The 62,076-nt window shown below is 43.2% G+C and overlaps 1 protein-coding gene across 1 annotated transcript; it reads right to left on the bottom strand.

Moving 5' to 3' along the window:
* Nucleotides 1-22,518: 22,518 nt before the first annotated feature.
* Nucleotides 22,519-60,436, bottom strand: Srd5a2 (steroid 5 alpha-reductase 2). The gene is made up of 5 exons (XM_057790590.1): nt 60,156-60,436; nt 34,748-34,911; nt 31,278-31,379; nt 27,972-28,122; nt 22,519-22,585 (listed from the first exon to the last, which is right to left on the bottom strand). The coding sequence occupies exons 1-5, from the start codon at nt 60,434-60,436 to the stop codon at nt 22,519-22,521; spliced, it is 765 nt and encodes a 254-aa protein (XP_057646573.1).
* Between the last annotated feature and the right edge of the window lie 1,640 nt (nt 60,437-62,076).

The raw sequence follows: 62,076 nt of genomic DNA, 5'->3' as shown, positions 1-62,076 counted from the left end.
ATGAGGAAGCCCACCCACAGGGATGAGGTTTCACAACCGACCTACTCCTACAGGGACCTGTGGTAGTCTTTGCGCCATCTCCTCAAGAGCCACACTGCCAGTAAAGGCTTAGAACCCACACTCATCTCTACCCAGCTCCTCTTCCCTGCTGCCATGCTCCAGCTATAGAAGTCAAGGATGTACCCAGAGATATCAGTTCTAAGTCACTGCTGAGGTCATCACCGCCTGTGGGATGCTGGAACCAAGTGTGCTCTGCTGGAGATGGCATTGCCCTCCAGAGACAGAATAGCCTCTCTCTTTCTCCTAACTCAATCCAGCATGAGCACCTCTGTTAGTACAGTCCAGCCATTTCTCTATAGAGAGCAGTACTGGCTTCCATGCCCTGCAACATAGAAAAGAACATGGAAGTCATCCATATACGAGAGAACAGCAGCTAATGCATTTGAGCAGATGCTTAGAGGAAGATAGGGGCAAGCTGTGCAGCTTTCATAAAGCAAGTACTATCTGCATAGCAGATGTAAGATCCAGGTTGACTCCTGTCTTAGGTAGGGTTACTAATGCTATGATGAAATACCATGACCAAAATCGAGTTTGGGAGGAAACAGTTAATTTGGTTTACATTTCCTCATTGCAGTCCTTCACTGGAGGAAGCCAGGATAGGAACTCAAGCAGGACTGAAACCTGGAGGCAGGAGCTGATGAAGAGGTCATGGAGGGATGCTGTTTACTATTGGCTTGCTCCACACGGCTTACTCAGCCTGCTTTCTCATAGAACCCAGGACCATCAGCCCAGGGATGACACCACCTACAGAGGTCTGGGCCATGCTCCATCCATTACTAATTAAGAAAATGCCCTACAGCCCAATCTTAGGTGGGCATTTTCTTAACTGAGGTTGTTTCTTCTCAGATGACTTTAGTCTGCCTCAAGTTGACGCAAAGTTGATAAAAACTACCCAGCACAACTGACCCCTCATTAATCTGAATCACAAAGACATCACCGTTAAACCGAGTTGATAAAACTACCCAGCACAACTGACCCCTTGTTAGTTTGAATCACAAAGACATCACCATTAAACCGCAACTCTCCTTTCTCATTTATCCCCAAGATCCCACATAAAGAACATTAAAAGTCCCACAGTCTTTACAAAATCAAACACAATAAAAGTTCCATCCATTTAAAACATCTTGTCTCCTTAAAAATCCAAAATCTGTCTTAAAAGTTCAAAATCTCTCAATTGTGGGTTCATGTAAAAACTCAAAATTAAGTTAAATATTTTCTTACTCAAGAAGGGAAAACAAGAGCACAGTCACAATTAAATCAAAGCAAAACCAAATTCCCAACAGTGTAAATAATGCAGTGTCTACTGTCTGGGATTCACTCTTGACCTTCTGGGCTTTCCCAAAGGGCTTGGGTCACTCCTCTGGCTCTGCTCTCTGGCTCCACACAAAGACACACTGGGCTCTGGCTGATGCTGCCCCACTGCTCTGGTAATCTTAATGGTCAGTCCACGACACACACTGGCATCTCCAAAGTGCTGGGGCCTTCTACCGCAACTGGGTTACACTTTCACCCACAGCCTCTCATAGGCTCTTTTCAGGGACTCCAACCCTGCCACACAGGGCCAAGCCTCGGCTGCTCTCCATGACCCCTTCACATATTCAGAATGGATACCATATGGGTGGCTCTCACACTACCAAGTTCAGCTGCCAGATGAACAACCTTGGCCACTTCTAAAGCATGGCTTCTGTGACGTGACTCTGAGGAAACACTTTCCAGAATATTTCACCTCCATTTCTCAGCTCCAGCTGACCAGCATCAAGGATCCCAGCAAAGCAGAGAGTTCCCTTTAGTGGTTCTAGTATCTGGTTCATCACAGCTAATTTTTCAGTCCCTGCTAACCAGAGCCACGAAATTTTAATTCAAAATAAAAAATAGCACCGACAGTCTTGAAACTTCCCCCTGAAACTTCACAAGCCAGGCCTCCATCTTCTGCGTTGCCTTCAGCATTTTCAAGCTCCTGCAGAACAAACAGCTTACCAAGCAGTGAACACTGCATGACTTCCATAGTCCTTCCCAGAACGACACGGTCAGGGCTCTCACAGCAACACTCTGCTATCCTGGCACCAACTTCTGTCTTAGGGTTTCTATTGCTAAGACGAAACACCATGCCCAAAAGCAGGGGAGGAAAGGGGTGATTTGGCTCACACTTCCACATCATAGTCCATCACTGAAGGAACTCAGGACAGGAACCAAGCATGGTTGGAGTCTGGAAGCAGGAGCTGATGCAGTGGTCATTGAAGGATGCTGCTTACTGGCTTGTTCCCCATGACTTGCTCAACCTACTTTCTTCTAGAACCAGGGACCACCTAGGGATGGTACCACCCACAATGGACCGGGTCCATCTCCATCAATCACTAAATAAGAAAATGGCCTACCAGGCCTATAGCCTAATCTTATGGAGGCATTTTCTTAATTGAAGTTATCTCCTCTCAGATTACTTTAGCTTGTGGCAAGTTGACATAAAACTGTCAGAGCAACTCCTTGGAGGAATCCAAGAGAACAGCATTCCTGAAATGAGATGGGCAAGGTACAGTGGCACAATAGGAAAACAGGGAGACAGTTGGGGGACCAGACCACAGGTCTGATATCAACGACAAGTAAACCAGAACACTTTTGGAGTGAAGGAGGTAATGCTGCTAATAACTATAAAAAGAAAATAAACATGAAATTAAATATCTTAGACCAACCAAAATATAACCTCCTTTTAAAAACCAATGCAATGAAGAATTTTTCTGTTTTGTTTTGCTTTGCTTTGTTTTTTCTCATTCAGTGACAATAGAATTCACTAGTGAGTTTATATAGTCCAATAGCTCCATGATCTCACTTGATGAGTGAAGAACACTCTGACTTTTGTGCTGAGAATGGGAGCCAGTCAATATTGAAGCAGTGACAGAGTCCTGCAATCACCCAAGTGTGGGCTTGTGGTGGCTGAAATCAAAGCAACCACTGGGAAAGAGATTAATTGATAAGTTGGATGTGAGGCACAATAGGATAGGGATTGAGACAGCTCAGGCAATACTTAGCAAAAAGTTAGAGCAGCCTTTGTCTTAGTTAGGTTTGGCCAAAAGTGACACGGGAGGAAAGGATCTAATTTGAATTACACTTCCATGTAACAGCCCATCACTGCTGGAGTCCAGCTCCAGATGAGGGCAGCCTCTGAGGATGGGAGGATGCAAGAGCAGCAACAGAGGGATCAGACATGGGACACTTCTGAGCTTCGTTTTACAAGAGATGGGCAGAGAGGAAGCAAATCTCAGTATGGCTTTTTCTACTCTGACAACCTGTATCGCTCACAAGTCAGAATGCAGGAGCCAGCCCTGGCGGTGAACAGGTCCCAGTAGAGGGATGTAAGGGGTAGGCAAGGGAGGGAGTAAGTCAGGCCATGATGGTCCATAGAATCTTGGAGCCTGACTGACTAGCAGCTAGAGTACTTCTTTATCTATACAGAATTTAGTAAGCATGGATACATTCATGTTATTTCAAAACATAGATCATTTCATTTTTATTTTTTGGACACATGTTTCACTTTCTCTTACACATCTTTTATTCATCATTGATAAACCATGGCAGAACAGAGTTATCTTTTACAATCATTTTCCCTCAAGTTTAATCATTGATAAACAGTTATCTTTTATAACCACATTTACTCATCAACCCCATAACCCATTTTTTAAGAATCTAGAGACATATGACAGCCTGCTTTAAGGCCACTAGCTTTTATGACTACAAAGACACTAGAACAAAATGAAATAGCCAAGCCAACTTGGGTGTACTGCTATGTCCTGGGCAGTGTGTTATTAACTCTAAATGGTTAGAGTGCCCAAGAAAAATCCTCAGGTCAAAGCTGCTTCAGTTATTATTCAAATTCTGGCACAACACAATGTTTATATTTTATATGTTTATAAAATTTGTTTATATGTCTAATCCTGGCATTCTGTTGTTTCTTGGTCATATGGCACCACAGTGGCTCTACATGTCCTAACTTTTCTAAGAAGGGGGGGGGAGTCCTGCCTGACATCTCATTTTTTTTATCATCTTTCAACTCCACACTTTGCTCATCAATATAGGTCTCTGTGTAGGGATGAGGTAACTTTAGCTGATCTAACTTTGTTGCTGTATATACCGTGTAATTGTCTGTGTGTATAGTGGAAAGAGGCTTGTGGCCAACTCCTCTAGCCCACTGAGTCTTGTTGACCTTTTTAAGCTTAGTTTGTTTTGATTATCTTGTTCCTGAGTGAGTACAGAGACAGATGTTTCAAGAATGTCTCACAGTGTTATAAAGAAACCTCTATAGCTTCTTTATATGAGTCACAATCTCCAAGGCATAAGGAAGACCTTCAAGTAGATAAGGATATCTCCCTAAAAGCAGGCAGGGTGATATGTTCAGGACTGTCCTGGGGAAGCTTAGAAGCAACATTTTTAGAAGAAGATATAAATGATTCATAAGAGATTTTCCACCAATCCAATATCCCCAAATTGTACAAATATTAAAAGTCCCTCAAGTATGCAGCAGGTGGAAATGAAAACCAAAGGTGGCACGGCAACCATCATGTGGTTCAGCTTTGCTGGATCTTTGTCAAACTTGTACTGGCCTTATGACTTTTGCCATTCCTGTCCAATATGGCTGCGCCACATCACTGAGGGAAGTCAGGCAGGAACCCAAACAGGGAAGGAACCTGGAGGCAAAAACTGAAACAAAAGCCATGGAGGGGTAGGTGCTTACTGGCTTGCTCCTCGTGGCTTGCCAAATCTGCTCTCTTGCGGAACCCAGGACCACCTTCCCAGGGATGGCACCACCCACAGCAGGCTGGGCCTTCCCCATCATTCATTAATCAAGAAAATGCCCTACACAGCTACCTACAGGCCAATCTTAAGAAGACATTGAAGAAGATTCCCTCTTTCTAGATATGTCTAGGTTTGCATCCTCTTCTTGTCTTGTTTTATTCATAATTTTACTGAATTCCATGGATTTGAATATGATGTGTGTCTGTCCCCAATATACAAATCATGTCTAGTATCCCAGACTTGAATACCTGCTGTCTTCCCCAATTTTTTTTACTTGAAGAGTTAAATATAGCAAGGTCATTTAATCCCAAGTGAACATATTGCCCTCTCCCTTTCAAACATTTTTCTCCTTTAGTCATCCTTCTTACCAGCTGGCAGATAGTTGTCCAATCAGTTCTGGGCGATGGGGGCAGCATTACCTTGACAGGATTCTTGATTTATTTCTTTCTCTAATACATTATATCCAAGTCATCAGCAACATTAACTTTATCTTAAAATGAGACATAAACTCAACCATTTCTCATTCTCTCCAACACCATCACCCAACTCTTGCCCCACCCTACCTCTTTTGAATCACAAGCCGCACTCCTAACTTTTCCTTGGTTCTTCATTTGATCCTTAATTACCTACCTTTACACAGCAAAAATAATCATCCTATCATGGCATTAATCAGATCTTGTCTAGCATTTGCCTGCCCTCCTTCTTCTCTTGAAAATAAATATTGCCTTCTCTCTCACTTGGTCTTTATATCAGGCTCAATTAAGAAACCAGAAAATCCTTCCAAACTCCCCCAAACCATCAAAAACACAAACCTAGAGTTCACAAAGCTTAGCAGATATCCTTGGACCTTGCATTTTATTCTCAGTCTTTTGAACAGATACTGTGTGTGCACACGTGCGTGCGTGCGTGCGTGTGTGTGTGTGTGTGTGCAGATAGGAAGTCCATATGGGATGTCTTCTTCAAAGTTCTCATTCTTATTTTGAGGCAGGGTCTCTCACTGAACCTGTATCTCACAGATTCAGCTGACTAAATGGCCAGCAAGCACCAGGGACCCTGTTTCCTCTGCCTCCCCAGCCCTGGCATTATAGGAATGTGCTGCCATAGATTGCTCTTTTATATGGGTACTGGAAATCAAACTCAGGTCCTTATCTTTGCACAGCAAATGCTTTATTGACTGAGACATCTCCCCAGCCCTTTAAACAGACACTTCTTCACTACCCACTCTCCCTTCAGCTCCAGGAACCTCACACTTCCCTCACACAGATGTCTCCAGATTCCAGAAGGGAACAAATGGGTCAAATGCCTTTAAATTGATTTCTCCTTTCTTCCCCTTATTCTTCAGCTAACATAGAAGAAAGAACATGAGCTTTGGAGTTGGACAGACTTGGAATAGCATCCTACTTAGTCACCTCTCTCACAGTCCCAACATTTCATCATTAATATGGGCACAGACCTACTTAACAGGGTTTTATGATACCCAATGCAGCTCCTAGTTATTCTCTGGTCTCCATAGACACTGCCTTGTTCCTTCTCTGCTCCGTCCACAGTATCTCCTTAGTCTCCCCCTTTCTTCTTTTCTTAGTGTCTCTTTCTTCTGGGTCAACTTTGTGCACAGTCAACCAATGGAAGTCTTGGCAAAATATAGTGGAAAATGAAGCAGTGGCAGGCACTTGGACATTCTAAATCCCTGTTTTGAATGTTGTAAACAAAGGCTCTTAGGTTACAACAGCAAGTGTGCCATTGATGCTGGTTTGATCCCTTGGCTTCACTTAAGCAGGAAAGACCCAGCTTTTACTTTCCTACTTTTCCAGTCTGAATTCATGTGTAAGTGACCAATTTCTTCTGTGACCAAGAGTAATGAGATCTCTGAAATATAGAAGACCTGAGAGGAAAATTCAATGTAGAACTGAATTCATTTGATTGAATATTTAGATCTCACTGCTTGCAGAGAAACCATTTTTGTTGAAATAGAGAGTATGTGTCTCATGCCATATCTTTATTTATGTAACAAAGCTTAGTTTAGTAGGAAAATTCTATACTGAGGAAGGAAACCTACTCTTATACCATGTTTACCCATTTTATGAGAGGAATATGGGGGTGCAGACAGAAAACTTTTGTAAGGGAATAAAGACTTCTAAGATATCAGGTTCCTAGAAATCTCTATATGTGGAAAAATAGAATCAAAAATAACAAACAGCAAATTACAGACTGAGCAGGTTGCAGGGATGCTTTGTGGGGTATTTCTATCAGAACTGATCCTGACTATAACTGCGAGATTTTATGAGGAAAATGGAGCAAATTACACAGTCTTCTGCCATTTGCTAGCGTTAGATTTGATGATCGCATCTCACACACTATGTGTTCCTAATGTACAAACATAATACACTACTGTCTGAGGTATTCAAAAACATGATTTTCTGTTTTGTTCATAAGGAAATGGTTTTTTGGGCTCTGGTTATGTGACTTTTGCTTTCTGTTTTGTGGGGCTGAGGATACCCAGTCATAAATCAGTGTTTCCAAAACCAGGCAGCCTCTCTTACCTGGAGGTGCAGCTCAAGGGAAAAGGAGGTCCTTCTTCCATTGGAATAAGTTCATGGTGTGGAAAAGTCGACACACCAAAACCAGTGAAAAGATGACTCAGTGAGTAAGACTGGCCCTTGCTGTCAAACCTGAGGACCTGGGTTGATTTCTAGGATCCATGCAGTTGAAGAAGAGAACTGACTCCCACATGCCGTGGTATTGCCTTCACCAACAAACAAACAAATTAATTAATCAATATTTAAAAGCTCAAAACAACTAGTGACCTGGGAGTTTGTTGAGTTGGAGCAAGAGAACAGAAATCACTATGCAAACTTGGAAGACTCCATCACTGAATTCAAGTGGACACTTTCCATAGTCCTGTCTTAGTTACTATTGCTATGAAGAAACACCATGGCCAAAAGCAAGCTGGGGAGGAAAGGGCTGATTTGGTTTACGTTTCCACATTGTCATCCATCATGAAGGAAGTCAGGACAGGACCTCAAGCAGGACTGGATCCTGGAGGCAGACACTGATGCAGAGGCCATGGAGCCGTGCTGTTTACTGACTTGCTCCCCAAGGCTTACTCAGCCTGCTATCTTACAGAACCCAGGACCACCAGCCCAGGGATGGTACCACCCACTGTGGACTGGGCCCTCCCCTATCATCACTAATTCAGAAAATTTACTACAGTCTGATTTTATGGAAGCATTTTCTCAATTAAGGTTCCCTCATTTTGAATGATTCTGGCTTGTATCAAGTTGACATAAAACTAGCTTTAGGCCTTAGGCCAAATAGGTTTTAACTTCTCCTTCTAAACACTGTGTAAAAGCAGAAACTGTTCAGCTATTCAGTGCCTTTGTTTATGTATCAGTAATTAACAACAGTAGGGAAGTGAAAGCAGTGACCACAGATTACAAAAGGCTCTGGCTCTCTCTTACAGGAACATGATTTCCCTTTTTTCAAAGCTTGTCTAGCAGGGCAGAGCTGTGCGGGGCTGTGAACCAGAACCTGAGAGATGCAAGCAGGAAAAGGGCAAGTTGTCTCTGGAGCTCAAGAGATGTATCAGCAGTTAAGAGCACTTCCTGTTCTTCCAGAGGACCTAAGTTCAATTCCCAGCATCCACAACAGGTGGCTCACAACTGCCCGTAGCTCCAGCTCCAGAGAGGATCAAATTCTCTCTAGTGGCCTCCACAGACATCTATATTCATGTATACATACCTACATGGAGACATACAATACATACATAAATTAATTAATTAATTAATTTAAATAAAGAGACCCTATTTCAAAATAAACCTGTCTTAATGCAAAATCTATATTACCTGTACTATTGCAATAAGTATCTATACCTTACATTACTATTAAACAATATTAAAATCTTTCATATTTCCAGATGATTTCAAGAATTATTACTGTAGTCTATGTAGATAACAATAAATAGATAGATGATAGATAGATAGATAGATAGATAGATAGATAGATAGATAGATAGATAGATAGATACCCAATGTTGGCGGAGACCACTCATTTGTTCCTGGCTTCCCAGACCCAAAATAATCACACAGAAATTGTATTAATTAAAACAGTGCTTGTCCAATTATTTAGGCATATTGCTAGCTAGCACTTATATCTTAAATTAATCCATCTTTATTAATCTGTGCATCACCACGAGGTCATTACCTACCAACAAGTTTCCAGCAGGCTCCCACAGGCATCTTTCTCCTTTGGTGACTACATGGCATGTCCCTGACTCTGCCTACTCTCTCCTCCTCTATCTACTTGGAATTCCTGCCTTGCCCTCTTCTGTGCTGCAATAAGCCCAAAGCAGATTCTTTATTAACCAATGGTATTCACAGCATACAGAGGGGAATCCCACATCACCTCTCCTTTTCTGTCTAAGTAAAAAGGAAGATTTTAACTTTAACATAGTGAAATTACATATAATAAAACAGGTATCAAGCAAGAATTACAGTTGTAATATTAACATCTTTTATTGTAACTAAGGAAAACTATAATTACAACTATCTATTCTCCATTAAAGACCCCAGAAGGATATAATATTACCTAAGCTAACTGGAAGTACATCGTAAACAACTTCCAAAACTCTAGAATTGACAGAGACATCTTGCTGTCTGTACGTTAACACAAAGTTCTTTTGCAATATTGGGGCATCTAATCTTCAGCCTATAGGTTCATAGTATCTGGAAGACTTTCCAATGAAGCAGGAAATTTCAAAGACAGTTCTGCCTATATTGGCAGTTTGTCAGTCACTCTCTTCTGTGTCCTGCAGAATGTCTTGCAGACTCTTTCATGAAGCAGGAACACTTCACCTTCTTTAGGCAGCTTCAAGAGTCATTTTTCTGTAGGTCCTTCATGTCCAGTTTATACAGCATACCATCAAACAGTCAAGGTAAGAGCAGTTTCTTGCCCAAATAGCTAACAAACTCCGCAAGGAGCCTCTTCAATGCCCATCATCCTCTTGAAGTAGATTAGTATTGCCAGGAGCAGATGAGTCGCAATGTCATGAAAAGTTCTAAGTTTTTAAAACATTTTAAATGCCATATTCTGTTAGTCTTGGAAATATTTGAAGAATATCTATCAATCTGATAAATAAATCTCTGTACATCTAGAAAACCTAACTAGTATGACTACAAGCTTGACTGCTATAGATGACTATCTAGTAACCAGTATTTTTTAATTATACATCACATTTTTAAATAAGCTGCATAAACACAATACCTTAGTCAAGAGCAGAAATATACATATAACAAAACTGACCTTAAATTTGTATCAATAAACTAAGAACCATACCAAGGCAAAGTATTCATCTGTATATCACATACCTTTTAAATGTAAACAAATATTTATAAACAATATTTTTGGGAATTTGTGTGTAGTTTACTCCAAACTGCTTCCTTCTTTTTATTGGGTGAAGTATTTGTCCACAGAGAACTTTCAGTGGGTCTTGTTCCATCAAACCACATTAGTCTGGAAGGAATTTACAGGTTCACATCTTCTGTGGAAACAAAAACAACCTCATTTTCAAAGCAACATATCCTTATTCCAAATTCCAAGATACCTTTAAAGTACATGTGTTGATTTAGCAGAACAGCCTGTACTCTCTGTACTTAGCTCCTTCACAGTCAAAAATTCAATGAAAACTCTGTGTATTTTCCATCCTTACTTAACCTATTTTTCTTTATTCCTTTAGTCTATGGCTATCTGTACTCTGTATCTTTAAAGACAGTTTTTTAATGATTTACTTCTTTTTATAACTCTCTATACTCTTTTTCTTCTGTTTCCCAAGCCTATGTACACTTATCCAACACTGTGACCCATTTAGAGGCCTTTTTCATCTGAATTTGTCTTTATTACATATCTGTAATGATTTTCTGATCCGGACTACTTCTTAAAATGCTAAGTGGAGTAGGTAGGACTAAGATTGCTTCTGCCTTTTGGCTCTGCCCAGTCCAACATGGTCTGTTCACTGCCTCTGAGACTACTGAGTGGGAGCCATCCTCACCACCTCAACTCTGGGTAGCACTGTGCAGCATACAAACCTTTTTTATTTTCAACTTAAGAGGCTTGTGAGAGTAAAAGGAGAAAAGCATCTGGGATCCCAAAAGTTGAGAAGCAGAGCAAATGTTAGCTTACACAAAGCCCTAAGCTACATCTCAGCACTGAAAAAAAAAATTTTTTTAAGTATTTTTATTAATTACTGTTTTTTAAAAATTCCTCTATCATCATGTATAAAAAAGCTAGAAGACAGGATTTTGAAAGCTTTCATCATTTAAAAAAAACATTTGAATAGAATCATGTAATCTGATTTAAACATCACATAATATATATGGTATTGAAATATCACATAGAAACCCTTAATGTTTACAATTTTTATTTTCTGTGTATCAGTTAAATTATAACTATTTTTAAATTGTCATATAGCATTTCCTTGAATCTATGAGGGTAAATGGTCATGAGAATAAGTTTTAGGCACATATGTTATATAAAATTTAATTTTGTTTCATATTATATTTTATTATAGTGGGTTATATAAAGTCATTTTCATGCAAGTATTTAATGTACTTACCAAAGTGAAATCAAGACTAGATAAACAATTTAAGCACACCTATAACCCGTAGTAAAATAGAAGTAGTAATTAAAAGTCTCCCAACCAAAAGAAAGGCCCAGGCCAAGTGTCTTTAGTGCCGAATTCAATCACATTTTCATAAAATTGAATGCTAATACTCTTAAAATTAATTACTCCACAAAATAGAAACAGAAAGAACATTGCCCAATTCTTTTCTCAAGGCCAGTCACTCTAATACCTAAACTACATATAGACTCAAGAAACAGAATTATTGATCATTTTCCTTTATGAACATAGATGCAAAAACCCTCAATAAAATACTCGCAAACTGAGTCCAAGAACACATCAAGATCATCCACCATGATCAATTAGGCTTCATCCTTCATCCCAGAATGGTTCAACATACATAAATCCATAAATTTAAGCCACCACATAAACAACATGATCATCTCATTAGATGCAGAAAAGGCCTTTGACGAAATCCAACACTGTTTGGTGATTTAAAAAAAAAGTCCTGGAGAGACAAGGGACACAAGGGGCATTCCTCAAAATAATGAAGGCAATTTAATTTACAGAAGCCCACAGCAAACATCAACTCCAAGTATTTCCATTAACGTCAGGAATAAGACAAAGTTGTCCAGTCTCGCCATAACCATTCAACATCGTACTTGAAGTCTTAGCTAGAACAGTAAGACATTGAAGGAGGCAAGGGGATACAATTCATTTACAGATAATATGACTGTCTTCATAAGTGACCTGAAAAATTCTACCGGGAAACCTCTGCGGCTGGTAAACACTTCTGTCAGCAAAGCAGCAGGAACAAAATTATTACACAAAAATCAGTAGCCTTCCTATATACACATGACAAATGGATCAAGAAAGAAATCAAGAAAACTATACCTTTCACAATAGCCTGCAAAAACGAAATATTGTAGTGATAGACCCAACCAAGCAAGTAAAAGAATTGTATGATTAAAAACTTTAAGATATTGAAGAAAGAGATTAAGGAAGCTATCAGATGGAAAGATCTCCCATGCTCATGGGTAGATAGGATTAGTATAGTAAAAATGGCCATCCTACTGAAAGCAATGTACAGGCTCCATGCGACCCCCACCAAAAGTCCAACACAATTCTTCACAGAACTTGAAATGACTATCTCAGCTTCATATGGAAATACGCACACGCATACACACACACACACACAAACACAGACACACAAGCAAAAATAAAGACTATTAAAATGATTCTGAATAATAAAAGATCCAAAACCACAGAGAAACCCTGTCTCAAAAGAAAACCAAAAAAAAAAAGACCTGTTGTTAAGTACCACCATTTCTAATTTAAAATTGTATTACAGAGCTATAGTAATAAAAACAGCGTGGTATTGGCACAAAAACAGACACATTGACCACTGGAATCAAATTGAAGACACAGACATAACTCTGCACACTTGTGGACACCTAATTAGAAAAACACAGTGGGAAAAAAAAACATCTTCAACCAAAGGTGCTGGCTAACCTGGATGTAGCAAAATGCAAATAGATCCACATTTATCACCATGTACAAAAATAAACTTCAAATAAATCAAAGACCTCAAAATAAGGCCAGATACACTGAACCTAATAGAAGAGAATGTGTGGAATAGTCCTGAACTCATGGGCACATAAAAAGACTTTCTAATCGGAACATTGGTACACAGGCACTAAAATCAACAATTAATAAATGTGACCTCATGAAACTGAAGAGCTTCTGTAAGGCAAAGGACACCATCAATTGGACAAAGCAGCAGCCTACAGATGGGGAAATATTTTTTTCCAACTATGTATCTGATAAATGTTAATATCTATCAAATAGAGCTAATATCTAAACATTATTTTAAAATGCAAAATAACTGGGCATCAAGAAAACACACAACCAGCCAGGCAGTGGTGTGCACGCCTTTAATCCCAGCACTCGGGAGGCAGAGGCAGGTGGATCTCTGTGAGTTCGAGGCCAACCTGATCTACAAGAGTTAGTCCCAGGTCAGTCAGGCACTAAAGCTACAGAGAAACCCTGTCTTGAAAAAGAAGAAAAAGGAGGAGGAGGAAGAAGAAAACACACAACCAATTTTTCAAAATGGGGTACAGATCCAAACAGAACGTTCTGAAAAGAGGAAACACAAATGACACACACACAAAAAAAAGTTTAACAGCCTTAGTCATCATGGAAATGCAAATCAAAGTATTTTGAAATTTCATCTTATAACAGTCCAAATGGCCAAGATCATTTAAACAAATGTCAGCTCATGTTGGTGAAGATGTGGGAAAAGTCACTGCTGGTGGGAGTGCAAACTTGTACATCTCCTGTGGAAACCAGAATGGAGGGACCTCAGGATCCAGCTGTACCACTCCTGGACATACATGCCAAGGATTCTTCATCCTAGTACAGAGACATTCGATCAACCGTATTCATTGCAGCTCTATTTGTAATAGTCAGAATTTAGAAGCAGCCTAGATATCCATCACCAGATGAATGAGTAAAGAAACTGTGGTTCATTTGCACAATGGAATATTAGTCAGCCGTGAAAAGGGAAAAAGGAATGAAATTCACAGATAAATGGATGGATCTAGAAAAAAAAACTCATCCTGAGTAAGGTAACCCAGACACAGAAAGGCAAATATGGTATATATTTGCTAATGTTAAGTCTTTAATAAGCAAACTACAATTCATATAACCACGGAGGTTAGGTATAAATTAAGGAACTAGTGGGGAGAAATGGATCTCCATAGGAAGGGGAAATAAGATGGATGAAGAGGAAGAGGATCAAATAGGGAAGGGGAGGGAGGGACGCAGGGGTGACAGAGGGAGGAGGAGCGACTAAGGGCTATTTGAGAAGCCACATGAAGAGCTGATGCAGTAGAACCTTCCTAAGATATATACATGTATGAAGCAATCTAAATGAAATTTCCAAATAACAGGGGAGAGAGAACCCCAACAGGATATCTCTCATCACCAAATGAAGTTTCCAATGCTGGGAATGGATTACTTCTAATCAAGTTGTTGGCCAAAGAGGCGTCATGGGAACCCCCAAGCAACCCAGGTTATTGCTAAGGTTATTGGTTGCCCTACACAACCTAGGAGTAAGGCCCTGTGCTGGATACTTTTATGTCAACTTGAGATAAACTGAAGTCATCTAAGAGGAGATTAGTCTCAGTTGAGAAAATGACTGGGTTCTAGGCAAGCCTGTAGGACATTTTCTTAATTGGTAATACACGGGGGAGGACCCAGCCCATTGTGAGTGATGCCATCTCTGGGGTGGTGGTGGTCCTGGGTTCAGTAAGAAAGGAGGCTGAGCAAACCAAGAGGAGCAAACCAGTAAGCAGCACCCTTCCATGGCCTCTACATCAGCTCCTACCTCCAGGTTCCTGTCCTGTTTGAATTCCTGTCCTGACTTCTTTTGGTGATGAACAGTGATGTAGGAGCATAAGCAAATAAACCCTTTCCACCCCAAGTTGTTTGGGTCCTGGTGTTTCCATACAGCAATAGTAATCCTAACTAAGGTCCTATTGCTGAAGACAACACCTACACAAATCATTGAGCACGGAAAAGTCAAGCCAGTGCCTGCCTAAAGCTTTCATCCCTACAGACTAGTGTTCATGGTATTGGAAGGTACTCTGCATGCTACCAAGGGAGAAAGGTAAAACACCAACCAGGCTATAAGCTCTTCTATCTACAAGGATAACCTGCCAGCAAGATATACTTGTGCAATTGCAGCACAAGGCTTGTAGGAGGAACCAACCAATATCAAATTGGATTTAAGGTTCATTTTATGAGCTGGAACTCATCCCCAACACTGCCCAAGTGGCCAAGAACTAACTTGAGATCAAATAGGCCAGGGACATAGGGAAAAACCAAACTCTAGCGTCCTGCTAAAGTAATGAAGAAATACACTGACAACATTCTGCTATGCCCAGTGTCTTGCTCAGCCCTGATCAGAGAAGCTTCCTCCTTCATTAGACAAATACAGAGCAGAGACCCACAGTCAGACATTGCGCAGAGAACCCTTGGAACCTGCAGTCCTAAATAGGACGTCTCCATCAAATCCATCCCCTCAGAGCTCAAGGAACCGTACAAAAGAGGAGGCAGAGGAAGTGTAAGAAACATAGCGGATGGAGGATAACTAGGCAGCAAGGTCTTCTGACTCCAGCAGGACCGATACACCAATGAGCTCACAGAGACTGCCGCAGCATGCACAGGGCCCACCCGGGGCTGCACCCGCTGGGACCCCAGAACTGAGAGGAGAATTGGACACAAGCCCTTAGCCCTAACTCAGAATCTATCTCCAGCTGATAACCACTTGCAAATGAAAAATGGTTTTCTCTGACAGTCCCAGTAAGGACACAAACCATTTTTAAGAGAAGGCCCCGTGCCTAACACAAAATGAGCTCAATGGCTTCCAGGACAGGCTCCAAAGCCACAGAGAAACCCTGTCTCGAAAAACCAAAAACCAAAAAAAAAAAATAAATAAAAAAAAAAATAAGCTCAGTGGCATCTTTGGAGGTTCTTTGTCTCAAAATGTTTCGTCAAGGCAGTTTTCTTTTTTTTTTTTTACCTCCCAGAGCTTTTAATTAGATATTATGGCTTTTGATTTTGTATATCTATGGGATTCCTGTGTGTACAAATGTGTATCTCTGCATCTATATGTGTTTCTTGTGCTTTTTCCTTGGCTCTTTTTCTTCTCTTGTGTTTGTTTGGTCCTATACTGGTTTATCTGTTTTTGTTTTATCTTTTTTTAAATTTCATCATTGTCCTTTAGAAGCCTATTATTTTCTAAGGAGAGACAGAAAAGGTGGGGATCTGGGTGGGGGGAGGAGAGGAGTTGGGGGAGGAAAAGCAAAATCAGAATATGTTGTGTGGAAAAAAACATTTTCAATAAAAGAAAAATGGGGGTGGGAGTAACCAAGACAACCACAAAGAACATTATTTAATGAGATAGTATCCCAGCTCAGCTCATGATGAAAGAAAGCATTAATTAAGAGATTAATGAAATTGAATTGGTATTTGCTATCTAATCAACGTGGAAGGCGGGATATATACATCCCTATAAGAAAAGGTCAGTGTTTTGGTTTAGTTTGGTTTGGTTTGGTTTGGTTTTCGAGGCTCGGAAATGGAAGAAAGTAAGTCTACAAGCAGACTGGATGCTCCCTTCTCCCCACCCACCTCACAGCATTGAATGCAACCGCGTCTCAGAATCACGCCTCACCTCTCTCTCCCTGCTATCCAGATCAAAAACCACCTTTATGAGGTGATCTGACAGAAACACAACTGAAACATTCCTTGTGAGGTACATCCAGATGGCTTGTGTTGACGCGAACGTGCCTTCTCTCACGGAGTGGAGCTGTAAGAAGAGCTCATTCAAACCCTCAGAATTTCTCTCCCTGGGAGCACATGGAAGGTACCAAACCTTCGCGATCTGGACCCAAGGAAAAGGGGAAGCCACTGTACTAGGGGAGCGCTCCTGCCCGCGGTCCTTAGATCGTTTCCATACCAGCCTTCTCGCGACCTTCCGTAGAGCTTCCCACATGCTCCCCCCCTTTTTTTTTCTGCCACTTCCTCCGTCCTCCACGCCCGGTGAGACAGGGTACTCCATCATCCAGCCTCCGATGGCACTCACCCGAAACAGACCTGGAACCTAACAAGCGCCATACCGCCCCCTGGCTTCCGACCTCTTCCCTTTATCACGAGGTAGTGGCCGCCTGCTACAGAAGGATTTGCTTCATCTGCTTTGAAATGCTCATGTACCTGTCTGGGCCCCTGACCGTGGGCTGTTGGAGAACCAAAGGTCAGTCACCTGACCGTGCCAAGGGCCAGTCACCTGCTTAGCGGAATGACTGCCGTGAGGTAACCGTGGAAAGTCGCTTAGTTGTCTGTGCTCGGAAGGGTGTCAGATGCCTCAACCGCTGTTTGGTTGCAAGTTTCTGATAAGAGCTTTGAGTTACCTTTTAGGCAGTGGAGTCAATGTCTCTCTTTATGAAGGTAAACCTTGAGATGGGAATTCCTGAATAAAAACTTTCTCCCCATCAAACATAGGGATCATCCTTATTATAATAAGGCTGGAAAATCCCTTCTGTGTTAAACAGACTCATCACGCGTGTACCCACCAATCCTCCTAGTGTGAACAAAACACAACTCCCAGACGTGCAAAGAAAGCTTGTGTATCTGAACCAGGGCCCAGAGCTGAGATTTGGAGAGTTTTCTCCCGTGTGACTTCTAAACTAATCCACACGGCAGCTCTAAAGAGCAAGAGATGTGTCTAATTCAACAATAGTCTCCGGACTGTGGGTATAGTTCAGCGGTGCTGCATTGGAGCCTGGCTTTAATCTCCAGAACCCACTAATATTTTTCATGTAGTAAATAAGTGATTCCTGCATGGACTGGTTCCACCCATAGGTTCTGCTGGAACCTTGTGGAACCCTGCTGTGAAAAAGACTTCTGGCCCTCAAAGAGACACAATGAGATGATCAGTTTAGCTCAGCACCTTGGGGAAGCATTTTACCCCCCATAAGTCTCAGGGTTTCTGTCTATAATATCAAGGCAGGAGGCTAGCTGATGTCTAATGTCAGCTTACATATTTAAATCTCGATCCTGAAAGTCAAATCAAGCACACTTTCTTCAGGTCGGCAGGGAACATTCCCTCTGTGAAAGCTTTTTGGTCAAGGGCAAGAAAACGTGTCTTGGCAGCTAACCACGAGTAAGGTGGTTTAATGGAAACCACCCAGAGGAAGGCTCCACTCCGTTCCCTTGATTTTGTTACACTCTGTGTTTAGGGAAAATAGAAAGAAATAGGAAATACGTCTATGGAATGGGGACATGTTCCGAATTTTATTGTGTTTAATGTATACATATATGTATGAATATACTTATCCATATATATCCACATATATCCCAGTCTTCAATAAAGAACAGTGAGGTTTAAAACAATGCTTTGAGATGACTGGGACCCCCCAGATGTCAAGGGAAGATCTTATATTACACACAAATAACTTATTTAAATTAAGAAGGTCTGTAATCAGGACGCAAGATGGGTAAAAGCATTTGTCACCCAAACTTGATGACCAGAGCTTGGGCCTCAGAACCCAGAAAGGAGAACCTATGGTGGGAGGAACGAACTTATACTCTGACCTCCAAATGCACGTGCGCACTCACACAAACTCGATAATAATAAATGAATTTATAAGATTTCATTTTATAAATGAAAGTCTGTGGTTAATTAAGCTAAGTTGAAATAGCAATAAGGTTTTGTAGAACTAACACACACACACACACACACACACACGTAATTGACTGAATGCACCTGAATAAAATTCTAGTTAGTGCCCTCTTGTGGCAAAAGCATGCAATTGCTGAATGGCGGTTTTGTCAGAGCACTGGGCAAAAGGTGGCAGCCATTTATTAATCATTTTTCACATTTCAAGGATTGCCCTAGATATGTTTCACATGTCAATAAGATTTTTAAAAATCTATTTTTTAAAAAATATTCTAATACAGGGCCTTATGTATCTTAAGATGGCCTCTAAATAACTCCCTGTGAAGCTAAAGACAACACGGCTTTTCTGATCTTCTAGCGTGGAACAAGCGCCGGGGAGAGCACCACCTTGGCACCGGACATGGAACCCAGGGCCTCGCAGATACTAGAAAAGCGCTCTCTAGAGGAACATCTCCAGCTCTACCATGAACGATGTGGGGAAAGTGGTTTTCAACTCTAGAGAGTCCTGGAAATCTTTTCTTTCAGGTGAATTCACCACTCGCACGAAAGCTTATACAGCTTGCATCTTGGACATTCACCAAAGGCCTGCGCCTTAGGGTTAGTTCCCAGCTTGGCACCCCTGGAGGGCGGGCAGTGGGTCACTGAGCAGGGGAGGCATTCCCTCAAAGGAGGACTATGGAACTCTGGAGCCTCTGTCTCTTTGTCCTCTCTTTCTCCCTCCTTCATTTGCCGGGAGGTGAACGCTAATGGTCTACTGTATGCTCCCACCACAGTGGGCTGCTTACTATAGACCCAAAGCAGTTTTAGACCAACATTCCTGGACTATGAGCCAAAAATAAACCTTTTCCTTTATTTGGTGATCTGTCCTAGTTATTTGTTTCAGCGGACGCTACGACACACGGCGTATTTTCCCCCCGCTATCACTGAAATCACGGACATGGCTAACCTTGGCCTGTCTTCCCACAGCTTCACTGTATCTCCTGCAATCCTGAGCTGTGACTCAGAAGCTGCCAGTCATACTTTAGATCCTGTTCATAGCCCCTAATTTCAGGTTGGCAAGATGAAGAAAGAGACAAGAAAGAAAAACAGCAACATCAAAAAGTGAGAGGGAGCCAGGCGGTGGTGGTGCACGCCTTTAATCCCAGCACTCGGGAGGCAGAGGCAGGCGGATCTCTGTGAGTTCGAGTCCAGCCTGGTCTACAAGAGCTAGTTCCAGGACAGGCTCCAAAGCTACACAGAAACCCTGTCTCGAAAAACAAAAAAAAAATAAAAATAAAAACAAAAGTGAGAGGGAAGAAAGAGAAGGGGAAAAAAAGTCACAGCTCAGTAAACATATTGTCGATAGCCTCAGCCATCCTGGGTCTTTTTATTCAAGTGGTGGGGGTGGTCGTGACTGTGAGGCATTTCATGAACAAGAACCACCTGCTTGTAACACTACATGCGTACCTTCATTACAGATTATACTCCAGGCCTCTCATGACCCAGGTGCTTACAGTAGGTTTCTCTACCACAGGGTAAAACTGGAGCTCAGGTACCAAGCGTGTTTCCAAATGGCGTTGAGCCTGCATACCTGGGGCCAAGGAGATACGCGTCCAACCATTCTGATTCAGAGTGCTCAGCCCCTCCCTTACAGAACCCACGCTTCGGCCTCTTTAGGGGAGCCATCCCTTCACCAAAGGCTGCACACTCAACTAACTCATTTGCTGCTTAGTTCCAAGTTCTCATGTGGGAACCAGGCTCAGTATGCTGAGATCCTCCAGCTGGTTCCAACCTGTGGGTCATGACCCTTTTGGGGACCCCAAATGACCCTTTCACAGCAGTCCCTGTGTATCAGAGAGCCTGCATGTCAGATATTGCATTATGATGCACACCAGTAATGCAATTGCAGTTGTGAAGCCGTAATGAAATAATTTTATGGTTGGGGGGTCAGCACAACATGAGGAACTGTAGTAAGGGGCCCCATCATGAGGAAGATTGAGAACCCCTAGCATATATTCAGTGTCTGTGTTTCATATTTCATGTCTGTGTTTTGCTCATGTTCACTCTCTCATTATATTCTGTCTCTTACGCCTCTCCCTCCAACTTCTTAAAGGAATGCCAGGATTTCAGTTCGTATAGAAACCTCTAAATGTTTACAATTTGAAACTTGAAATGTAAGACAAAATCAAATAAAACTGTGTGTGAAACCCTGCCTACACTGAATGAAATAGGTTTTCTGCCCAGATGAAAGTTGGCTCACAGACCTCAGCTTCTGCCGTTGGGGCCTTTGTGGACTGATGTTCAAGCTACAGCTGGGACATGTTCGTCTTCTATGCCTCGAGGCTCATAAGAAGAAATTCCAGAAGAAACTGCTCGGGGCTTCTGGAATCCGTCACATCACTGTAGACGTCTCCTCCAGGTAAACGGCCTACCGTCTTCTGCATGAACTTCTCATGCTCGATGTGTCCGTGACATTTGATATTCCCATCGGTTCCGAAAAACATGAGTTTACAATGTCTGTCATAACACGTTTCTTTATTCTCTCAGGAACCACTCATAGCTATATATTTTTCTCTGTGTTCAAAAAACAATCTGACCATCAAGAAAATCTATACCAGTCCTATGGATAAAGTTATGATAGCTCTAATGGGGACCGTGAAAACTCCTGAAGGATCAGGATATTCACTGACTAAGACACTTGTGGACATTTGGACTTGGGTCTGAGAAGGGAATTCCATCATTAAGGTTCTCCTTTCTCATCTCTTCCTAATTAACTACTGAAGGGGAAGATTAGCACCTGACCATTCCTGGGGACCATGAGCCCATCATTAACCCCTTTCCCACAGTCCGTCTGTTGTACATGTTGGTAATTTATGTGCAGATAAGTATAAAGTAATTTAGGCATGCTCTGAACCTACGACACTTGAAAATGTAAATCTCTGCCACTTTCTGGGCATACAACACGTGTGCTTTTAATTCCTCTTTAAGCCTTGCCCTCAGCCCACACATTCTTTTCCAGTTGGTTAGCTGGTTGATTGGTTGCATTTTTCAAAACCAGCACACAAAGTAATGGGTTTCATTGTGGCCATACATACTTTATTTTTGCCAATCCCCCCTCCCCTCCTCTTCTTCCCTGTCCTCTTGCATTTCTCCTGCTGGCCCCTTCCCTTCCCCAGCAGCAGCCTCTCTCTGCTTTCGCCCCACACCTATTCCATCCTCTTCCTGCTCCTCCAAAGACCTCTTCTTACTTTCTCATGATCTCCTTCCTAATTTGATGAACTATATGTCCCCCAATACCACATATAAACAGACACATATATACATATAAATTAAAATCTAGGATCTGCATATGACAAAAACAAGCAGTATTTATCTTTCTGAGTCAGGTTATGTTGCTTAATAAAATAATTTCCAGTTCCACCCACTTTCCTGCAAATGTTATGACTTCATTTTCCATGATGACAGTCCAAAGGGTTTTGACTGCAGAACTTCCAAAATTGATACAGAGTAAAAAAAAAAAAAAAAAAAGTCACACATCTTCAGATCATACAATGAGGGGGGAGCATGGAGAAAGGGGAAGCTTCTAGAAGGAATAGCTGAGGAGAAAATGTCTCCAAGGAAGGTCCTCTGTGAAGCTCCAACAGGAAATTAGGCTAAAGCTCCCTGGCAGACAGGAATAAAGGTTAAGCAGGCGTGATTGGGCATGCCTCAGGCAACTGGAATAACAAAAGACCTATGATCACATACATCATCATACATATACATATGCGCAAGACACAGGCCAGTTTCGTTTACAGCTTATAGTTCTTGTAGAAGCTTTGCTCCTTAAAATTGGGGTTCTTTAAAAGATGAATGGAATGAGGGCTTTCCTAGATTTGGGGTAATCCTCAAACGTCTTGAGGTAGAACCTAAGAAGACAAGAAAGGAAGGAATGATTACAGAGCAGTTGTGAACAACTGAGCTTGCGCACGTCAACCCGGTTATTCAGCACCTGACCCTTCCTGGGGCCCATGTGCTCATCATCAGCCCCTTTCCTACAGTCTGTCTCTTGTAAATGTTGGCCACCTGTGTGCAGATAAGTACAGAGGACCATCAGAGGGTAGTGGCGATGATTTTACAATGTTACAGATGCACTTGACACTCAACTTTACACTGGAAATTGTTAAAGTGGTAAGTTTTATGCTGTGCACATGTCACCAATTTTTTTAATAGACAAAGGAAGTACTCATTTGGGCTCACTCTGCTGAAAACTGCAGGAAGCTAGAGCCTCCCAAAACTCTGGACAACTGGTGAACTGTGGCAAATTAGTAATGGGGGTAACCAACTGCTCTCTGATTGGACCAGGGGCCTGCTCCACAGGAGGAAACCCACAGCTGGGACGAAAAACCTGAACAAGAGTCCATGGCTGGGGAGGTCCTAGGCCCCTACTGCAACTGTTCTGCTAACGGAAAAGACGTGCCCATCGAAGTGCTGTCTAAATAGCTACATTTATACCCATAGATGGGTGCTGCAGCCTGCTTTGCTCAGAGCGGCTTCTTTTGGCAGGAGGCAGCAGTAACTGCAAAGACTCATAATGAGTCAAAGTGTTAAGAACAAGGAAATGCTAAGTGCTCAGCCATGAAAGGAGCTTCTGGATCACGCCAAGGCTTAAGGAGTATCACAGAAGATGGGAGAGGAAAAATTGTGGGTCAGGAGAAGGCGTGAAATAAAGCAGAATACTGTCTTTATAACACGGCGTCACCATTGCACTCCTGATCCTACAGCAGTTGAGGCCTGCCTTAGACCTGCACAAAATTGACTTGTCAATAGCCTGTCATGGTCCCCTCCCCAGAACCTCCAGGAAGAGAATCATAGCTAGTAGGAAGGTGTTCACAGGGCTGGCCTCCCTCTGAGGGTCTACAGGCAGTTACTAGTTGCTAGGGTGAGGGAGAGACGTTTGCTTTGGTGGTGTGGCCACCTACAAGGATCCTAAGCTCTTGTAAACAACCCCTTACCCAGGATCCTGTAAGCAATTCTACGAGACTCACTCGGTCATGAAAAGTAAATAAACAGGACTAGAGAAATAGCCCAGCAGTGAAGAGCCCTTGTTGGTCTTCTAAAGAACCCGAGTTTGGTTTCTAGCACCATGTGCAGTGGCTCACAACTCCATGCCTGTAACTCAGCTCCTGGAACTGAGGCCCTCTTCTGGGTGTGCATACACACACAATACACACACAATACACACACACACACACACATGAATGCATATGAACACACAGACACACACAATACATGTAAATAAAATAAAAATAAGCCTTTAAAAATAAGATAAAACCGTTTAAGAGCAGGGGAAACAATAAAGAGTAATGGTGAACATGATAAAATACATCATATATGTAAGAAAATGCCTCGAGGCTCATTATTGTGTCTAACTAACACATGCTAATTTAAAAAAATTACAAAAAGTTATGGGAAAAGTTAACCTCAGAGAATTGATAGCACTTTTTGGAAAAGATCCCTTCCTGAAACTTGGGAATGCCACTATTACTATGGATTGCTATACCACTATCATTATGAATTTTGCCCCCTAAAAGGTAGGGTGAAGTCCTACCTCCCAACACCTGAAGATGCAATCTTATTTTGGAACTATGGTCACTGCAGATGTAATTAATTAAAATAGCTCAAAACGGTGCAGGGTGGACCCTTAATCCCACAGACCTGAAAAGAGGCAGGAAGGTGTATGGGATGGGAAGGTCACAAGCAGACCGGCAGAGGTTAGAGATCTGCTCCAGTCATGGAAAACCAAGAATAATAGTCTCCACCAGAACTGAATAAAGGCAAGAAAGGGTTCTTCCTCAAACCGTTCCAGAGAGCACGGCCCTACCTGTACCTTAAGACCAGTCCTCTGGTCTCCAGAGCTCTGAAGAGAGAGATTTCCCTTGTCCTTAGCCCATGCAGTTGAGGGTCATTTCCTTCGACAGCCTAATGAGATTAATGCATCTTACAAAAAGCCTCTACCTTGTGGGACTAAATTGTCCTCTTTGCTAGCTGAAGCTAATGGCCCTTGAGGCATAATAAAGACCAAATACACTCAGCTAAAGTGCTTTGGGTTTAGACTGGAAAACCAGAAAATAAATAAATAAATAAATAAATAAATAAATAAATAAATAAATAAATAAATAAATAGAATGTGCCAGAAGAGCCTGGCCTGGGCTGCTTTGATTTGAAAAGATCCCAAGTGCTCGGCCTGCCCTGCCAATGCCTGTCCTTGCTCCATGAGCACCTTCACAAAGCCCTCTTGGTCCTATTAAAAGAGCCACCCCTGGCTCTCCCTCCAAGAGGACCATAACCAGATGGCCTCAATTTGATTCTGATGTTGCACCAGCTGGAAACTTGCGGTGGAATTCCTGACCAAGTATTTCGCAGGCTAGGTTTCTCAAAGACCCCCTTACGCACCCGACAATGTCCTGACCTCTGCCATTCTCTCACTGCCTCTGATGGGCAGCAGACTCTCCTGAAGTGGGAGGGCTGTTTTGTCTCTCAAAGGCCATGAACCTTTGAAACTCCGCCCTCTCTCTCCGTGTCTCTTTCTTTCTCTCTCTCTCTCGCTCTCTCTCTCTCTCTCTCTCTCTCTCTTTCTTTCTTTCTTTCTTTCTTTTTCCGAGATAGGGTTTCTCTGTGTTACCGCGTTGGCTGTCCTGGAACTAGCTCTGTAGACCAGGCTGGCCTCGAACTCACAGAGCTCCACATGCTTCTGCCTCCCCAGTGCTGGGATTACCCTGTACCTTTCAATCCAGGAGGTGATAGAAATAGATCATGGAGAAACTTCCACTTTGACTGTTCCCGAACTGGTCTCAGTTCCCACTCAGAAGAAAGGAGACTGCACCTCATCTAATCCTGAAGACCATAAGAGAATTCATCAACAAGGAGAGATGCTGAGGCAAGAATTTAAGGAGCACTCAGCCTCGTTCTGTACACCATGTGTTTCTCCCTGGTCTCTCAGCTTTCTCGCTACAAAAGTCCCTTTAAGGTAAGCAGGTGAAGTAAGCAATTCATTACCCTTTCCTCCCCAGCATCACTCTTGGTTATCTCTGTTAGCCTACTCAACCCTTGCCTGATGGGTTAAAGCTAAAGACCAATCTTCCAAGGAACGCCTTAAATGCCTGCAGTTCCAACATATACCAGCAGATGGAGCACTCAGGGCTCACCTGCTTACCTTACCTTTCCAAGAAGCCTGGACGTGCTGGCAATGGTCTCATCCATGGAACACACGTCAAGAAATGGGACGGAAGAGAACTGAATTGAAGCATGGACATTTGTTTCACCTCTTAGCCCATTATCTGAACTTTCCAGTCAAGTGGTTACCATCACCAGGCATAGAACCTGGACCAACCAACTCACTGTGGGAAGCTATCTTTTATTCTCATATGTTAATTATGCATAGTAGTAGGCTTCATTGTGACATTTTCATACACTTGTAAATGCACTATGGTCATTTCTGTGACCCTCTCTTGTCCTTTCCCACCCCACTAATCCCCTTTCTCTTCCCAACTATTTCCCTTCTATTTTTATGGTTTGTTTATGATTCATCAAGTTTCATTAGGGTTGCTCATAGGAACATGGGCACCTTACCATTGGCTACACCACTGGAAAAAAAAAGTCTCTCTTTCTCCCATCAATCATTAACTAAATCCACAAGGAAGGAGAGTGGGAGACCCTCCTCAACAAGGTGGGCATAATGGCTGCCCAGCCATCACCTCTGGTGCCTCTGTCTAAGTTATCATTTCCATATGTCTGGGCTCCCTGGCTGTCAGCATTCAGGCAAAATGCTTAGTCACCCCAGGTGCTAGGATTTCCAGGGTCCCGTGGCTGCTCATGTGCCATCAGCATTCAGGAAAATTGCTTAGTAACCTTAGGGCCTTACACCCTATGTAATCTATGTCAGCATGGCCATGTAATCTATACACAAGCATAGTGTGGGAAACTATCCCGGAGATTTTTACATACCGATGAGGTTAAATTTTGCCTTTTTACCTTTTGTTCCTGGTCATCAAATTTGATAATTTCCTCAATCTTTTCAAATCTGTTTACCACTGCCTTTTGTAATGTCTGGATCTCCTGTCCATTGTTCTGCTCTCATTGAGGATTCCTAGGTATGAGGTCTGTCCAGTAGAGATAGTGGCTCATCCTTGGACATAATCTTAATAGCATACATATTACCTGGGCTGGTCCAAAGGTAGTGAGTTATCCTAATTGATTGTTCACAGTTACAGATTGAACTCCTGTTCTACACTCCCCACACACTTTTTCATGCAATTAACTACCTTTAAAAGTGGACACGTCCATCCCTCCCCCCCCCCCCCGCCACATTTCTTCCAGACAGGCCTGTGTACTCCCTCCTCCCCTTCCCCCATTCTTTATTAATAAAACTATTAAAGTGGGTTTCATTGTATATCTTGTGGTCCGTTCTCTAGTGCACAATAATATCGATTTATACAGTCTTTTTTATCTATTTATTTACTGCTACCATTATCCAACTCAATTCCAGCTTCAGTAAAAGCTTGAAGTGAGGATTTAATCACACAATTTGATAATTTATCACATTTCCATTATCATGTGTTTGTAAATCTGATTCCATGTGCTGCAGTCTCACTGGAGAAGAATGCTCTGTGATGCTACAACCTTGGGACACTGTTAGCTGTCACCTTGACTTCTCGAAGGCAAGCCCCTGGTAACAGCTGTGAGGGACTGTTTATAAGAAGGGATGGCCTCAGAAAACACCTGGGAGGGGCTGTCCTGACGAAGTTCATTGCTACAGGAAGACCCATCTTTATCATGGTAAGACCATTCCCTGATGAGGGACTCTGGACTGTATAAAATTTATACAGAGGTTCTCAACCTGTGGGTCACAACCCTTTTGGGGACACATATCAGACATCCTGGAGAGAAGATGTTTACATTATGATTCAAAACAGTAATGGATTTACAGTTGTGAAGTGGCAATTAAATAATGTTAGGGTTGGGGGTCAGCACAGCGTGAGGAAGCGTGGGAAGGCAGAGAACCATTGGTATAAAAGGAGAGGGCAAGCAGAGCATAGCACACATGCATTCATTCATCTGCTTTCTGCGTTTGACTGTGAATGAATGCAATGCAAACTGCTTCGAGTTCCCGTCCCCTTGACATCTTTACAATGACCCCGCCCTATAAGCCAGAAGTGAGCCATATCAACCCTTTCTCCCTTAAGTTGCTTTCGTCAGGGCGTTTTAATCATGGCGACGGGAAACAACACTGAGACGCCTCTGTTGAAAGCTTACCTGTGGTGGTAAAAAGCTTGCATCCCAAGGAAACAAAGTGAGAAAAATGCAAATGCAAGGGCTGGAATGGACCACGTGGCCAAGGCATAGCCCATCCATTCAATGATCTCACCCAGGAAATTGGCTCCCGAAACATACGTAAACAAGCCACCTGTGTGTAGAGAATCAGAAAAACAGTGCTCAGAACCTCAGTTCTGTGATACTGCATCCCTTGCTGTTGTTCCAGAACACACACAGACAGGTAAACAAATGTAAGATGGGAGGCCCCTTCTATAGCCAGAGTTTAGAGGAAGCCTCTTAGAAATAAGGGGGAAAAAAGCAACCGCAGCCCTTTGCCTGCCGAAGGTTCTGGAATCCTGGAGTGGCCCCATCTACTGATGGGCATTGTCGGGATTTCTTTACAACTGTTAGGCCACCAGCTTTGAGACGAGATGAGCAAGAGGTGTAGTGGGCTGCTTCTCATCTCGTTCCATTCTAAAGGACATTTTCAGGCCACTCCTTACCTTCCCAGGCCTTCCCTGGCAAGACCCCAGTCACACGAAGTAAAACAACACGCTACATTGAAATGAAATCTTAATAGGTGTGAGAAATGATTTGATTCGTTTGGATCCTTTGGTCCTCCAGTACCTGGTTCCCTACCCTCAACACTGTTCGTGCTGAGATCAGAGGATATTCTCCCTGCTGGGGCTAAAAAGCTCTATTGCTATTGAAGCATTTCTCTTCTACACACCAGAGAGCTCCCGTCTCAGAACTATCTAGAAATCAAGGCATTTCTGACGACGTTAAATATACCCACACTCAAGCTTTATGAGCGGTCTTAAACTAGAAAAGTTGTGACCAAAACGACTTTTCTCCTCCTGTAATTACGTTAAAACGTGCTTTTAAGTCCTTCTCTCTCGCTCTTAGAACTCCGTTGGAAACTGACCTTGGCAATCTGGTTTCTAAGAACTGTCCCAGCTCATCTTTACTTAGTTATTAAACCGGAGTTCACAAGTGTTGAGTGCACTTAGTGTTGGAATGTGAGCGCTGCCCACGGAATCCTGCGGGAACACTTTGTCCCCAGCTTGTGGTACTGGTTCAGAAGGCTGTGGAACCTTCCGGCCATGGGTCCTTGTTGGCAGGTGGAAAGCTATTGGGTGTAGGCCCGAGGGGGATAGCTGCCCTGGTTCCTGCCCAAGCTCTCTACTTTCTGGCTGGCTACAGAGATAGACGAAAGCAAGTAACCCCACGTTCCTGCCACCAATGATAAGAGCCCTCCTAGCACACCAGGTGTCCTCACCTTCTCTACCTGGACGCTGAGATAACTGACGGTGCTTCTGCCCAGTGTTCTGCCCCAGCTGTGAGAGACATGGCTGACACAAGGAGCAAGTTCCTTGACTATTGTTTCTCCGAAGGATGACACTGTGTCGTTGTCTTCCTGCCCATGACACCCTTGACTTTGTGAGGGTCCAGTTACTCATGAACATCGTGAATGGTCTAGCTTTGTTCCTCGGATACCAAGGAATTAATAATACTTACCATTTAAATGTATTACTAACCACAATAGCTTTGCCATTGTTAACTAGTGGTTGCCAGTCTACACCATCATATCATAATCCAGGACATTTTTATTGCAAACGTGGGTTCTGTTTACATCCGAAAGGGCGGGAACCACTGTCCACTTGCCTGTGATGATCACCTTGACTGATTCATTGCCGAATGCTTATTCGTCAGACTCTCATACCTAGTTTCTTGGGACCAGTTACACTGGTAAGTTCTCTGTATCTTGATCTCGGATGCAGCAGTCACATGCTGTCCTGTGGCACGTCACAAGTCAACAGCAGACTGCAGACATGACGCTGAGCCACATAGACTCTAACAGACTTCAAGTAGTCACCATTTAGTGACATCACAGCCATTGCAGTGTAAGTACAGTATACTGTCCATCATTTGAAAGCTCAGGCCCCGTCATCACCAAACTTGAGGACCTGAGTTCAATCCCTGGTCCCCACATAAAAGCCAGGCACAGCGGCACATGCCTGTGATCCCAAGGCTGAGAAGGTAGAGACAGGAGGATCCTGGAACTCCAGGGCCAGTCTAGCTGCATCGATGAGCGCCAGGTTCAGTGAGAGACTGAATCAACACAATCAGGTGAATGTGCAATTGAAGGAGACACTTGAGTTCAAACTCTTGCCTTCTCATGGATACAAACACACATGCACAAGAACCCACACACACATGCACATACCAGACTAAATTGTTTTAATTAAAAAAATAAATTTTTAGGAAGAAAGTACAAGCATATAATTATAGACAGGATTTAATCTTTGATAATCATATTAAGTGTCTATGTTCTGGTTTATATGCTTTCTAAGCTACTCATTGTTAGAACATAATTCTTCAACTTAGAAAAATGTGACCCATAAAACAATCCCACATTTTATCTGGGAGTGGGGGAGCCATCTCTACGTGCATGCTGCTCCCTAAAGACTTTCCAGTGGGTACAAAGGCAAAATACACGATACTGATGCTTGTGATCATGTGTAGGCCTAGGCTAAGATGTGTTTGCCTCTTTAGCAAAAAGGTTTTTAAAAATTCAAAACTTCAAAATAGCCCATACTCTGTAACCTAGGTGTGCAGTAGGCCGCCCCACCCAGGTTCTTGTTAGCACACAATGATTTTCACCTGACAATGAAATCCTTCCCTTCGTTGTTAGCACAGCCAAGGCTCACACTCTGTGTAGATGACAGGCTTATATACTAGGCTGTAAACTATCTCCACCTCTTACATCCAAGCTTGGTGCCCTCTGTCACCTTAAGGGTACTATGATCTTCCCACCTAGGGTGGGCAAGGGGTCTTTTATCTCTCTGTCTCTCTCTCTCACTCTCCATCTCTCTCTCTCTCTCTGTGTCTCTCTCTGATTCGCTCTGTGGTGGGGGTGGTGGGGGGAGTACCTGTAACAAGGCCAACCTTGAACTCACTACGTACTAAAGAATGACCTTGAACTCCTGACTCCACATCTTCCTGCCTCCCCTTCTTAAGTGCTGGCATTATATATATGTACCGCCATGCCTGAGTTAAGTGTTGCTGGGGATGGAACCCAGGGCTTCATGCATGCTAGGCAGTCACTCCACCAACTCAGTTAGAGCCCTAGCTGTCTTGGAGCTTCCTTAGATTCTGCAGAAGGGACAGAGTACGCAGGGGAGGACAGAAGCAAGCCACAGTGTATGTATTGCATAGCTTTGCTGTCACGAACCCTCCCCATTTGTCAACCCCTGGGGCAGGCTCCAGTGAAGACTGAGAAACCGGGAGTTGGAGAGGCGTTACCTTGTGGAATCTTATAGATGATTTCTCCAGGCTTCCTAAGCTGGCGCAGCAGGTAGTCACTGTGGATGTTGATCCCCATTCCCAAAACAAATAGGAAGACACCTTGGCAAAGAAGAGAGGAAACAGATCAAAAGATACACTCTGCTTTGATATTTTTCACACAAGATTTTGTCTTTCTTTCTTTCTTAAAATAAAGGGAGGGACATGTAGTTGCCAAATCTAAGAATGATATTCAGATATGGTCTGAAGCTTTCTAGGAGGAGAGGTTTTCCTGTTCCTAGGGTAAAAATGTTAGTGCTCTCGTAAGGTGTGATGGACAGAGGAGGAAGAGTGGGCAAGCAGAAGGCATTGTTGTATTAAACAAACCACCGTAATAAATCAATAAGTAACAGCAAGCACGTGGCTGACTCACTAATGGTCAACCAGCTGGCTCATTCACCAGCCAGCTCCATACTTTCCTTTGTCATGCCCCACTGTGAGGGTTGGAAGTTGACATACACATGCGTGCAATTGTCAATGAACAAACTTTGTCAATAAAAAAGTGACTCATATTCTTTGTAGTTAAATATAAATATTATGCTCAGGATAATGGTTTAATAAAATAAGAGTTATTATTTTTAACCCAGAGGTCTTCCCCCTCTGCTGTTTTGTTCCACTTCCTTGTTTTATACCCAAACAACATCCTACATGTGTAACCATGTTTCACAGTGAAGCCTCTGCTCCTTGGTGATGTTTGAATGTTCACTCTGACTACAGCATAAGAAGAAGCTGAAGAGCCGGGCGGTGGTGACACACACCTTTAATCCCAGCACTCGGGAGGCAGAGGCAGGCAGATCTCTGTGAGTTCGAGGCCAGCCTGGTCTACAAGAGCTAGTTCCAGGACAGGAACCAAAAAGCTACAGAGAAACCCTGTCTCGAATATCAAAAAAAAAAAAAAAAGAAAGAAAAGAAAAGAAAAAGAAGAAGAAGCTGAAGGACAGGCTGGAGACAGGCTTCTCAGTGTGGAGGTCACTGATGGCAGACATCCAGGATAGACAGACCTGTGGTTTGGTGTAGAACAAAGCTAATGCAGCTAAGGAGAAGAGAGCCCAGCAGGAACTGGTTCTGAAGACAGCGGAAGTAGTTAAGTCAATAGGCAGAATGTGACAAGTGATATTAATAAGGATTGAGAATGATTTCTAGGTCAGGTAATGGTGACACACAGCTTTGATTCCAGCACTCAGGAGGCAGAGGCAGGTGGACCTCTGTGAGTTCAAGGCCAGCCTGGTCTACAAAGCTAGTTTCAGGACAGTCAGAGAAATCATGTTAAAAAATAATCTATATTGATCTATTGGTTTTTTTACATGAGCCAACATAGTATACAAAGAACTTAAATATCCCAGACCTTGGTTCTTCTTACAGATGTGAGGGGAGCGAGCCAGGGAGATGGCTCAGTCAGTAAAGTGCTTGGCTTGCAATCACGAGGATCTGAGTCCAATCCTACAGTCCGTGTTTTTAAAAGTCCAGAATGGTGACACACATTTAGAAACCAAGTAAAGAAGATATAGAGACAAAAAGGTCCCTGGCACTCCCTGGTCAGTTAGTCTAGTCCTATAGCAAATCCAACTTGGGTGAGAAACCTTGTCTCAGAAAGCAATGCAAGCAGCTGTCCGGAGGAACAGCATCCAAGTTGATCTTTGACCTCCATGTGCGTCTGCACACAAACACAAAGAAACATGTATATATACATAAATACAATGGGGGAAATTTTGGCCGGGCGGTGGTGGCGCACGCCTTTAATCCCAGCACTTGGGAGGCAGAGGCAGGTGGATCTCTGTGAGTTCGAGTTCAGCCTGGTCTACAAGAGCTAGCTCCAGGACAGGCTCCAAAACCACAGAGAAACCCTGTCTCGAAAAGACAAAAAAAAAAAAAGGGGGGGGGGAATTTTTATTATATTTTTATTACTTTAAATTATTTTTAAATTTAAATATATTTAATTATATTCTTTCCCTCCCCCAAGTTCTTCAAGATCCTCTCCTCTCTATTCTATACAACATGAAGTTCTTTCTCAAAAAACAAAAACTCAACACAACAACAAACCACACCATATCAAGAAAACAACACCTCGTCCTCCAAAAAAAAAAAAAAACTAAACTGTAACTAAGTAAAAGCACACAAAAACTAGTCAGTGGTGGCAGGTACCTTTAATCCCAGCGCTTGGGAAGCAGAGGCAGGCAAATCTCTGTGAGTTCAAGGCCAGCCTGGTCTACAAAGTGAGTTCTAGGACAACCAGGGGCTGTTGAACAAAAACAAAAACAAACAAACAAAAAAAAAAAAAACCTGTCTTGGAAAACAAAAACAAACTAAAAAAAAATTTAAAGAAAGCACACATACATACAAAAAAACCAAAAACAAGCAAAAAAAAAAAATCCTGTGGAGTCCATTATACATTGATCCTGAACATGAGGGCTATCCTGGAGTGGTTCATATACCCTGGGTCACACCATTGGGGAAAACTGATTTTTCCCTCTCCAGCAGATATAAATGACGGCTCAGTTGTTAACCTTGACCCTAGCGATCTTGGTTTTCACTCATTCAATCACTCACTCATTTATTCATTTTTGAAATGTAACAAAATGAAATGTAATAAAATAAAACAAAAACTATTATATTGAAGTTGGACAAGACAAAGCAACAGAAGGAAAAGAGCCCAAGAGAAGGCTCAAGAATCAGAGAAGAACAAAAATCAGAGACGCAGTTGTTTGCACACTTAAGAGTCCCATAAAAACACTAAACTGGAAGTCATAATAGAAGCTCGGAAGACCTGGCGAAGATAGATTCGTGCAGGCCCTGTGCATGCGGCTTCAACCGCTGTGAGATCACATGAGCTTTGCTGTGGTTGACGTAGAGAGCCTTGTTTTCTTGGTGTCTTCCATCCCTTCTGGCCTTTACACCCTTCCCACCTCCTCTTCCACAGAAAATAGGAGAAATTTTTAAAGATCAGTTTCTTCCATTATTTCAGGTGTTCAGGGAAAGCTTCTTTAAGGAGGGTAAAACTGGTAGAGAATAAAGCAAGGAAGAGAGCCAAGCCTCGAAGCTCAACGAAGCAGAACCATCTAGGAACGGGGAGCGTCCTGGACAGAAGCGCTGGCACAGAACAGGCCTGACTACTTGAATCCCAGCACGGGAAATGAGGTGGCAGGGTGCAGGAATAACTTCCAAATCAGAAAGACCCAAAACATTTGGGTTTTGTAGGCAGCGAAGCCTGCTTCTATCATGAGAGCAGTAGAAATCTATCAGCCCATTTTAAGATGGGAGATGATGGCACATATTTAAATCTTCTCCCCAGCTGCCTTGTCGGGAGGAGGCCAGAGGAAGAGCCTGAGTGGAAAAGAAGCTGGTGAGGAGGTTGCTGTAGGGTGAGAGACAGTGGTGACTGACACTGTGGGGCTGGGTCCAGCTGGGAAGGGAGGAGAGCCGGATTCACTTACCCAAGCTAAACCGTACATCTGTGTACCACTCCTCAGGGTATTCTGCGCAGTAAATCAGATAGTGCGCTTGAAGAAATCCGTTTCCTATGCAGAAGGCAATCGCTCTCAGAAAGAGAATCACTGGGTAAGGTCTTCCTCTGGTGAGCAAGGAATAAATAAATGTCCTAGAAGGGAAGGAGAAAGTGATTAAGAGTCTTTATTGTTGGGGAGGGGAGGGGAAGAGAGGGAGTGGCCAACCCACTATAGACTAGTGCTGTGCGATAATGCTCCTTAACCTGTGAAGATTTGTCACTTGTATTGGTTTAATAAAGCACTGATTGGTCAGTAGCCAGGCAGGAAGTATAGGTGAGGTGACCAGACTAGGGTCTAGAAAGAGGAAAAGCTCGGTCTGCAGTTGCCACACAGGTGCAGAGAAAGCAAGATAAAAATGCTGCACTCTGAAAAGGTACCAAGCCACGTGGCTAAACATAGGCAAGAATTATGGGTTAATTTAAGTTGTAAGAGTTAGTTGATAAGAAGCCTGAGCTAACAGGCCAACAGTCTATAATTAATGTAGACTTCTGTGTGTTTCTTTGGGACTGAACAGCTGTGTACTAGGTGTGACAAAAACTTCCATTTACAAACATTTAAATGGTGTTTAGGTGGCATGCTTCTTGGTGGTGGCATGGACCTAGAAACTCCACAGAGTTATAGCAAAAAACACGTGGCCCAGAAATTCCACAGAGATGTGGTAAAAAAAAAATGTGGTTCTTTCCAGTATCTCCACCATGAAGCTAGACTCTTAGGAAGCCAAGGAGTGGGATAGATCTAGCAGCCAAAGCCATGGCTTTAATCCTAGCCATATTGCTTAACAAATTAAGACTCATAGGGTCAGAAAAAGAAAGATATACAGTAAAGACCAATTCAGAGAGGAAAAAAAAACTCTAAATAGTTTACAGTATGTTTAAAAAAATATACATAGGCTTGGGAGAGAAAAGAAAAAGGATAAAGTTCTTTAAAAAAAAAAAAGAGTAGTTTGGTGTGGTGCACGCACTTAGTCCTAGCACTTGGGGGGCAGAGGCAGGCAGATCTCTGTAAGTTCAAGGGCAGCCTGGTCTACACAGTGAGTTCCAGGACAGCTAAAGATACAGAGAAACCCTGTCTCAAGTCCAAGTGAATAACCACATCAAGATCATTACTGTAAACACTTTTCCCTTGAATTTGGCCCAGTCAGTAAAGTGTTTGACTTACGAGCATGAGGGCCTGAGTCTACTCCCACAATCTGGTTTGCTTTTGCCTGATATCGCGGTATGTACTTGTTAACCTAGCACAGGGGACACAAAGACATGCATTGAAAGGACAATTACTATCTAGTTCTAGAACAATGATTTTTACTGGGCTTTTTTTTTTTTTGTCTTTTTGGTTTTTAGGTTTTGGTTTGTGTTTTGAGGGGATTGGGGAGTTGTTTGTTTGTCTTATGACATTAAAAATGCATAGAAACTACCATTTGGTCCTCATTTTATTTACACAACAGCCTTGAAAGGTAGGAATGAACCCCATCTAGCATTTGATGGTGGCAGGGGGAAGACCCAAAGAATTATCACCCCCACAAAAAATCAAGGTAAAAGTTGACCCCACAAAAAAATGTCAAAATCAATTCTTTTTCATAACTTTAAATATTCACTAAAAAACTTGCAGCAACCCACAGGACTCTGATAAAGAAAATGCTGCATTTCATCAAAGGCAACAAACCCTGTGATATTAACTTACCCTAGATCCATTTACTATATTCTCACTCTCTGCAGCTTGAAAACTAAGAGCCCATGTTCCAAGTGCTGGTGAGGGTAGGAAGGTGTGGGACTCTTTCACAGGTCTTATTCCCAAAGAAAAGCCTTTACTCCACCTGTCTAATGGCTTCCTAAAGAGGTCAACTCCAAAATTTGTCTCTATGCCAACTGACCCAGTGCCATGATTTAAAGGATACTATGCCTTTTGGTGTTTTGGTAGCTTGGTACCCTAAGGGGCAAAGCTATACCATATAAAGTTTAAAAGGAAAAAGCTAGGGAATGAGATGTTCACGGGAGTATTGCAATGCTCAGATGGGAAAGTTGTAATTGAAAATATCAATATAAATGGGGAGTTCAGAAAAATGGCCCTCTCCAAGGTCTGGGAGTAAAGATCTGCCAGCAGCAGCATGCAACCAGGCCTTCAACCTTCAAACCCACTCCCTAAAGGAGCTAGGGCATCATGAAGAAATAGCTAATGGAACATCAAGGGCAGGGAGGATAGACAGTATATCAGGGATGTTTTATTGAGCTGGAAAGTAAAGGAACAATAGAAAATGAGTAGGGAGATAGGCGGTTGCCCCCGTTATTGATACCAACTGCTCCACTAGCCGTGCTTGCGATAAACAGGGTGTGGAAAAGAATAATGGTTGTAGATAATTGCAAATATTGGATCAATAAAGTTCTGTGAGTCCGTACTGGTCCATTAAAAATATTAAAAACTTTGTCACTGCTAGAGGTAACTATTACATTAAATCCTTGCTCTGATAAAACATAGCTAAAGGGACAATTAAGCACTTGTCCTACGTCCTATGGTCCTACCTCCTTGCACTTGTCACCTGCAATTGATGAGCAAACGCTTTTCTTCTCAGTAAAACAGCAATAAGTAAATACAACAGTTAGAAAAGCTACCATCTGAGGAACTCTAAAATCACCTACAAACTGTCATCTTTCCATGACTTGATTTAAAAGAGCTACTATGTACAAAAGAATGGAGAATCAGTTCGGACAGGATCATGAGTGAGGCCACAGCCACCTTTTAGCAGAGGGACCTCACACAAGAAGGCAATCAGCACAAACTATTTCTTCCTTTGCTCTTCAGTTCATTGCTGGAGAAATGGCAGATGTGTAAATTCCATGAGAAGCCCCTGCAGGGATGGAGGCTGGTAGGCGAGGAGGGAGTCACTGCGGTATCTGAAGGCAGCAGTGCTGTGACATAGCACGGGACTTTACAAGGAGATTTTTATTAATTCTTCTCTTGTTTGAAAAGAAGTCCCAAGAACCACAGCCTCTGGTCTAGAGAACAGCTCAAGTCACCTGGGATCTAGGTTGTCTCATCAAAGGTCTACTGAAACCCCACTAGAATGGCAGTAAATAAAAATAATCGCATTCTAACGGGTCATCCTTGGACATCCGTTCTCCCAGCTAACATGTCACAATCTAGCCACTCCCTCCCCAGAGCTGCAAACCTCCCTGATGCCCGGATGGCAGTGGCTCTGGGGGCACTGCTTTGTGATGCTTGTGGTTCTCACCTGGAGTCTCTTTTCTCCTGTTTCTTAAGTTCACAAGAGGACACTGACTGGGACCTGCTCTTTATCCCTGGCCTAGCTCACATGGTAAAGACATTCCTCAGGAGAAATGACTCTGAGCCAAGATAATTAGACACCCAAGAAGTCCAACAAATATGCAAACATCTTGAGTAAATAACATTGAACAACATACACTGGGTAAAGTGGAATTGCCATAACAGAATGACTTTAAATAAGCCCCAAAGTATCCTCCAAGAAATGTTTTCAAGACAGGAAATATCACTTAAAAGGGAACTCCATAACAAAACAGTATAAGAAAAATACACTAGTGAATTATTAGGTGCAATTCTTAGAATAAAGAGCAGATGGCATTGACCTGGGAGTTCAAGAAGGAATGAAGGACTAGACTCAAGATGTTATTCAGGGAGGAAATGGACCACATCTGTTAGAGTTTTTGTTTTAATTTACACGTGTGTGTGTCTGTCTGTCTGTCTGTTTGTCTCTGTGTGTGTCTGACTGCCTGCCTGTCTATCCGCCTGTCGGTCTTTCTTTCTGTGTGCTATGTGGGAGAGGAGCAGGTGCATGGCACCATACCTGGTGGTAAGAACACAACTTGGGGAGTCAGTTTCCTTCTTCCACCTTTTCCTGGGGTCTAAGATCCAACTCAGGTTCTCCGAGTCTCATAGCTAGTGCTTCCGCACACATCTCTCTAGTCCATCAGTTACATTTAATCTTTTTTTCCTGGTTGAAAAAATATTTAGGTGCCAGAAATGTAGCAGAAGAGAAAACGATATTCAACACGTTTGTTTGAAGAGATGTGCAGGTGAGGTTTGACTACAGAGTTAGGGACATAGCACACATTCCGTGATGTCTAGGGTAGCACCCTGAGTTTAAGGCCAAGGAGATAGAATGATGGATTTTCAGAGGCAAAATCTTCAGATCAAATTCCTGTTATTTTACACATGGGAAAGCTAGAGCCTAAGGAAGTTAGAATAACATGCCCATAATTATAGATCCAACTGATGAAGTAGCAGCAAGACCTAGGTTTTCTAGGTCTGAGAAGATGGTTCAGTCGGTCAGTGCTTGCTGCACAATCATAAAAGCTGTGATTGGTTCCCTGACACCCACGTAAGAGCCAGCTCCAAGAGTGCAACCCATATGCACCTGGGCACACACATACACCATATACCCATTTAAAAGATCAATTAAATTAAACAAATAAAGGTCTTTTGCTAGGTTCAATTACCTACACTAAACTTGTTGATTACTCCTTTGATATTTCCAAACACTAAAACATACTATTATATGTGAATGAGTGGTACGTTCATCGCTGTAGTTAAGTAAGACCAAGATCTGTTATGTCAATCAAAGCCTAATTACATGTTTACTTCTTCGAGCATCTGAGGCTGCTCATTCATTCATTCCCCAGCCGCCCAGACCCAAAATAAGCACACAGAAACTATATTAATTGCAACACTGCTCAGCCTATTAGCTTAGATTTCTTATTAACTAACTCTTATATCGGAAATTAACTCATTTTTATTATTGTATGTATTGCCACGAGGCTCATGGTTTACTAGGAAGATTCTGTCATCTGTCTCCTTCGGCAGCTACATAGTGTCTCTCTGAATTCTTTCTCCCAGCATTCAGTTTAGTTTTCCTGCCTAGCTCTATTCTGTCCTGTCCTAGGCCCAACCAGCTTTTTTATGCATTAACCAATAAAAGCAACACATATACAGAAGGACTTCCCACATCAAGCACCCAGATGCTTAAGCTTATAGTGGCTCTCTTAAAAGGACCTCCTAGCCACATTCATCACAGAACCAGAAATATGTCTGAAAATCTCAGGCATTGGAGCTGAATTTCATGTGTTGGGAACTGCATCCCTCTGGTTCATATGTTGATGGTGTTTGGGAGATGGAGCATAAGGAATGTGATTGATCTACTCATGGGTTAATAAGCTATTGAAGGAGTGAGTTTGCTGTGTGGTACATGTGTCTAGTCTTGCTATGTGATGCCTTTCTGCCATGTTTTTGTGCAGAAAGGATGCTCTCACCAGGTCCCATCTCCAAAATACCGTCAACATATGAACCTGAGGGATGCAGTTTCAAACACATGACACAGATGCCAGTGTCATGTTCCTGAACTTCCCAGGCCCTAGCTCTGAAAGCTTAAGAAACTTCTATCTTTTATACATGACAGAATCTCAGGTATTTTGTTCTAGCAACAGAAGGTGAACCAATACAATTGTTACTTGGCTTTATACATTTCATATTCACTTTTATACTCACTCACTCACACACACACACACACACATGCACCCATGCACCCACACACATGCATGTATGCAACCACACATGAACACATGTATGTGTGTGGGTGCACGCACACATGCGCGCATGCACACACACACACACACACACATATGCCTTTCATCTGACCATCTGCAGATAATACAGAGCAGACAAAGTCTGGAGACTATGACGTAAATCACAGTTACCCTTTAGATAGGACTTCTAGCTTCAAAGCCCAGAAGCTCGCCTAACAAAAGCACTGGGTTTGGAGTCAGAAAACTTGAACCAGTTTTGCTTTCCCTAGAAATGGAGTCTTATTCTTTCCCTGTCACATCTCAAGATTGCTGTGAGGTCAAACTTGGTAATCTAAGCATGTAGTACAAGCAGTCTCGATCAAGAGATTACTATCTCTAGCACCACAAAAACCATTTAAATAATCTATGTAGATAGATATTTAAACTGTGGCATGACTGACAAAAGGATATACACACTTGTTGCTTTATATCCAAGTCAAAGTTTATAGAATTAAACAGCCAGGTAGTCTCGCGGGTCCACAAATCTTACATCTTGGCTCTCTTGGCAAATACCACCAACCCTCGCCTCGGAGGACACAGAAACTTCTCTCTGCCTTTCTGAACCTGTCCACTTCATGGTCCAGTCCCTAGCCAGGTGCTGGGTCATAAGATCTCGAATTCTGTGTTGAGAGCTGCAGAGGAAAGAAGGGTTTGTTTCTAGGATCAGCTCTCTTGAAACTATAGGCTGCCTCCTGATGCCCTAGTACCCAACAGCACGTTCGGATGCAGGCCGCTAAGGAACCCTCTTTCCATTCAATCATAACAGTGAACACACTCACTTCTATAAATAAAAATCACCACCTCGGACTCCCATGTCCTTCAAAATGCGAAAGAAATAAGCGGAGCCTGCAGCTGTGCCACCAGAGTATTTCTGCAAGTCCACTTGACTCTCTTTCCTTCTGGGCAGAGTGAAAATCAAATGGAGAAAACAAGTACTCCTTGGAGGTAATGTTCTGACTTGGTGTATTTGCCTTCTCCATAACAGATCCTGGGCAAATGTCTTGTCTGCAAGCGGAGGTGAGTCATAACTATAGGATTATCATGAAAATTAAATACAATGATTCAAGAAAAAGTATTTAACAAGATTAGTGTTGAGTACTCATTTCTCCGCAGACTCCCATTCTTGAGAGCTTCAGGGCCCTAAAGGTAGATTAAATTAAAAGTAGGTTAAGTTCTCAGGTGGAAAGGGTCTAGACGGCCAACAGAAAGTCATTTCAAAAAATAACGGTTTGGCTGCTAACAGTATAGTCTTGTCCGTATCAACAATGTCCCCAACGAGACCAAATGAATTCAAATACCCAGCTCATAATACCTTCGAAGTAAACTGTGTATCCAACCCAACTCAAGGCCTCCTGAATCAATAATCGTTGCTTCCTAACTGAAGGGACAGGTCAGAGTAGGCTGTCTACAGTAACAAAGTATCAGAAGTGCGAGATGCTAGGAGCTCCTGTTACTCAGACCACAGCACAGTTGGGGTACAGCTGTGAGGCTTTGGTGTGCAGCCATTTGGGATCAGGCTCTTCCAGGTGGTCCTAGGCGTGTAAGTGAACAAAAACAAAAGAATGTGGAAGGCTCTGTGAGTTTATTGACAATCAAATTTCGGGATAGAAGTGGTATGTATTATTCCCATCCTTGTTCCTTTGGCCCCACACAACCATAGAGAAAACTGGAAAATGTATCCCACCAGGTTTCCCAGTAAGAATTTGGTAAATATAGAGAATGGGTGGGAAGCCAGAAGTCCTAGGGAACAAATAAGACTCTCAGGATACAAATGACTTTGCTCAGGGAAGTTGGAAGCAATCCGAAACAAGATGTAGCTCAGCAAAGAAGAAAAAGATTAAAAAATAAATAAATAAAGAGAAGGGAATGAGTTAACTCACAAGACTGCAAATCAATACCAAACAGTCGAGGCAAGTTTCCCCTTCAGGTTTGTGATGGTTTATCGGCCTTACAAGAATCTAGATGCCCCCTGGAAGATGGTCCTTTGACGTGCCTGTGAGAAACTATCTTGCCGACATTAATTGATGTGGGAAGGTTAATCTTAATTGTGGTCAGGACCATTCCCTGAGCTGAGAATCCCAGACTATATAAAGGAGAGAGGGAGAGAGAGAGAGAGAGAGAGAGAGAGAGAGAGAGAGAGAGAGAGAGAGAGATCAGCACTATTAATATGAGTGCACTTGCTATTCCCAGTTTCCTGATTCTGTGCATGATGTGACTAGCTACTTCAAGCTCCTGCAGCCCTGACATCCCCACTGTGATGGACTGTACCCCGGAACTATGAGTCAGGATAAAGCAACCCCTTCTCCCTTAAATTACTTTGTCAGAGTATTTTACCTAAAACTTTTAGTATTATTTTACATATATGAATGTGTGTGTATGTATATATGTATGTGCACCATGTGCATGCAGTACCCACAGAGGCCAGAAGAGGACATTAGATACCCTAGAGCTGGAGTTATCTGTGGTTGTGAGCTGCCATGAGGGTGCTGGGAATTGAACCCAGCAACCAGTGAGTGCTCTTAGTCCCTGAACCATCTCTCCAGCCTGAATAGTGTTGTCACAGCAACAGAAGACACTAAGACAGCATCCTATGCCCTACTATACTCTATGGCTATCCCATGCTATGGGATAAAGTCTCTTTAATTCCTTCCTACACTTCTAATGTAAATTTTAATTCTTTTATGCACATTCAGATGGAGACTGATAAGTATTTTCTAAACGTACAGCTTTCTGTCATTGTTAAGTAAATGTTCAGTCTAGTGTGGGGAGGGAGACACTCTCATTGGAAAGAGTTAACTGAAATTGCAGATCCAAATTAAACCCAAACCAACTCATATTTAACTAAATCTTCTTCAAATATAAGTACTATTGCTAAGATTATCAAGCCAATGAAAGACTCTCCACTATATGAAATTTTAGACTTCACTGCCAATCAAAATAAATTCAAATTCTGCAAATATGTACAAAGCTCCCATGCATCACATTTAGCTGTTCTACGCAGCGACCCTGCATCTTCTTCTTTCACTATCCCATTTCCCTGGTTTCTTTTACAGCAAAACTCTTCCAAAGAGTGGTCCATACTTTCCATCTCTATGATGTTTTTCTCATCTATTTACCTCCTTCCCCATAAAAACAAGCCTTGGCAAGGTCACCCAATACCACATTTTCAGACCAAGATCAGATTTTCAGCCCTCTTCAAACTGGGCAAATCAGTCACTCCCATCTCATGGAAACAGTTCCAGCAAGCACACCACACTCCCTTGGTTCTTCTGCTTTGTTGATTTATCCTGATTTTAATTTGAGGGTTTCTCCTCAATCTTTTGTCCTCCAAATATTGGTATCCCAAGTCTCAGACATTTTTCTACTTTATTAACCACCCCTATCGATGTGATAACATCTCAAATATTAAATAGTGTCACTATGGTCTGATTATGTTTCACCCTTAGTCTCCATGCAACAGCATTGGAAGGTGAGGTCTTTGGGGAGGTGTGTGGGTCTTGAGGGCTCTACACTAGTGAATGGATGGACAGAGATTCCTCTAGTGAAGGGTTTATGGGAGTGGCTGCTTGTTCTCGCCTTTCTAAACTCCAACACATGAAAATACTACAAGAAGGCCCTCACCAGGTGCCAGCACCTTACTACTGAATCTCCCAGCCTCCAGAACTGAGGGCTAAAGCTCACACTCTTTCCAAATGTCCAAGTGTATAGTTCTGTCCTAGAAGTGGAAAGTAAGCGAAGACAGTCACCCACTCCGTCAATCACTCAGGCTCATAGGCAGCTCCCTGCTAGATGTTTCCCGCCATTATGTCCTGGAGAGTTCAGTTTTAACACACCCAAATGAGAGTCTGGATTCCCCAGTCACCTCAAACCCACACTTCCTCAAGACTTCCTCATCCCAGGAAATTCCTAGTTAAGTCTCCCAATTCCTGTCTAAAATTCTGTCTCCATCACTTTCCGCCTACCTCCCTCTACTTCTGGTAAATCTGTTAGCAAATTCTGTCATCTTAGAACCTTACTTCCAGAATGCAGCCCCATCTCACCTCTTTGAGCTCACATCACCACTAACACTTTGAAGGTGGGATGTTGGGGAGGATCTAGGAAAAGATAAGGAAGGGGAAATTGTAACCAGTGTATACTGCATAAAAATTATTTTCCATTTAAAAAATGCAAAATTCCTAAGGAGTGTGATGTTATCTATCGTGTTTACTATTGTACCTGTGGTACCTGGCACACAGTGAGCCTGGACTAGATGAGGAATGGACGTTGGACTGTCCCCTGTTGTAAACGGATGACATCCAGTACACAGATCTTGAAATTCTATCCCCCTGAAGATGGATCAGAACTTCCACTTACAGGATGGTGAGCCGCATGTACTTTTCACCTAGTCTTCTTGCTGTGTGTGACTAAGTTGGTGGTCATTGTTCATAGAACAAGAGTGGGAGGATTCTGAGTGGTGGCAGAAGAAAGGCGCCCAGCAAAGACTTAGAGACCTAAAGAACAAGGTGACATTGAGCTCCTCGAGTTTTCTTTTAGCCTCCTCTTTCAAGAGCTAAAGCTGATGGCACTAACAAATATGAGGAGGAACAAGCAGAGACACAAAACACAATGGGAATCCTCCCTTTCCCTCTACCCACCGTCTCCACCTCCCTCTCCTGAGACCAGGAACAAAATAGCCTGGCAAAATAGAAACTCATAGGAAATGGATGCTCTACCATAAGGGGAAAATGTATCCCCACTCCCACCCACCAACAAAATTCAGAAAAACTCCTCCACCCAACCCCTGAGCTCGGAAAAGCACTTTAAGCCCTGTCAAGTTGTCAGAGAGCATTAAGCGGGAGCCAGCACTTTAAGTGTCCCCATAGCCTCTCAGTGCAATGTGAGATTTGTGGGGAGTCTGTCCCTGGACCCTAATCCTCCTCCTGGTCCAGGGCTGTTTAGAGAAGGCTTAGTGAAGAGCAGGGCTGTTCCGCACTTGCCAACCAAACTGAGGCTGCTCACTCTTGCTCCCCAGAGTCAGGAGAGACTACTTAGGAGGAGAAAGGAAATGCAAAGTCTCCAACCAGTGGAGGACAAGTATGAACCAGAGTTCCCATCCCTGGCAACTGTAAGGAGGGGTTTCACCTTCAGGTAACCTGGACTTCTGCCCACACCAGGCAGCAATGTGGTGATGCTCCCGCATCCTTAGCTGGAACAGTGTAAGGAGACGCTAATGAAACGGAAGGCACAGCTCAGCGGATGAGTACATGCTTAGCATGCCTAAACCCTGGGCTCAGTCTCCAACATACACCAACACACACATATGCGCATGCACACACACATACACACACATATAACACATACACCAACACACACACACATACACAAACACCAACACACACATACCCCCACACACACAAACAGCACCCCTTCATGGCCTCTGCATGAGATCCCACATCCCAGGGTCCTGCCCTGTTTGAGTTCTTATCCTGTCACCCTTCGACAATGACCAGTGATATGGAAGCGTACGCAAATAAAGCCAGTCCTCCCCAAGTTGCTTTGATCACGGCGTTTCGTCGCAGCCGTAATAACCCTGACTAACACAATGGTTGAGCACACTGGCAGCTCTTGCAGAGGGTTTGGGTTTAATTCACTGAAACCACATGGAGATTCACAACCACCTGTAACTCCAGTTCTAAGGGTTCAGATTCCCTCTTCTGCAGGCACCACATGTTCAAGTGGGATACAGACATTCACACAGGCAAAGCACACATGCATGTCAAATAAAAATTTTAAATGCGCAAACAAGAATGCAGAGAAAGGAAAACTCCAAGAGTTCTTATTCACTGCCGAAGAGAGCGCAAAGTGGTGACGTCACTATGGAAGTTCCTTTAAAAAAACTAAAAATAGAACATCATATGATCCATCTATGTCACTCTTGGGAATACAGTCAGAGGAATACTACAACACATTCTACAAACTAAAGACACTAAAGACACCGCTCATCTATGTTTACTGAAACACTGTTCACTGTTGAACCAGCCTTGTGTCTGTCGGTGATGAACAAACTTTTAAAATGTAGCCCATTATATTCACAATAGAGTTTTGTTCAGGCCTGAAGAAGAACGGAAGGAATTCGGCACTCCCATGAAAGTGAACACAATTGGAGACAAAAACATTAAACAGAGGAAACCAGACTCAGAACGACAAATTATTTGCTTTCTCTCATATGTGGATCCTAGATTGTACATAGATACATACAATTCATATACATACACATACATGTATTCATGAGGGGAGCGTAGAAATTCTGTCTGCGGGGAAGAAAGAGAGCCAGAAGGAGGTAGTGAGGGGATGAGAGGGAAGAATGGGATTGAACATGGTCAGAGGACATGACATAATTAAATGAAAGGTCTTTATAAAGCGTGTCAACATGTACACTGAACACACTGATAAAAACTACAAAGAAGAACTATTACCCTAGGGTTCAGTTGCCCTGGTAAAAGGGCACAACCTTCAAAGTTTGATCCACCTCACGGTAGCTCCTTTATAGATCTATCTCCATCATTCCATTGTTTACTTAGATAAAAAAACAAAACGAAGAAGGAAAAGCATATTGAAATTTCTGAGACTTTGATGAGTGAAAGTTTCAGGCGTGTCTGTCACCAGCATTACTGGTGTCTCCCCCTCTCTGTTCCCTACTCTGTGGCCCTGTAATCACATTGTCACTCACATCTACAGAGGTACAGGAGTCATTTAAAGGAAGTTATCAGTCTTGCCTTGTCTGTACACAAATTGAGAGACATCAACATGGGACCCAAAGGTCCTTGCACATCAAGAGTGAGAGTGCATGAAGAAATAGAATTAAGGGGTTGGAGAGATTTCTCAATGATGAAGACCACTTGCTTTTCTTTTAGAGGACTCAGTATGGGTTCCCCAAACCCACATCGAGTGGTTCATGACTGCTTATAACTCCAGCTCCAGGAGAGCTGCCCCCAATCTTGTGGATTGTGTGAGTACCTGAACACACACACACACACACACACACACATTAAACAATTTTTTAAAGAAAGGAAGGGATTATAATGGAACATAACAGATACCTGGGAAAACTGATGCAGTTTAGAAAGACAAACAATAGCCTAGCCATGTCTTTAATCCCCACACTTGGGAAGCAGAGGCAGGTGAATCTCCGACTTCAAGGCCAGCCTGGTCTACAGAGAAAGTTCCAGGACAGTAAGAGTTACACAGAGAAACCCTGCCTCAAGAAGAAAGAAATAAAAAGAGGGAAGGGAAGGAAGGAAGGAGTGAGAGAGGGAGGGAAAGGAGGAAGAAACACAAACAATGGGTTAGATATGTCATAAGTATAAGCAGAGATCACACAACCCACAAGTCAGTTGGTACTGAAGATGGTCAAATTGGCAAAGATGAATTATAGACCCCTTTGGAGATACTTCTGCTTCCAGTAAATGTAGAGTAATGGGAACTAGGTTTATCCTTCAGGCTGGAAATAAGCAAGACAAATTATATGCAACAATAGAATGAATTGTTCTATTGTTATTATTATCCTGCTCTGTGATAACACACTCTCTCCAAACACTCCTTAATGGAGAGGGGGTTTGTTGAGCTACTGGTTCCAGGTCGCAGGGCATCAGAGCAAGGAAGCCACAGAAACAGCTAGCAGTAAATGTATGCACACTAGCGCTCAGATTATTTTCTTCATGTATACAATCTAGGGTCCACTGCCTAGGGAATAGTGCCACCAACAGGGGGCAGGCCTTCCCTTCTCAATAAAGGCAATCAAGGTAACACCCCTTTCTCCACTGACATGATCATAGGCCTGTCTCCTAGGCCTATGGTCTTTCCATTGACAGCGAACACTAACCATCATATATGAGGATCTCAGAGAAACAAGGAACAAATTATGTGAACCTTATAACTAACCCAGACTGCTGTTTTGAGATGACTTCTAGGATGAAGCACAAGGAAGGAGGAGGGCTCTAAGCTAAAACTACAAGATTCTTGAGTCATGAGAGCAAGACATGTATAATTGTCATTACAGAGTACTGAAGAGGGTCTTCTTCAAGTATTCAGTGATGCTAACTGGTGAATTTGTGGAAGAGTTGCCCAAAGATTAAGAACAGTACCCAGCACTTACTTTTGACCAGGGATAGGGTCCATGTTCACCAGCCAGATAGAAAACTCATGATCCTTGAGACACTGGTAGAATACTCTTTGTTTTAGAGAAGACTAATCAACGCTAGCAGGGCCAGCACTCTTCTGGAACCACACATAACACATGCAATCAAGACCTAAAATGACTAAATGGTTTCCAGAGAACTTAGTTGCATCCTAGAAAGAAGATCAAGAATATTTACAGAAATGTAGCTGGGCGGTTGTGGCACATGCCTTTAATCCCAGCACTCGGGAGGCAGAGGCAGTTGGATCTCCATGAGTTCGAGGCCAGCCTGGTCTACAGAGCTAGTTCCAGGACAGGCTCCAAAGCTACAGAAAAACCCTATCTCAAAAAACCAAAGAGAGGGAGAGAGAGAGAAATGAAAAGATTTCTAACCTCAACACCACAATTTCTTCTTTTTGTTGATGTATCGGTCTTTTGAGACTGGGTCTTGCTATACACAGAGTCAATTCTGGCCTGGATCTTCATATGTAGCTGAGGCTGGCTCAAACTCATAATCCTCCTGCTTCAGTATCCCAAGTGTCAGGATGATGGCAATTTATCATCCCGTATGACTTTAATGAGCCACAATTTCTGACCATCTAATGCATGCAAAAATGTGGGGAAATGTGCTCATAACTGGAATAATAATAAACAAAGTGATAAAGAAAGACAGAAGAGTCAGGAAGTGTCTCAGTGAGTTGAGGAACTTGCCACCGAGCCTGATGACCTGGGTCCCATCCCTGGGACCCATATGGTGGAGGAAAGAAACTGCTCCCACAAGCCATCCTCTGACTTCCACACACATGCATTCACAGAGAGAGAAAGAAAGCTAAAAAGGAAATGTCGCAGGCATGAGAAAAGCAATGACATTCAAATGGCTATTATAACTACATTCCATGTGTTCTTGAAATTAAGCCAAGCCACAAAAGATTTTCTAAAAATTCAAACTTCTATGGATGAAAACTACAGTTGGGAGGGGAAAGGTCTATTTGGCTTATAGTTTATAGTCTATCAAGGGAAGCCAAGACAAGAACTCACGGCAGGGATCTAAAACAGAAAACAATGATGGGATTACTGCTTACTGGCCTGCTTGCTCTGGCTTACTCACCTGCATTTTGTTTGCCTACCCCGCCTGGGGACGGCATTGCCCACTGTGGGCTGGACCCTCTTGCATCAGTTAACCATTTAAAAAGGCCTCACAGAACAATCTGATGGAGGCAAGTCCTCAGGTGAGGTTGCTTTTTCTCAGGTGTCTCTAGCTTTAGACTTGTAACCATGTAACCTTTTATTTTTTTCCTTTTAGGGAATCTCCTCTGAACATTTCCCTTAAGTTCAGATTTTAGTCTCTGTGTGTGTGTGTGTGTGTGTGTGTTTCTCTCTCCTCTCTCCTCTTTCTCTTCCTTCTCTCCTCTTTGTCTCTCCTCTCTCTTTCTTCTCTCTCACTCTCCTGTCTATCTCTCTCTGCACCCCCAAAAATGAATTACTTTTCCGATCCTGTTAAATGTCACCAGAATATTTTTATAGAAAACTTGAATAATTCTCAGTGACCCACAGCCATACACACAGGATTTTAAATGCTCTTTTTAAGGACAGATTTAGGTCTATTTACTATGAAACTGAATGGAACAGACTTGAAGTGTACGATCTGGTGCTTTAGGTGTGGGCATATCCATGACACCGCATCACATCAAACCCAGCCATCGCCATCGCCATCGCCACCAAGAGATCCTTCATGTCCTCTGTACCTTCAGCAAACCACAGGGCATCCCTTATGCCGCCACATGCTATTTGGATTTTATAGAACTGGAATGAGAAAGTGTGCATTCATTTGGGCTTGGTTCCTTTTTCCTAGAATTATTTTACCCTTTTTCCATACTGTAACATGTGCCAATATTCCATTCATTTTATTTCTGAGGAATAGTTTGTTATATATTTATACCACAGTTATTACTTTCGCCTACTGACTAACGTTTGTATTATTTACAGTTTAGAGCTACCAGCAAAAGAGCTATTGCAAATATCTCCACACAAGTCACTCTATGAACATGCGCTTTTACTGTGAGCAGGGTATATCCAAAAACGAAATGTCATGAAGCGAAGAGAATGTAAACACTTACTTTTTAAAATTCTTTCAATGTTTAGCTTTTGCAAACACTGTCAAAATATTTCCCAAGGAACTTATCATTTTATGTTTCAATCAACAATGTATGAGAGCTACATATGGCTACATGTTCCTTTAGCCCACTTGTTAGGTTCCTAATGATATCGTAGTTTAATATGCATTTTTCTTGCTAGCTCATGATGAGAATCTTTTCATGTTCTTATTGAGCATTCAGCTATTTTCTTGAGTAAAATATGTATCTGTGTGATTTTTCCATTAAGAAAAGATGTAAAGTCAATTATTAGAAGAGAATAATGTATTTTAGTAAGTAATACTAGAACAACTGGCTGCCCATATGCAGAAGGACTTTTGATTCATATGTTAATGCTAGAGATAGCAGTAGCTCAAAGTGGATCATAGGCCTAAATACAAAACCCAAAGCTGTACGCCTTCAAGAAGGAAGCACAAGAGAGCACCGTTTTTACCAAAGGTTGGGCAAGGGCTTCCTATGACAACAAAAGGAATGGATAAACTAGAGCAGCTGAGTTAAATGCCCTTGCTTTGCAGAAGACAGAGAGTTAAAGAAAAGGAAAAACTACAAGATGAAAGAAAAATACTTGCTAAATGCCTACCTGGAAAAATATGTGTGTTCAAGTATATAAATAACCTTGAAGTTTAATAAGAAGACAATTGAAGGGCTGGAGAGATGACTCAGCGGTTAAGAGCACAGACTGCCTGCCCTCCCAGAGGACCCGGGTTCAATTCTCAGCACTCACATGGCAGCTCACAACCATCTGTAACTCCAAGACCTGAGACCCTCACACAGACGTACAGGCAGGTAAAACACCAATGCACATAAAATAAAAATAAATAAGTTATTTTAAAAAAGACAATCGGATAGACCGCTATTTAGATTTGTTCATTAAATATGTAGCTTTGGGCATGTAAATGAGCTTCCCCGAGAGATGGGGACACAGAACAGGCAAGGCTGGAAGTGCAGAAGCGCAGCCACCTGTATTGTAAAAAGAAGACGGTAGAAGTTGAGAGGTAAAACCCTCTCCACTGAAAAGGATCTTCAGATGGTTAATAGAAGAAGAAGAAAAAAAAAAGAAAACCAGAAATACCCCATTTTATAATGAAGAGCCAGCAACATGGATCAAATATAATGGAACAGTTTTGAAAATGGCCCAGAGCCTGACTTCAGACTTTGGTAATAGGATCAATCAATAGATGCAGAGAATGTTAAGAATTAAAAAGTGGGGAGACAGTCCAAGACTGAGTGTATAGGGTGCAGGACGGTTCTAAGTCAGGGGTCACCAGATGAGCTCCTTTCATGACAGGGTATCCCATTTCTACCCACAAATCCGGAGATGCGCCATCATCGTTGGGGGCTTGCCTTCACACACCACTCCAATCCACTCACCCACCACAGCTCGACACACACTCACCGAGGAATAGCACAAGCAATAACAAAATGAGATGACCGGTGTAAATCATTAGCATAATGCCCAGAACACCCAGAGCCCAATAAATATTGGCTTCCCCTCCCCCTTCTCCCTGTTTCCATAACCAAATGGAAGGCAAATTGCACTGTTGGACCCAATTCAGAGGGTTTTAAATTTTAGAGCGCCTGTGTTGGGCTGAGGTCATTAGAGGCTTCTGGGTTGAGGACAGAAACTTCTGAAACAACTTGAGTTGGGCTGGGCTCCCCCACCGTTCTACAGAGTCGACAGCAGGGTGGAGAGAGTCCCAGGTTCCAGAAGCAAGTTGCCGCATCCTGGCAAAACTCCTAAAATAGAAAACTGGTGGATTCTGAGAAGAGGAGGAGGAGGAGGAGGAGGAGGAGGAGGAGGAGGAGGAGGAGGAAGAAGAAGAAGAAGAAGAAGAAGAAGAAGAAGAAGAAGAAGAAGAAGAAGAAGAAGAAGAAGAAGAAGAAGAAGAAGAAGAAGAAGAAGAAGAAAAGGAAGAAGGAGGAGGAGAAGGAGGAGGAGAGGGGGAGGAGAAGAAAGAAGAAGAAGAAGAAGAAGAAGAAGAAGAAGAAGAAGAAGAAGAAGAAGAAGAAGAAGAAGAAGAAGAAGAAGAAGAAGAAGAAGAAGAAGAAGAAAGGAACAAAGGAAGAAATGAAAAAAGAAAGAAAATGCATGTCCCCATCTCCAACTATCCTCAGCCCATTCCTCCTCACTGGAGGAAAAGTGATTTACTCAACAGGCCAGTGTGAGAACAGTATCTCTCAAAAAGTGCACACATTTCAGCCTTTCCATCTTCTCAGAGTAAACACACCTGAGGAAAACCTCCAGTAGTCCAGCAACATGTACGTGGCAATTTGAAGTCCCCTAAACCAGCTTTGTCTCTAGGAAAGGTGGTGTGATCTGTCTCTGTCAATTCCTCATTCTGTCTGGGAGGTAACAATGGAACAGTTTGGGGACGCCCCCTCAAAAGCCACCCACAATCTGCCCTTCTGCCCTGTCTCACGTGCACTCAAACACAGACAGGTCCCAGGGTCCCAGTGTGTCAGTGACATACCTGTGTCCCCCCTCAAACCTTTTCCCCCTCTGTTCACATTACCCCCTCATCTCTTCCTTGCTGATATTGCTACCACCCAAGTGTCCACCCGGAAACAGTGGCAAGCGTGCACTAATGGCCCTTGCCTGCTTTTCCCCTGAAGGCAAGCACCCAGAGCAGTGTAGCCCATTTTGTTTCTTGTAAGACCTGGCAAGCCCTAGGGACATTCAAGACTCTGGCAGAGGTCAGGAGTTCAAGCCCCACCCACTCCTCTTCTTTGTCATGTAACTCAGTACCCATCACCTGGACACACAGCACACATTTGGATCCCTGTTTGCTTGTTTTTGCTTGTTCTTTTTCTGTGCCCTAAGATAGATTTAACACAAGCAAGGAGTTGACCCTTTCTGCCATGTATAAAAGTTATATGGTCAAGAACTCCATGGTGTGTTTACATTTTGGTAAACAACCATACAGTCCTTCATATGTGCTTATGATGTCATCCCTTTAAAAGGGAAAACTTCAGGATGGATGCTCTCTCTGACAGGCATCCACATAAAGGACCTGGAGCCTGAGAATTCTCAGCCATGTTTGCTACCAAGTCTCTAATTAAATATAGCACATGCTTTGTAAAACATGCCCAATGCCTTGCTATAGAATTTAACCAAACTTTACCATAGACTCCCCAGGGCACTGAATGTAAATCTACACCACTCATTGTTTTCTTAAGGGTTGCTAAGCTGTTGCCCAAGGGCCAAATCTGGACCACTACCTGCTTTTGTAAACAAAGTTTTATTGGCACACAAACACAAAACACTCATTTGCTTACATAATATCTACCAATGCTGTTTTTTGCTGCATCCCGAATAGGGGGCCATTTACGGCAGAGAGAGAGAGAGAGAGAGAGAGAGAGAGAGAGAGAGAGAGAGAGACTAAATGGCTGCAAAATCTAAAATAATTACCATCTGACTTTCAAGTTTGCTGTGGCCAGGAGCACTCACCAGTAACCAGAGCACTCAAGAAGCTGAGACAGGAGAACAGTGAGTTCAGGCCTGGGTTATCTTAAGATTCTATCTTAAAAAAAGAAAGGAAAGAAAGAAAGAAAGAAAGAAAGAAAGAAAGAAAGAAAGAAAGAAAGAAAGAAAGAAAGAAAGAAAGATGTCTGCTGACTCTTACTCTAAAGTTTTTTTCAATAAATGTCAATAGATAAACATTGCATATTATGAATGCCCTCAACACATGACCAAAAGCATGTTGCTTATTTCATGTTACATGTCTAAAAGAACAGAGACCTGTCTGTTGTCACCAATGGAGACATTAATCATCACTGATTTTCAGCCAGTGAATTGTCTTAGTAATCCTGTTCCTGAATACCTGAAACATCTGCACCTCGCAGATGACAAGTGACCCACTGACCCCAGGGCCAGGAGGACTTAGGACAAAACCTCATTTTGCTGCTCAACCTCAGGTGCATGGCTTCTGTAAAATGCAGAGGTTGGAAAGGAGAGGGAGGGGTTGTGAAAGGTGGACACAGGGGACTAAGTCTTCTTAGACTAGATTTTAACCCATGTGCAAAGAGCCTTCGGGAAACCAAGGTACGGCATCAGGATAGGGTCACGGAATAGCCGTGGTTTAGTCACAGTTTCTTGCTGGAAATGAAGCCTAGTCTGAGTCCAAAGTGATATGGAAGAATTTGGGCTGCAGGAGAGTTCTTGGAGAAAGCAACAAGCACTTTCTATTAAAGCCATCCTCTTACTTCGCTGACTGGGAAATAGTTTAGCATCTCTTAGAAGTCCTAAGACTCCAGTGTGGCTCTCACAGTCCAATACCATCTAACCTGGGTTTTTTTTTTGTTTTTTGTTTTTTGTTTTTGTTTTTGTTTTTGTTTTTTTGATCTTTATTTTTGTTTTTGTTGTCTTGTTTTGTAGAGACAACGGTCTGATTCTGCAGCCCTGTCTGGCCTGAACTCCCCATAAAGACCAGGCCCTAATGGCCTCAAACACACAAAGACCCTCCAGCCCATGCCTCCCGAATGCTAGGATTAAAGGCGTTCACCGCCATATCCAGCTCTACCAACCTTCTGAGGGGAGAAGTTTTTTAAGGTCACTTTATTATTACTGATGCCACTCGCAAATCTCTAAAAAGATAGCATCTTTTTAAGTGACAGTGATGGCTGCAATGTAGGAGACCAAGTGCTCTTGGGACAGAGAATATCGGAAAAAGAATACGGACAAAGAGGGCTTCCAGGACTGGAGTGGAGGTCAGCAGGAGGTGAGATAACCGTCTGCAATCAATTCAGTGGGGTTAGGCAGCATGCTTAGGCAGCAGTCATTTCCACATGGCTAAACAATTCACCACAATAGACTCTGAAAAAAGGACATGATGTGAGCTGACCTGGCCATGCAGTTTCAGCGATAATGATTCCTAAGTGATTGCCAGCACTCCCACAATGCCGTCTGTCATCGATGGTCGAGTTCATTCCTGCATTTAACACATTTGAGGTGGGTGCCAGCTGTATACCAACACTTTTCTCTAAGAGCACAGCATGTAAAGAGATGGTACAAAAGGAGAAAACAGCTTGTCCTTGTGGGACTTGGTCTAGTGTGTTATCCTTGTGCTGAGGGAGTGGACTAAGATTTCACAACCCCCCACGGAATAGCTTGCTGCACTGAATGGTCCCCAGTGGACATTTTTTTTCTTTTTTTTTTTTTTAATTCTTTTTTAATTAAAATTTCCGCCTCCTCCCCGTTTCCCATTTCCCTCCCCCTCCTCCCACATATTGCCCCCTCCCCTATCCCCACTCCTCTTCTCCTCCCCCCAGTCCATTCCCCCTCCCTCTCGATACTGAAGAGCAGTTCAAATTCCCTGCCCTGCGGGAAGACCAAGGTCCTCCCACTTCTATCTAGGTCCAAGAAGGTGGGCATCCAAACAGGCTAAGCTCCCACAAAGCCAGTTCATGTATTAGGATCGAAACCTAGTGCCATTGTCCTTGGCTTCTCATCAGCCTTCATTGTCCCAAAAAGAGGAACATGGGATGTACTCACTCATAATTGGTTTCTAACCATAAATAAAGGACATTGAGCATATAATTTGTGATCCTAAAGAAGCTAAATAAGAACGTGAACCCAAAGAAAAACGTATAGTCATCCGTCTGGATAGGGCAAGTAGACAAGATTGCCAGGCAAAAACTGGGAACTTGAGGGTGAGGTGGCATGGAGCTAAGGGGAAATGGGGTGAGAAATGTGAGAAGGGGAGGATGGGAGGAGCTTGGGGGAATGGGATGGTTGGGATATAGGAAGGGTGGATACAGGAGCAGAGAAATATATATCCTAACTAAGGGAGCCATCTTCGGGTTGGCAAGAGACTTGACTCTAGAGGGGCTCGCAGGTGTCCAGGGAGATGTCCCCAGCTGGTACCTTGGGCAACTGAGGAGAGGGAACCTGAAATGACCCTATCCTATACTGATGAATATCTTGCATATCACCTTAGAACCTTCAGCTGGCGATGGATCGAGATAGAGGCAGAGACCCAATTTGGAGCAATGGACTGAGCTCTTAAGGTCCAAATGAGGAGCAGAAGGAGGGAGAACATGAGCAAGGAAGTCAGGACCACGAGGGGTGCACCCACCCACTGTGACAGTGGAACTGATCTATTGGGAGCCCACCAAGGCCAGCTGGACTGGGACTGAATAAGCGTGGGTTGAAACTGGACTCTCTGAACATCCCAGTGGACACTTTAAAAGAACGTGAGCCAAACCTATGCCTTTCGTCTTCCTCAGAACCAGTCCCCCATCTTATCCTCTGTTGTAGCAAGACAACCTGGTGCTGCTGACTTAATTCATTCTTGTTTCCAAGCCAATGGATCCTACATCCTCCGGGAATATTTATACCAGGAGCCTAAAGAATCTTCACAGCATTCTAATCTTTACTTTTTTCAGAGCCTCACAAATTCTAGGCAAATGCGAAGCAAAAGCTACCTTCTGAAATGAATTGGGTACCAAAAAGTGCACAGCACCTTTTCATCTAACCTATAAGTCAAATTGATTTACAGCTGTCAGAGGGTAGGTAGGTAAATCATGTCTTTTTACATGAGACTAAATCCAAAGCAGACACGGAAAAGATATGTCCAAAGAGTGTGCACTAATGCACATATCATAAAATACATAAGATACATATCATAAAATGTTAGCATACCCTGCAGGTAAAAAGGCTTGCAACATAAGCGTGACACCCCAAGTTTGGGTCTTAAGAACCCACATAAAGGCCAATGTCATACAATCTGTAATCCAGAAGTCCTACCTTAAGATGGAGATAGAGACAGAATTGTTCACAAGTTTTTGGCCCAAATAACCTGAAGAATGCATTGCAAGAAACACACACACACACAAATATTAATTTTTTGAAAGCCTTAAAATGTTATTCAAGTAGAACAAAATGTATGTATTTGATATAAGAAGGATGTGTGAAAATCTGTTAACATCTAAAAAGAATGACAGACATGTTTTGATTCATGAATTACATATTAAAAGTATATTTATATTCTTTTAAATTCCAGTTTTTGCTTTAGCAGACATGGGTTATCTTGTGTGACTAAAACAGTAACAGTGTTAAACCTATGACTTTTAAAAAAGAAAAACAGGTTTGAACAGCCTGTCACTGTGGTAAGAGCCCAAGATGGGATCCAAGCACGCAGGTATCGACTCAGAGTCTTCAGACTGCCCAGGCACTGGGGTAACTGAGCACAGTCCGCTATTGGTTCCAATTTCCCATACGCAAAATGGAGGTGATTGGAATCCCTATCTAACTGGTTGGTGTAAGGAATAGTACCTACATCACATAGAGTCTTGGGCACAGTCTAACATCTAAGAAGCGCCCAAAACAACAGCACAGGAAGGGGTCAGGAGTCTCAGAGGAAGAGTTGAAACACGGGTGGGAAGGTCCACAAATATCATATCCTGGTGACGGAGCGACAAGTCACTCAGAGCTGTGTTTTCAGGGGGCAATTACTCACAAAGATTGAATCTCTGATTCATTTAAAGTTCCTCTGAAGATGATGGACAACATGTACGTATTTGTTTTATGGGCAATTACTTCCTTGTTTGTTTTAGAGGATACTGGTCATATTTTGTTGCACAAAACACCTTTGGGGTTTAAAAAAAAAAATCTAAAAACTATCCAGGCGGTGGTGGTACACACCTTTCATCCCAACATTTGGTGGGCAGAGGCAGGAGGATCTCTATGAGTTCAAGGCCAGCCTGGTCTACAAGAGCTAGTTCCAGGAGAGGCTCCAAAGCCACAGAGAAACCCTGTCTCAAAAAAAAAAAAAAAAAAAAAAAACTGTTCATAGGATTGTCAGAAAATATTCATCATTTTTCTACATGAAACGGACTCATAAAAATTTTGTTTAGATCCAAGCTATCTCAACATTCTAGAGGCAGAGACCAGGGAATCTTCTTTGTGAGTTCCGAGCCAGTCAGAGTTACATAATAAACCCTGTCTCAAAAAACCCTGACAGGGGCGGTTAATGTTGACTGTAAGTAAATCTGAAGATAATAAATGTCCATACAGTCATATTTTCTTGTCAAATGTCTATTCCCAGCAAGCAAAATCAAATGCTTGTCTTTTATCTCCTGCACCCAACATCCTTCTTTCTGTACACCTCCATAAAATAAAGTGACAGTTACCCTGGGATCCCGTCCACAACAGGCTCTTGGAAAGTATTTATTGGACAAACATTAATGTATTCCTACTTGCCAGTACTTATCTTTACTAAATGAATGAGAATTCCGTTGACACTGCATGATCACTAAGTTTAAATTTATATGTCTGGCCCCTTCTTTCCTGGAAATGAGGTGTTCCTTAAGAGGAAACTCTTAATCTCCCACAGATTTTTTTTTAAATCTAACTTTCCTAAATCGACTTGATATGCCTCCCCCCCCCCCAGATCAGCATAGCCAGCCTTTGGCATCCTTTCCCTCCCCCGTGGTCCCTGCTGTTTAGCTGCAGGGAGTAGCTACCTGTCTTGAAAGGGGGCGGGGCTTGAACTTAAGTTGTTCAGCGGAAATGAGCTGGGAACCCCGCCAGGCACCAGCGGGGTCACTTTCCTTCCCCTCCACAACCTTTCTCAGTCTCCATTTCTTTTACTGTACAGTGGGCGTACCAAGGATATCTTGTATGTTTACAAGACAACAGACGCTAAACGGGCATCGCAGGTGCTTCTGCTATGCCCTTCCCCTGGTCGTCTCGGTTGGAGGCTGAACAATCCTTGGACTCTCAGTCTCTCTTTGATCGCCTTCCTGTCTTTCCTCCCGCGCGAGAAAGGCAAAATTCTGAACTCGGAGTTACTCATCGTGAATATTTGCGCTCTCCATTAGCTTTGGGTCGCTCACCTTTTAAGTCCTGAAGGACCTGGAAAGGTAGGCACAGCAATTGGCAGTGAGCGCGGTTTTTGCGAGGTGGGGTCTAAGCAGAAACCCACTCTATCCTGTTCTCATCTGTGAAGTCCGGGCTGAACTCTGCCCACCTCCGTCTTCAATCACACAAAGACTAAACCGATAGAAGAACTTCAGAGAGTTCCAGAGACCTCACCTCGCCAAATCCCTGAACTAATCTGACCTAGCTCTACAACAAAAAGGTGAGGGAGGTCTCGAAACTGAACAGGCACTTGGCAAGGTGAATGGTTGGAGAGGGACTCGCCCTGGCCAATAGCTCCTTTCCAGCCCCTGAGCTCCCCAGCTTTCCCAACCCACTCTGGCCGCTGCCACTTCCTCTCCAGCACTGCCGGACAGTTTGGAGTATCTGAAGGGCGTTCAAGGGACAGTGAAGGCTGCTCCTGACCCGCCGGAGCAGCCCCAACTCTGGGAAGTTCAGCCTGAAGCTGGGGGCCCGTCTGGCACTCAAAGCCCGCCTCACTCCGAGCTTCTCCCCACTGAGCATGTTACCCCTCGACGTGGAGCCCAGCCCGGCGCTGCGCTCTGCAGAGAAAAACGCTAACCTGTGGAAGTAATGTGCGGAGAAGAGACCCAGCAGCACATTCCCGGGCTGTCCGAAGAGGGAGCGGGGCTGCCAAGCGAGCATCCCTACTGACACCACGAAGGAGGGAAGCTCCTGCAGGAACCAGGCGATTCGTGCAGGCAGGAGTGAAACTCCCGACGATGCACTCTGGCTGTGTTTCCCATACCTGCCAGGTGTCCCTGAATACAGGATCAAGGACCCCAAGGTAGCCAAAGTGGCGCTACCTGCTAGCACCGGGCCCTGGTGGCACACAATCGTCATCTCGCTGTTCACAGCTGGTGGCTGCAGCACGCGTGGCGGAGAGCGCTGCCCTTTTATGGAGCATCAGACGCCACCCCGTGTCCGCCCTTCGAACCTGGGTTCCCTCCCCTTAGCCCCCCTCCATCGTGCCTCCCACCTTGGCGCAGCCCGCCATGGCTCTGCTTAGAAGCAACGCCCATTTCGCCCAGCTGGCTCTTTGGTTTGCAGCTGGGGCACAGGACCAAAGCTCTTGTGGAGTCAAAGAGTGCTGGGGGGGGGGGGCTTCCTCCGCTCGTGCCCGCCGTCTGTCTGCATCGATTTTCAACTCCGCTCCCCTTCAGGTGGCCCTAGGATGACTTGCTCCTTACCAATTCAACTTCTGGGATCAAGCAATAGCCCAGACGAAGGCACTGATGCTTCTCCATCCCTTAAGCACACCCTCTGCGCTGTCGCCAGGCAATGCCCACTACAGATCGCGATAACCAGGATTTCCACCTGCTCCAGTGGCCGATGTTTCTTCCCTCCCCTCAGTTTCTAACCAACCCCAGGTACTTCCTTGGACTTTAGACTTGGCATTCCGGTGCTTAGAAACCCTGCCTTTTCCTTTGTGCTTCTTCCTCACTCAGCATCAGTGCTAGCTCTGCCTGACCACGACCCTCCCTCAACCCCTTAAGCAGATGCCAGCCTCGAGGGTAGGGGCCCTAATTCTTCCGTGGTTTCTCTTCGCAGCTCCTTCCTTCTCCTTAGCGAGAAGTACGTCCCTCAGATGCTCTGGTTTGGTCCTGAAAATGCGCACATCGCCCCCAGTTTCCTCCGAAGCTGGCTCAAACTCTGCCGAGAGAGAGAGAGAGAGAGAGAGAGAGAGAGAGAGAGAGAGAGAGAGAGAGAGAGAGAGAGAGAGAACCTTTCCCACTTCCGAAGCGCTTGAGTGGGGTACAATAGGTTGGTGAGGATGCTCTCTGGATCGCCCAGCCTTCGCACACGGGACCGGTTCTTTTCCGCTTATGTTTGCCTTTTCTCACTCTTCCCTCAACCTCCAGACAGCCCGCAGCTCTTGTATTCTCTACCTTTTTTTGCTTCAGCACCCAGCCTTTCTTGGCTGCTTTTTCTTTCTCTCTTCCCTTCTTCCTTTCCCTCCTCTGCCCTCTATTTTGGCCCGACCTTCTCTTCCCACCTGCTGTTTCCTTCAGTCTCCATCTTCTGGTCTCAACTTCTTTGATTACACCTATTTTCCCCTCTGCTTCCCGCTTGGAGTACTGTTCACCAGGCTTTCCCCCTTTGCTCTCTCCACTCACTGGGATCTTTTTCTCCCCTTAATTCCAGCTCACCGACTGTAGAATTATTCTCACTTCCCCATGCACTCCAGCCAGTCCTGGGACTACTCAAAAGATTGCACATCCCCAGTCTGCTCCAAGTTAAAGAAGTTTCTTCCCCACTGGGGTATGTGACAGATGGGGATTCTTTAGCAATACAGGACATCCTCTTCTTGCTGACCAAGAAGTAGTAAAATCACCCTGCTTGCATTAAAAATAAAACAAATAACTATGTTTGTTTGAAAATGATCAGCACGGGGAAAACACCCAGACTGATTGGAGCTCTATGCTGGTTTGAATAAAAATGGTCCCCCACGGGTCCGTAGGGAGTGGCGAATTAAGGAGGTG

Source organism: Chionomys nivalis, chromosome 1 (genome assembly GCF_950005125.1).
Source record: "Chionomys nivalis chromosome 1, mChiNiv1.1, whole genome shotgun sequence".
Classification (NCBI taxonomy): Eukaryota; Metazoa; Chordata; class Mammalia; order Rodentia; family Cricetidae; genus Chionomys; species Chionomys nivalis.
The sequence above is the reverse complement of the archived record's forward strand: the minus strand, read 5'-3'. Positions and strand labels throughout refer to the sequence as shown.

Excerpts from the sequence above, each read along its gene's own strand:
- Srd5a2 (XM_057790590.1), bottom strand. The coding sequence starts at position 60,436 with ATGACGATTGTGTGCCACCAGGGCCCGGTGCTAGCAGGTAGCGCCACT. Across the intron at positions 31,380-34,747 it reads AGATGTACGGTTTAGCTTGG|GTGTCTTCCTATTTGTTTTG; the intron begins GTAAGTGAATCC and ends TTCTTTGCCAAG. Across the intron at positions 22,586-27,971 it reads CAAGCTTTTTACCACCACAG|GTTCTACCTCAAGACGTTTG; the intron begins GTAAGCTTTCAA and ends TTGTCTTCTTAG.